Source organism: Nicotiana sylvestris, chromosome 4 (assembly GCF_000393655.2).
Source record: "Nicotiana sylvestris chromosome 4, ASM39365v2, whole genome shotgun sequence".
NCBI lineage: Eukaryota > Viridiplantae > Streptophyta > Magnoliopsida > Solanales > Solanaceae > Nicotiana > Nicotiana sylvestris.
This window is the reverse complement of record NC_091060.1, coordinates 130,306,080-130,378,168: the sequence shown is the minus strand read 5'-3', so window position 1 is coordinate 130,378,168 and position 72,089 is coordinate 130,306,080. Positions and strand designations below refer to the sequence as shown.

At 38.3% G+C, this 72,089-nt stretch overlaps 3 protein-coding genes across 4 annotated transcripts; 2 read left to right on the top strand and 1 right to left on the bottom strand.

Moving 5' to 3' along the window:
- Window positions 1–17,883: 17,883 nt before the first annotated feature.
- Window positions 17,884–22,164, top strand: LOC104233953 (14-3-3 protein 7). Its single transcript, XM_009787422.2, has 7 exons — window positions 17,884–18,139; window positions 19,531–19,837; window positions 20,087–20,174; window positions 20,330–20,439; window positions 20,872–21,017; window positions 21,381–21,415; window positions 21,970–22,164. The coding sequence occupies exons 1-7, from the start codon at window positions 18,073–18,075 to the stop codon at window positions 21,973–21,975; spliced, it is 759 nt and encodes a 252-aa protein (XP_009785724.1). The 5' UTR covers window positions 17,884–18,072; the 3' UTR covers window positions 21,976–22,164.
- A 7,836-nt stretch (window positions 22,165–30,000) lies between these two features.
- Window positions 30,001–33,241, bottom strand: LOC104233952 (uncharacterized). Of its 2 annotated transcripts, none has more exons than XM_009787420.2 (4): window positions 32,429–33,241; window positions 30,519–30,611; window positions 30,344–30,411; window positions 30,001–30,237 (listed from the first exon to the last, which is right to left on the bottom strand). In XM_009787420.2, exons 1-4 carry the CDS (start codon window positions 33,053–33,055, stop codon window positions 30,096–30,098), a joined length of 930 nt encoding a protein of 309 aa, XP_009785722.1. In that variant the 5' UTR covers window positions 33,056–33,241; the 3' UTR covers window positions 30,001–30,095. The 2 variants fall into 2 exon arrangements, with proteins under 2 accessions (XP_009785722.1, XP_009785723.1); XM_009787421.2 differs by having other exon boundaries at window positions 30,321–30,411; window positions 32,429–33,154.
- Window positions 33,242–46,041: 12,800 nt separating this feature from the next.
- LOC138890173 (uncharacterized) lies at window positions 46,042–47,523 on the top strand. The gene is made up of 2 exons (XM_070173536.1): window positions 46,042–46,308; window positions 46,417–47,523. Exons 1-2 carry the CDS (start codon window positions 46,042–46,044, stop codon window positions 47,521–47,523), a joined length of 1,374 nt encoding a protein of 457 aa, XP_070029637.1.
- Window positions 47,524–72,089: the final 24,566 nt, after the last annotated feature.

Genomic DNA, 72,089 nt, shown 5'->3' with positions numbered 1-72,089 from the left:
GATTTTACCTATCGAGATCCAGTCGACACGAAGTAACTTCCTTGTAATGAAATTGACATCCGAAGCTGACATTCGAGGGTGATGCCCCCCAATATTCGAGGTTGATTGTGAAGAAGCCTCGGATAATGTTGAATATTTCCTAGGTAGCACAAATAATTATTGCCTTGTTAAAAACCTCACCGAAAAAACCCATTCGGGATAAATATCGATTTAAGGAAAAAAGAGTGCAACACGTGCTTTAAAACCAAAGGTCTTTGCATTGAATAATTCCTCGATGTCTTCAATCAAAAACCTGCAATAGGTTAGTATAAAATACAGATGAAAAGAGGAGAAGGTCATACCTTAGCAATAATATCGTTTGAGGAGTGATATGTTCCAATTATTTGGCAATTGTTCGCCGTTCATCGTGCCAAGTTTGTAAGATCCTTTTCCGACGATGTTGAGGACCTGATATGGTCCTTTCCAGTTCGTACCAAGATTTCCCTCGTTTGGGTCTCGTGTGTTGATGGTGACCTTTCTCAGAACTAATTCCCCAATTTTGAAGTGTCAAAGATTGGCTTTCGATTGTAGTACCTTTCGATGCGCTGATTTTGTGCGGCCAATCGGACGAGGGCGGCTTCCTGTTTTTCATCTAGAAATTTGAGGCTTGTATTCATTGCCTCGTAATTTGACTCTTCTGTTGTGTATCGAAACCTGAGGCTAGGCTCCCCTACTTCGACTGGGATCAGAGCTTCGGTGCCATATACTAAGGAGAACGGTGTTTCCCTCGTACTGGATTTTGATGTTGTTCGATACACCCAAAGGACCTCAGGCAAAATTTCTCTCTATTTTCCTTTTGCGTCGTTTAATCTTTTCTTTGGATTCTGAATGATGGTCTTGTTTGTTGATTCGGCCTGTCCGTTCCCACTAGGATGATACAACGTCGACAAGATCCTTTTTATTTTGTGATCTTCGAGGAACTTTGTTACTTTGCTGCTGATAAATTGTTTTCCATTGTCGCATGCTATCTCGGCGGGTATCCCGAATCGGCATATGATGTGATCCCAGATGAAGTCTATGACTTCTTTTCCCTGACTTTCTCGAAAGCCTGTGCTTTAACCCATTTAGAGAAGTAGTCAATCATCAATAAAATGAATTTAGCTTTACTTGGGGCCGATGGCAGAGGGCCGATGATATCCATCCCCCATTTCATGAATGACCATGGGGATAGGACTGAGTGAAGTTGTTCCCCAGGCTGGTGGATCATGGATGCATACCTTTGACATTTGTCACATTTTCGAACAAATTCTTTAGTATCTTTCGCCATATCAGTCTAATAGTATCCTGCTCTGATGACTTTTTAGACCAACGACTCGGCATCAGAATGGTTTCCGCAAGTGACCACCTGGATTTCTCGTAGAATGTAATCGGTGTCTCCTGGTCCCAAACATTTTGCTAGCGGCCCATTGAATGTTCTCATATATAGTGTTCCATCCTCGGCCAAAGTGAATCGTACAACTTTAGTGCATAGACTCCTTGATTCTTTAGGATCCGATGGAAGCTTCCCCTTCTTTAAGTATTTGATGTACTTATTCCTCCAATCCCAGGTTAAATTTGTTGAGTTTATCTCGGCGTGCCCTTCTTCGATCACTGACCTTGAAAGTTGTACGACAGTCCCCGAGCTAAGTTCATCATCTTCGATCGATGACCCCAAATTTTCAAGGGCATCGGTCTCGCTATTTTCTTCCCGAGGCACGTACTGTAGCGTCCATTCTCCAAATCGTTGTAGAGACACGTGTAATTTGTCTAAGTACCTCTGTATCCGATCTTCCCAAACCTCAAAAGTTCTGTTGACCTAATTTACCATAAGTTGGGAGTCACACTTGGCCTCGATGACCTCTGCTCCCAAGCTCTTAGCTAGCTCGAGACCTGAAATCATGGCCTCATACTCGGCCTCATTGTTAGTCAATTTTGAAGTCTTAATAGACTGTCTAATTGTGTTTCTTGTGGGCGACTTCAAAATGATGCCCAGCCCAGACCCCTTCACATTTGAAGCACCATCCGTAAAGAGGGTCCACACCCCCGAAGATGTACCCGATTTCAATAATAGTTCCTTTTCGACCTCGGGTATGAGGGCTGGCGTGAAGTTAGCCATGAAGTCTGCCAAGATTTGAGACTTGATGGCCATTCGGGGTTGATACACGATGTCGTACCCACTAATCTCGATGGTCCATTTGGCCAATCAGCCCGAGAGTTCGGGCTTGTGCAAAATATTGCGAAGGGGGTAGGTGGTTACAACAAATTGAGTGACATTGAAAATATGGTTTTAATTTCCTAGAGGCGCTTATCAGTGCAAGCGCTAATTTTTCTAAGTGTAGGTGCTGGGTCTCGGCTTCACCCAAAGTTTGGCTAACATAGTAAATAGAAAATTGCGTACCTTGCTCCTCTCGAACTAGGATAACACTTACCGCAACTTTCGAGACTGCTAAATATAAGTAGAGTTGCTCGTCGGCTTTTGGAGTATGAAGCAATGGGGGGCTCGAAAGATACCGCTTTAACTCTTCCAACACCTATTGGCATTCCGGGGTCCAAGCGAATTTGTTCTTCTTTTTGAGCAGTGAGAAGAACATGTGACTTCGATCCGAAGATCTCGAGATGAACCGGCCTAAGACGGGTATCCGCCCTATTAATCTGTGTACAACCTTAAAGTTATCCACGACTGTGATGTCTTCGATTGCCTTGATTTGATTGGGGTTGATCTCGATTCCCTGATTTGAGACTATAAAGCCGAGGAACTTGCCTGAACCGACCCTGAATGCACTTCATGTTGTATTTTTTCAATATGTTGAAGGTTTCCTACAAATGTGTCAAATGGTCCTCTGCGCGCAGGGACTTAACTAACATGTCATCAATATAAACCTCCATTGATTTACCTATTTGTTCCTTGAACATTCGGCTTACTAGGCATTGATAAGTAGCACCAACATTTTTTAGCCCAAACGACATTACATTATAGCAATAAGTGTCGTACTTAGTAATGAACAAAGTCTTTTCCTGATCCTCCAAGTTCATTTGTATTTGATTGTATCCGGAGTAGGCATCGAGAAAGCTGAGGATTTCGTGGCCGGCCGTGGTATCGATCATGTGATCGATATTCGGCAAAGGAAAGAAATCTTTAGGGCAAGCTTTGTTTAAGTCTTTATAGTCTATGCACATTCTGAGTTTATTCCCCTTTTTAGGGACTACGACTACGTTTGCTAGCCATTCGGGATACTTTACTTCCCGAATGGACCCTATTTTGAGAAGTTTGGTTACCTCATCCTTGATGAATGCATGCTTAATCTCGGATTGTGGCCTTTTATTTTGATTTACCGGTTTGAACTTTGGGTCCAAGCTCAATCGATTAATGGTAATCTCCGGTGGGATCCACGTCATGTCAAGGTGGGACCAAGCAAAACAATCCATATTTTTAATAAGGAATTTAATGAGTCTTTCCCTGAACTCGGGAGTTAACCCCGTGTCCAGGTATACCTTTCGATCGGGCAGATGCTCGATCAATACGACTTGTTCCAGTTCTTCAACCATTGACTTCATGACATCAGAATCATCAGGGATTATAAAGGTTTGAGGTATCATATAATCGTCATCCTCAAAAGTTTCCTACTGCTCCGATCTGGTCGAGGCCGGTGATAGTGGTTGCTATTTGACTTCCTACGCCCTTCGATTCCGGTCCCTTTGTTGATGATAGCGCTGATACCAATATTACCTCATAAATTGCAAACATCTCTATGGCTACGGGTTGTTCTCCGTACACCATTTTGATTCCTTCCAGTGTTGGGAATTTCAAGACTTGATGAAGTGTTGAAGGCACTGCCCTCATATCATGAATCCAAGGTCTTCCGAGCAACGCATTGTATCTCATATCAACATCGATTACATGAAACTTCATTTCTTGGATAGTTCCGGCCACATTTACTAGCAAAATGATTTCCCTCTTTGTGGTTTCACTCGCCATGTTGAAACCATTAAGTACTCGAGCCGCAAGCACGACTTGACCCTAGAGGCCGAGTTGCTCTATGACCTTTGATCGAATAATATTTGCCGAGCTACCTGGATCAACTAACACACGTTTAACTTAAATTTTATTCATAAGAATAGATATTACTAGTGCGTCGTTGTGAGACTGTTCAATCCCCTCTGTATCCTCATCGTTGAAAGATAAGGTATCTTCTGGAAAGTAGTCCCGGGTACCCTTCTCCCTTGTGATTGTAACATTGGTGCATTTGAATGTCGGGCCTTGAGGAATATCGACCCAACCAACGATCATATGAATCACGTGCTACTGTTCCTCCTGTTCATTTTTCCTGTTTGCATGCTCTGAAGTGATTTTTAGCTCGGTTACTCAAGAACTCTCAAAGATGACCTTCGTTGAATAAACAAGCTACCTCCTCCCTTAGTTGTCTGCAGTCTTCGGTTTTGTGACCATGGGTTCCATGGTATTTGCACATTTGATTTGGGTTCCTTTGAGCAAGATCGGTCTGTAAGGGTCTGGGCCATCTAGTGTCCTTAATTCGATCGATGACGAATATAATGCCTGATGCATCGATGCTGAAGTTGTATTCTAACAGTCGAGGGGCTTCCCTGGATCCGGCATTCCTATCGAAACCGCTCTTGCTCATAAGTCCTCAGGAACTCTGTGTAACGACCCGACTGGTCGTTTTGAGCAATTATGCCCCGTTCGGCAGTTTGAGGTCTCGATTAGCTTCATAATATGTGTATTAACTTGTGTGCATGGTTGAATTCAGTTAACGGATGATTCAGAGCCAAATTGGAAGAAGGAAACTAGCTTTGGAAGCTTAAACAGTGAAAACTTGACCGGAGTTGGACTTTTGCGTAAACGATCCCGGAATGGGTCGTGGGTGATCTCAACAGCTTCGTATGGTGATTTTGGATTTAGGCGCGCGTCCGGATTCGGATTTGGAGGTCCGTAGGGTAATTTGAAGTGTTTTCGGCGAAAGTTGGAAAACTTGATGTTTGGAAAATGGAGAAGTTTGACCCATAGTTGACTTTTGTGATATCAGGTCAGAATACGACTCCGAGAGCTGGAACAGCTTCGTTATGTCATTTTTGACTTGTCTGCAAAATTTGGTGTCATACCGGGTTGAATTGATAGGTTTTGGCACGAGTTTTGGAAGTTAGAAGGTTTGAAAGTTCCTAAGTTCGATTCTTGGTGTGATTCGATGTTTCGGCGTTGTTTGATGTGATTTGAGACCTCGAGTGAGTCTGTGTTAGGTTATATAACTTGTTTATGTGTTTGGACGGGGTCCCGGGGGCCTCGGGTGTGTTCCGGGTGGGCTACGGGTCATTTTCCCTTGTTTTTTAACTGTTGTTTTCTGCTTCTGGTATTCTTTTTAGCGATCGTGAACAGCCTTTCGCGTTCGCGAAGCTTTGTTGCTGACCACCTGGAAATTCTTCTTTGTGTTCTCGTAACACTCCTCGCATTCGCGAAGCTCTGCTTTATCCCTCATCGCGTACGCGTCCCCCATCACACGTTCGTGTAGCTATGCAATTCCACTCTTCGCGTTCGCGTACTAATTCACGCGTTCGCGAAGAGAAATCACTGGGCCATAATATTTTCCTTTTTCGCGTTCGCGTGCGTGCTGTCACACTCGCGAAGCATATCTGGGTAGCCTTCATTTTTCTTCCTCGGGAACGCGATACTTCCTTCGCGTTCGCGATGCTTTAATATCTGGGCAGAATATAAGTTTCCCAAATCGAGGGTTAGGCCATTTTTAACATTTTTTGGAGTTCTAGAGCTCGGTTTTGGGCGATTCTTTGTGGGTTTTTCAAGCAAAACGATTGGGTAAGTGTTTTTCACCTAGAATTGATTATATTCCATGAATTTGTCTTTATTTTTATCATTTAATTGGTGATTTGGGTTGAGTAAAATATTGGTTTTTGAAGAAAATTCCTAAAATGAAAAATCATGATTTGAGGGACCAAATGGTATCGGAATTGGATAAATTTTGTATGGTTGAACTCATTTTGGAATGGGTGATCGGATTTTGTAAAATTTATCAGGTTTCGAGGTGCGGGACCGGGGGTCAACTTTTGGACCAATTTTTGGATTTTGTTAAAGATTGAGACTTTATGATCCGGAATAGTTTCTTATGTGTGTTATTTGTGCTTTGAAGTTAATTTGGTTAGATTTGAGCCGTCTGGAGGTCTTTTCACCCGAGAAGTGCATTTTAGAGTATCGGTTTGTCTTCTTTGAGGTAAGTATCTTGCCTAATCTTGTGTGGGAGACTTCCCCTTAGGATTGAGTCTTCTTTGCTAATTGTAGCCCGTGCATGCAAGGTGACGAGTGTGTGCTCAGACTTATTTGTGGGAAATATGCTCTAGGGTTCTTAGGTCCTTATGTTCAATATGTGGAGAGTATTCCGTTATGATTGGGTTTAATAATTGCTTAAATTATCTCTATATGCTCCATATGATGTTGCTAGCCTTCCTCGAATTCCTACATGTTGCATTGACCCTTAATTGCCTTAATTGAAGTGATTTGTCTTCCTTATTGTTTTGATACATCTTGATTTTGAGTTCCTCTATGACTGCGTGCAAATAGGTTACATGTCCAATTATTGCGGTTACCGGTGTAGTTATCACGTGCTTATTATGTCTTGTTGTTTAATTGAGGTTTCATTGTGAAGTTAATTATCGGTACAAATTTGGTTATAGTTGATTCCTTGCCGGGACATATTTAATCCTTACTGTTGACTCCCTTTCCGGGTTATGGTTGTTTCCTTATTATTCCCTTGCCGTGATATTGTTGTTTCCTTATTATTCCCTTGCCGTGATATTGTTGTTTCCTTATTATTCCCTTGCCGAGATTCTTTCGTGATTGGTGTTGAATTGTATATTGGGATCGGGTTGCACACCGCAATAATATTATATGGATCGGGTTGCACGCCGCAACAATATTATGTGGATCGGGTTGAACGCTGCAATAATATTAAATGGATCGGGTTGCACGCCGCAATAATATTAAATGGATCGGGTTGCACGCCGCAACAGTATTAAATGGATCGGGTTGCACGCCGCAAAAATATTAAATGGATCGGGTTGCACGCCGCAATATCATTATATGATTTGGATTAGGTTGCACGCCGCAACAATATTATATGGATCGGGTTGCACGCCGAACCAATATCATATGATTTGGATCGGGTTGCACGTTGCAATAGTACTATATGATTGGGGTCGGGTTGCACGCCGCAACAAGAAAGAATAAAAGTGAATATTGACTCTTATGGTGAGAACGGGAGTAAAAGCACGAAGGGTGGTGCTGTGCACTTTCTGCTGTTGTGTTTATTGGTTGTTATCAATTCAAATGTTTAAACTGTTTAATTCCTTTATTGTTGTGATCCTTTGTGTTAGAACCCACAATGTTTTCAATACCTCACCGTATTTATATATATTTATTTATACGTTCCAATACTGCAAACTTCAATAATTGTTACATCCTTAATTCAATTAGTTTCTCAATTACATTCCCTTAAACCGTCTGAGGTTGTAGTTTTCTTAAAAAGAAATTTCTACTAAGTTTTAAGTTATCAACTCCCCTGTTAAAGGTAATAATTCTTCCAATGTTGTATTTTAAATTGAAAAGGGTACTTCCTTACTCGAATGATTTCTAAAAACATAACTTCATCTTTTCTCGCCAATTTTCCAAACTTATTTAGAAATTGAAACTTAATTTATATTATGTATATAAGAATTCTTGAACATCTTAAGCGCATCTGTAAGGACATTTTATATTGTATATCATGTGGATTTTGTTGTTAAGAGTGAAATGGAAAATATGTGGGCACGAGGTGCCACATGTGCTGAAAGTTCGAAAGTTGAGATTATGATATGAGAAATCGAGGATTGAAATGGTCGGGATGGTGTATTAAACATGATGTGATTGATTGAGTTGACATTGTTTTTCTTAAATTGGATAAATTCTTACTTTTCTCCGTCTCTGTTACGTTAGTGTTGAATTGTTTGGGTTATCTGATTTACTGGGTTTCTGTTTGTTACTATCCGTGTTCTCCCTTTATTGATTATACTGTTTGTACTTGGATTTTCTCTCTGCGGTTGATATTACTTCGTTATCTTTATCTTGATGTTTTATTATCATATCCTGTTCATTTCATTTGACCAGTAGGTGTCCTGACTGTTCCTCGTTACTACCCCACCGAGGTTAGTCTTGATACTTACTAAGCATCGCCGTGGTGTGCTCATACTACACTTCTGTACATCTTTGTGTACAGATCCAAGTATTGATCGATAGTAGATGTGCAGGTAGTCGCGGTGGAGACTCACGGTAACCTGTTGCTGCGTTCGTAGGCCTTAGAGTCACCTTCGTTTGTATTTACGTTCCATTGATTCCTTCTCGTTCTGGAACAGTATTGTATTTATTCTGCATAATTACTCTTAGAAAGGCTTATGACTTGTACCACCGGTTTTGGGAATTGTGATTTATTGAAAGTTATTTAATTTAAAGTTATAAATATTAATGTTATTTCTGTAAATATTAGGCTTACCTAGTTTAGAGACTACGTGCCATCACGACTCCTTCGGAGGGATTTTGGGTCGTGACAAGTTGGTATCAGAGCTCTAGGTTCATGGGTGCTACGAGTCATAAATAGGTTTAGTAGAGTCATGCAGATTGGTACAGAGACGTCTGTACTTATCTTCGAGAGACTACAGAACTGTTAGGAAATTCCACTTCTTTCATTCCCTATCGTGCGATATTAATTCAGCTCGAAGTACCTGACTTATGTCCCTCTACATCCACTCGTGTATAATATTACACTCTCAGCGTTCGCTATGCGCTAGTGGTTCGTGATGCTACAGAGAGGCTACAAAGGAGTCAGGGATGCTCAGGCATTGCCTCGACGTGTTGTCCAGACTGAAGATACAGAGGCATTGAGAGACTATTCTGTTGTTCGTATGGAGGCGCAACGGTTTCCGGCACTTGCTTGACGATTGCGGGCTGGGAAGGTTTAATTGGTCGACTAGTCATCGTGATTGTGGCAAGGCCACAAAGTGGGTGTTGATTGGGAATAGTTGGTGGTATTGGAGTACCTTGTGATTTGTGTTGTACGAGCTTTGAAGGTTAGTTTTGCGGATCGTCAAACTTTGTTTTCTATGATTTTGCGCCAAGTGGAGGAGTCCAATAGCGGCATTCAGATTGCGGAGTCAGATTTGTATCAATCTTAGCCTGAGGTATGCGTATATATGGTATTGGTAGATTCCCGGATTTGGGGTATGACCAGGGTCTGAGATCTCGCACGGGATGATGTTGGGGCTTACAATATTGCTACGTCAATAATGGATATGCATATAAGCATCAAGGGGAGTTGGAGGAACAACTTCAGATTCACAAGAGGTCTATTCAGCGTGGGCATCGTGGTTGCAGCAGAACGGGGTGCTTCAGAGGTAATGTAGTGGTCTATGAGTTTCTTGCTACGTAGTTCATGCTAGAGTCATCTGTATGTGGGGCTTTGATGGGAGTTATTGTATATCAACTATTTGAAGGAATGAGTCAGTTTAGCAGTGTTGGGTCGACATAGCCATGGAAGTAAATGATCCTTTTGAATGGGAATTCACTACTAGCAATTGTGGCAGCATTCTTGGATTGGGCGGTTTGTGTGACTCGGTTGAGTTGATGCAGTCCTGATGGTTTGGTTGTGTGCGTGCGGACCTCAGAGGGTTCTCGATGGTTTGATTACGGCTTGAGTTGGATATCTACTATGGGCATAAGGAATATGTGGTACATTGCGATTTCTCCCGAATCGGTATCTGAAATTAATAGAGCGTTGGCATTGTTGGCTATCATATGTGAAGAGTGTGCATTTTTGGAAAGGACCCTGAGTTTTGGTTTGCAGTGCGTGGCTGGTGGCAGGGTGATTGCTGGGTTTTGAGGCTTTCGAGGTTCATATTTTGTTACGCAATTAGAAACTCTATATGAGTGCTTCAGCAGAATGATAGGGTGTAAGTGATATATCAACCATTTGATTGCGTAGTGGAGTTAGAGTATGGAAATTTTAGTATTCCTGAGGTTTTGGGGCTAGATGCCCTCATATGTGAATTATTTCTTGTTTGCGGATTGTGGAGAAACGTTGAGGATGAGATAGTTAATAGCATGCATGATTGATAGGTTGCTGTGGATTTTTGGAAAGGATATTTACCTATTTGGAGGTAATCGGGATTTGGTTGTGGGCTATTTGGGGGATCAGCGAGAATATGTATGTCGTGTCAGAGCAAATTCGTGTGCCTCTATGAGAATGTCATTTTGGTTATGTGATCAGGTAGGAGGGATATTATATGTGCCCCTAGACTATGATATGTGCTACTCTTGTATGCTGTGTTAGGCAGTGAGGTTGTATGATTATTTCCCCCGCAGGTAGTAATTCTGTTCAGGCCTTATGGCGATGCAGGCAAGATAGCCCTCGTGATGTTGATTTACTTATTGCACCTTTGCTTCTTTCATGTTTTAACACTTTCATTTATTTTCCCACAGTTTTATTTGTGCACTTTGTTGTACTTGATATCAGTATTCATATGTTCAGTGAACTTGAGCATTTTGGCTTGATGAGTATTTGGGAGCGGGCTGCACGCCGCAGCGGATGTTATGTTGGATGCCCTTTCCTTATGTTCATTTGGTGTTGTGTTTTCACTCTGTGGGACGATTTGATGAAGAACTACACTTTTATTGTTACACATGTTGTGCTCATTAGATAATTCTTATACTTTTCTTTTCTTTTCTTGTGCTACATAATTGAGTTATTATTGGTTTGGTGTACGAATTGTGTAATGTGAGAATCTGTGTGGTTCCGTGATGAGTTGTCAGTTATGTTGCTTGTATTGGCTGAGATGAGGTTCTTAGACCTGAGGTTAGTACTATGGTATCGGGGATGAGGAGTGTTTGGAAATATGAGGGTGCTTCTGCTAAGATTTGGGTGATGTCCCTTGGCGGGCGAGGGAGCTTCCTGACTTGTTGTTTTCATGGGCGGATATGAGTTCCTGCATGTTTCTTTATCATGAGCAGTGATGTGGAGGTCCAGAATAAGGTTATATTCAATGTGAGGTGTGTTGCCGGCATCAGGGGTGTTATTTGAACAACTATGGTGGTCGGAGGTTATTGCTTCGGGCATTGAGTTGTGTGGAGCATCATGTGATTGTATTCGGGATTGGAATTTTTTGCTCGATTCAGCTTGTTTGGGTGTGTTCAGTGTGATGATGTAGAATTCGGGTCCTATGATGAATTTCAGATGTTGAGGTTTGGGTTCTTTTCCAAGGTTATGGACTAAGTAGGAGATGAGACCTTCAGTTAAGTGGTGTTGTCATTTCTTTATAGGTTGGATGATGGGGAAACACCCCCATGTGTATGGATAGTGAGCTCATGCAGTGGTTCAATGGTTTGGAACGACTCTAGGCACGTTCGAGGACGAACGTATGTTTAAGTGGAGGAGGATGTAACGACCCAACTGGTCGTTTTGAGAAATTGTGCCTGATTCGGTAGTTTGAGGTCTCGAGCAGCTTCATAATATGTGTATTGACTTGCGTGCATGATTGAATTCAGTTAACAGATGATTCAGAGTCAAATTGGAAGAAGGAAACTAGCTTTGGAAGCTTAAACAGTGAAAACTTGATCGGAGTTGGACTTTTGAGTAAACGGTCCCGGAATGGGTCGTGGGTGATCTCAATAGCTTTGTATGGTGATTTTGGACTTAGGAACGCGTCCGGATTCGGATTTGGAGGTCCGTAGGGTAATTTGAGGTGTTTCGGCGAAAGTTGGAAAAGTTGAAGTTTGGAAAATGGAGAAATTTGACCCATAGTTGACTTTTGTGATATCGGGGTCGGAATGCGACTTCGTGCATTAGAATAGATCCATTATGTCATTTTGGACTTGTCTGCAAAATTTGGCGTCATTCCGGGTTGAATTGATATGTTTTAGCACGAGTTTTGGAAGTTAGAAGGTTTGAAAGATCCTAAGTTCGATTCTTGGTGTGATTCGATGTTTCGGCGTTGTTGATGTGATTTGAGACCTCGATCAAGTCCGTGTTAGTTTATGTGACTTATTTGTGCGTTTGGACGGGGTTCCGGGGGTCTCGGGGGTCTCAGGTGTGTTCCGGATGGGCTACGGGTCATTTTCCCTTGTTTTTGAACTGCTGTTTTCTGCTTCTAGTATCCTCTTTCGCGATCGTGAACAGCCTTTCGCGTTCTCAAAGCTTTGTTGCTGACCACCTGGAAATTCTTCTTCACGTTTGCGCAACACTCCTTGCGTTCGCGAAGCTCTGCTTTATCCCTCATCGCGTCCGCGTCCCCCATCACGCGTTCGCGTAGCTATGCAATTCCACTCTTCGCGTTCGCGTACTAATTCACGTGTTCGCGAAGAGCAATCTCTGGGCCATAATATTTTCCTTCTTCGCGTTCGCGTGCGTGTTGTCTCGTTCGCGAAGCACATCTGGGTAGCCTTCATTTTTCTTCCTCGCGAACGCGATACTTCCTCTGCGTTCGCGATGCTTTAATATCTGGGCAGAATATAAGTTTTTCAAATCGAGGGTTAGGCCATTTTTAACATTTTTTAGAGTTCTAGAGCTCGATTTTGGGCGATTCTTTGTGGGTTTTTCAAGCAAAACGATTGGGTAAATGTTCTTCACCTAGAATTAATTATATTCCATGAATTTGTCTTTATTTTTATCATTTAATTGGTGATTTGGGTTGAGTAAAATGTTGGTTTTTGAAGAAAATTCCTAAAATGAAAAATCATGATTTAAGGGACCAAATGGTATCGAAATTGGATAAATTTTGTATGGTTGAACTCATTTTGGAATGGGTGATCGGATTTTGTAAAATTTGTCGGGTTTCAAGGTGCGGGCCCGGGGGTCAACTTTTGGACCAATTTTTGGATTTTGTTAAAGATTGAGATTTTATGATCCGGAATAGTTTCTTATGTGTTTTATTTGTGCTTTGAAGTTAATTTAGTTAGTTTGAGCCGTCCGGAGGTCTTTTACCCGAGAAGTGCATTTTAGAGTATCGGTTTGTCAACTTTGAGGTAAGTATCTTGGCTAACCTTGTGTGGGGGGCTTCCTCTTAGGATTGAGTCTTCTTTGCTAATTGTAGCCCGTGCATGCGAGGTGACGAGTGTGTGCTCGGACTTATTTGTGGAAAGCATGCTCTAGGGTTCTTAGATCCTTATGTTCAATATGTGGAGAGTATTCCGTTATGATTGGGTTTAATAATTGCTTAAATTGTCTCTATATGCTCCATATGATGTTGTTAGCCTTCTTCGAATTCCTACGTGTTGCATTGACCCTTAATTGCCTTAATTGAAGTGATTTGCCTTCCTTATTGTTTTGATACTTCTTGATTTTGAGTTCTTCTATGACTTCATGCAAATAGGTTACATGTCCAATTGTTGTGGTTACCGGTGTAGTCATCACGTGCTTATTATATCTTGTTGTTTAGTTGAGGTTTTATTGTGAAGTTAATTATCGGTACAAATTTGGTTATAGCTGATTCCCTTGCCGGGACATATTTAATCCTTACTGTTGACTCCCTTTCCGGGATATGGTTGTTTCCTTATTATTCCCTTGCCGGGATATTGTTGTTTTCTTATTATTCCCTTGTCGGGATTCTTTCGTGATTGGTGTTGATTTGTATATTGGGATCGGGTTGCGCGCCGCAACAATATTATATGGATCGGGTTGCACGCCGCAACAATATTATGTGGAACGGGTTGCACGCCACAATAATATTATGTGGATCGAGTTGCATGCCGCAATAATATTAAATGGATCGGGTTGCACGCAACAACAATATTAAATGGATCGAGTTGCACGCCGCAATATCATTATATGATTTGGATCGGGTTGCACGCCGTAACAATATTATATGGATTGGGTTGCACGCCGCAACAATATCATATGATTTGGATCGGGTTGCACGACGCAATAGTACTATATGATTGGGGTCGGGTTGCACGCCGCAACAAGAAAGAATAAAAGTGAATATTGACTCTTATGGTGAGAACGAGAGTAAAAGCACGAAGGGTGGTGCTGTGCACTTTCTGCTGTTGTGTTTATTGGTTGTTATCAATTCAAATGTTTAAACTGTTTAATTCCTTTATTGTTGTGATCCTTTGTGTTAGAACCCACAATGTTTTCAATACCTCACCGTATTTATATATATTTATTTATACGTTCCAATACTGCAAACTTCAATAATTGTTACATCCTTAATTCAATTAGTTTCTCAATTACATTCCCTTAAACCGTCTGAGGTTGTATTTTTCTTAAAAAGAAATTTCTACTAAGTTTTAAGTTATCAACTCCCCTGTTAAAGGTAATAATTCTTCCAATGTTGTATTTTAAATTGAAAAGGGTACCTCCTTACTCGAATGATTTCTAAAAACATAACTTCATCTTTTCTCGCCAATTTTCCAAACTTATTTAGAAATTGAAACTTAATTTATATTATGTATATAGGAATTCTTGAACATCTTAAGCACATTTTGTAAGGACATTTTATATTGTATATCATGTAGATTTTGTTGTTAAGAGTGAAATGGAAAATATGTGGGCACGAGGTGCCACATGTGCTGAAAGTTCGAAAGTTTAGATTATGATATGAGAAATCGTGGATTGAAATGGCCGGGATGGTGTATTAAACATGATGTGATTGATTGTGTTGACATTTTTTTTCTTAAATTGGATACATTCTTACTTTTCTCCGTCTCTGTTATGTTAATATTGAATTGCTTGGGTTATCTGATTTACTGGGTTTCCGTTTGTTACTATTCGTGTTCTCCCTTTATTGATTATACTGTTTGTACTTGAATTTTTTCTCCGCGGTTGATATTACTTCGTTATCTTTATCTTGATGTTTTATTATCATATCCTGTTCATTTCATTTGACCAGTAGGTGTCCTGACTGTTCCTCGTCACTACCCCACCAAGGTTAGTCTTGATACTTACTGGGCACTGCCGTGGTGTGCTCATACTACACTTCTGTACATTTTTATGTATAGATCCAGGTAGTGATCGATAGTAGCTATGCGGGTCATCGCGGTGGAGACTCACGGTAACTTGTTGCTGCGTTCGCAGGCCTCGAAATCACATTTGTTTGTATTTACGTTCCATTGATTCCTTCTCGTTCTGGAACAGTGTTGTATTTATTCTGCATAATTACTATTAGAAAGGCTTATGACTTGTACCATCGGTTTTGGGAATTGTGATTTATTGAAAGTTATTTAATTTAAAGTTAGTAAATATTAATGTTATTTCTGTAAATGTTAGGCTTACCTAGTTTAGAGACTAGGTGCCATCATGACTGATTCGGAAGGATTTTGGGTCGTGACACTCTGTCCCTGATCATTTCTTCTATCATTCTGTACGGGGGTTGCATACGGGCCCGTTATTTCTCCGATCTCCACTGTATGGCTGGTACTTATATCTATTTGACCGTGGTTCCCGATCGACATCCCTTTTAACTCTGTCCACGGACCTGTTGGGATTAATCGAACCAACTGGAGTTCCCAATTGATCATCTTCGATCCTAATCTTTGACTGATACCAATTGTGTACATCGACCCAAGTGATAGTTGGATATTCGATTAAATTTTTCTTTAACTGTTGTGAAGCTATGGAGCTCCGAGTGTTGAGACCTTGTGTAAAAGCTTGAACAACCCAGTCGTCGATGACTGGAGGCAAATCCATTCGTTCCGTTTGGTACCGAGATACGAATTCCCTGAGCATCTCGTTATCCTTTTGTCTTACTTTGAAGAGGTCCGATTTCCTTGTTGCAACTTTAATGGCTCCGGCATGGGCTTTTACAAAAGAATCTGCGAGTATAGCAAACAAATCAATAGAGTTGGGTGGTAAGTTATGATACCATATCATGACACCTTTCGATAAAGTTTTTCCAAATTTCTTCAATAGAACGGATTCAATCTCGTCATCTTTTAAGTCATTTCCCTTTATTCCGCATGTGTACGAAGTGATGTGCTCATTAGGATCGGTGGTCCCATTGTATTTGGGGATGTCTAGCATACGAAATTTCTTAGGAATGGGTTTCAGAGCCGCACTTTGAGGGAGAGGATTCTGCACGAACTTCTTCGAATCCAAACCCTTTAGGATCGGAGGTGCCCCCGATATTTGGTCAAACCGTGAGTTGTATGTTTCCACCTTTTTTGTCATTAGCCTCGATTTTCTTTTCACCTGATTCTATTCGTTTAATGAGATCTTCAAGCATCTTCATAATGGCGGGGTCAATCCCCGATTCATTAGTATTCAATTTCTTCGGTACATGCTCAACTCTATGAACAACCTCTTGTGATGTTTCGAGCTCAATTCTGGTTGATGCTCGATTCTGATTTTGGAGTTGTGCTATCGTAGCTTGTTGAGTCTACAACATTTCGAATATTACTCGAAGACTAATTCCGCCTTCTTCACCGCTCTGTGCGTTCTGATCGGTCGCTCGGGCATTTCTACGGACACTATTTCCAGGGTCGACGCCCAGATTTGCATTTAGGGTGACATGCGAGCTGACATCAAGGGGGTCTGCGATAGGTACTCCCTCATGGTCAACTAGAGGCACTTCGACCCTGAGGCGTCTACATTGTCGTTTTCTCCATGGAAACCGAGGCCGTCAACGGCGTGAGTGGGTACTGCTTGCGAGTTGGACATATGACCCTGAAATAAAAAATACTCACAAGAACAAGCGTAAAGTAGTGTGTGTTACGGAAATTAATACCAGGCAATCACTATTATCCTTAGCCCCACGGTGAGCGCCAAACTGTTTACCCTAAAAACTGGATAACAATTAAACTTATAATGTGGTTTTAAGGATACATGATTTTTACCTTATACCAATTGATAAATATAAAGATTAGTAATTGAAATTGACAATAAAATAAGGCAAACCAGTGTCACAACGTAATTAAGCTCTCGAGCTCGGATACCCTCGAACTGGTTAATACAAGAAGAGTAAAAAATATGATAAGCTGATGAGCAAGAGAATGTAAATTAAAGAGAGAATATTATATTGCTTTGATCTGCGTGACTGTGAGGTGTTTACAAATGATGGGGATTCCTCTTTTTATAGTAGTAGAATCCTAATTATGGTATAACTCTAATAACAGAAATAAATCCCATGATTAGTCTAAACAACCGCCCTTGATTTGATCTGTTCCGGGATTTCCGCCGTGACTTCAGCCGGTTACGGATATCTCGCCTTTCCGTTATTACGCTTCGTTCGAAGTTTGTTATATATGGTCTCGACCGTTGTTGACCTCGATCTTGACGAGCACCCCGATTCTCGACCTCGATACCTTATCTTCGTGTTCTAACCTAATCCATTACGAGACTGACCCTCGACGTGATTCCCTGGTCTCAATTAAATGGCACAATCGGGCAAGCCATATTTTAACCGTATACAACAGAATTTTCAAGTGCATTGATAGATAATTCTTAATAAAAAGTAGTAGTAAGTAAGTCATTATAACAAGTTAAATTGTATAAACAATATAAAATTTTATTTATTAATTTACAAGTATAACATAATTTGTTTTTTTATGGAGTAAGTTCTTAAAATAAATTGCCTTAAAATATTATAATGTCCGACAATGTTGAAAGCAGTTACAGTAAAATCTTAGTCACTCCGACACCCATGTGACCGACAGCTTCCTGTTAAGCGTCATCTTCTGCAGACTCCATCCAACGGCTGACATTTCCTCTAACCTCGTAATCGACGGTCTAGATTCACCGCCGGCGATAGGCGGAAAGGCAGATTTAACCGCCCACTGTTCCCACTATAACCAGTATAAGCACATCCCCTTGAAAGCAGTTACCAAATGCCGCACATATTAAAAAAAAATAAAAAATAGGCAGCTTTAGTTTAATCATTTTCTTGCTAAACAAATACTATATAGTATATACTAAAAAGAAAAAGAAAAACGAGTATAAGAAATGTAAAAGTCTTCATATATACTAGAATCATATAATTCAAAGGAAATACCGAGAGAGAGAGAGAGAGAGCAGAGAAATGGAGAAGGAAAGAGAGAAACAGGTTTACTTGGCTAGGCTGGCTGAGCAAGCTGAGAGATATGATGGTATTCATTTTAAATTGTTTGATTTTTTTTATGCTGATGAAGTTGTGTGTTTGTTTGTGTATGTGAGTAGATGTTTAGTGTCAGTTCTCTGCTTTTGATTTGATGTTTAAGGAGGGTGAAAATTGAAATCTTTTTGGTTGCAAAATCTTGAGTGAAATACTGGGTATTCTCTGTTTTTCTTCTTTTGAGTTTTCTTAAAGTTGTCAATATTTTTGTTCATTTGCTTCACTTCTCTCCTTTTTTTGCGTTTGAGGAGGGTTTCATTAATCTTTATTTGCAAAATCTTGAGAGAAATACTGGGTGTTCTTTTGTTTTTGTCTCTGGATTTTGTGCTTTTGAGTTTTCCTAAAGTTGTGCACCTTTTTTTTGGTTCAATTTGCTTTGTTCTCACTCTTTACACGCTTTTAACACGAGGTTGTTGATTGTGGTGCTGATTTCTGCCCTTTAGTTTGTAATGTATAATCCAGTATCTTTTCTCTTTAATTCCTATTATTTTCTTTTAATTTCACATTTTTTTAACAAATTAGACTGGAAATGGCCTTGAATAGTTCTTGACGTTCTATTATAGATGGGGTTTTATACTTCATGAAGACTGAATTAAGAAGGTTTAAATTTCTACCAGAATTGTTGTCTCTAAGAGTACTGGTTACTTCTTATGTTCAATTAAGAGAGCTTTTACCTAGGTGTGGCGAACATGAAAACTAGTGGTCAAAGATTTGGCTTTTATTTGAGAATGAATCTGGATAAGAAGTTTGTCTATTTAATTTGTTTTCTAGTTTTTTTTTTGTTTTTATTTTTTTTTATTTTTTTTATTTTTTACATAGTAAGGCATGTTTTGTGTGTAGCTATAGGTGGAATATACCATCAAAGCTTTTTGAATCCATATTTCGACCCAAGAAAAAAAAGCTAAGTTCTTGCATTACACTTTCACCACATCTTGTGATGGATATAAGGCAACGTAACAGAAATCAAAGTTTTAAGGTACATGATGTCAATGTTGAAATGTGAAAGCCTTTCTGATTATGGTCTAGGATAAGGTAAAGTGCAGAGGCCAGAGGAATGTAGAGTCATTTGAGCATAGAAGGTAGAGTTTTGGCTTGATCATGCTGGTCTAAGTCTATCTTACAGAATCTTTCTTAATAGAGGAGAAAGAGGTGGGAGATAGAGCTATTACGTTTAGAGGCCAAGAGTGCGAATGATAGAAGATTAGAAAGTTTGAAGTTTTCCAATTCATCATAAAAAAGCTACTGAGCTTACAGGCAAAGAATGCAAATGAGAGAAGACTTGTAGCTTTCCAATTCATGCTAATCTCATGCCATCTTTCATTTACTTTTTGATTTCTTCAAAGTTCTGATATTTATGCTTCTGTGCACTCTCTGCTTTTTGTCCAGAAATGGTAGAAGCAATGAAGACGGTTGCTAAGATGGATGTTGAACTGACTGTTGAGGAGAGGAATTTGGTGTCAGTTGGGTATAAGAATGTTATTGGAGCAAGAAGGGCTTCATGGCGGATATTGTCTTCAATCGAACAAAAGGAGGAGAGTAAGGGTCATGACCAGAATGTTAAGAGAATAAAGACTTACCAACAGAGGGTTGAAGATGAGCTTACAAAAATATGCATTGACATTTTGTCGGTGATTGATGAGCACCTTGTTCCTTCTTCCACTACCGGAGAATCTACTGTCTTCTACTATAAGATGTGAGTTGCTGATTTTTTCACTTGCTTTCTTTTCTTAAGTTGCCTCTAAACCCCCCCCCCCCTCCCCCCCATTTTTTCTTTTCTTTTGTCTGTGCGTCGCTCATTGATGTTTGTGATGGAGTTGAAAAGATATTTGCTTTCCATGTGATCGCTTATAAACTTATTTAACTTTTTTGTCTTTCTTTTGCTTTTGTCCCCAAAAATTGATTGCTGAAATTACAAGTTTACATCCTTTTACTTCATCTCCAGGAAGGGAGATTACTATCGCTATTTAGCAGAGTTCAAATCAGGGGATGATCGTAAAGAGGCAGCTGATCAGTCACTTAAAGCTTATGAGGTTTCTTTTGTTCCACGCTATCTTATTTGGCTCAATATTCTTCTATGTCTAGCTGCAGCATTTGTTTCCTTGTTGTTTATGATTACAAATTATTTTTTTATTTTATTTAGTTGTTTGTCTTCTTCTTAATTAAGCTTATTGCTCTATTTTTGTAGGCTGCTACTGCCACAGCTAGCGCAGATCTTGCTCCTACTCACCCAATTAGACTTGGACTTGCATTGAACTTCTCAGTCTTCTACTATGAGATTCTGAATTCACCCGAGAGGTTAGACAACCTTCTGAACAGAAAATCTATAAATGTTATGAATAGAGAGAAGCTGTTAACTTACTGTTGGTGTTCATTTATATCCCCTTGTTCCTCATTCCGTCTCATAATGAAGCTAGCTTTTGAAAAGGGTTTTCTCATTAAATTTTGACATTGTGAATCAGTAACCTTTTGAGGATATTGAGCTGCAGCACTTTCAAATAAAAGTATAGATAGAGTTTAAGAGCGAGGAAGAGGTAGTCTAGTGTAAAGAGTGTCAACCGATATTACTGGTAATCTACGAGTATTTTGACCTTTCTTCTTTATATTTGCACATGCGATCATGCCTTGGCAAGGTGATTTAACTTGTAATCTGCTTTTATTGTGATACTTCTCATAACTTATTTCATTTCCCTCTTTTATCTTCTTATAAAAAAATCCACCTCATACCAGGGCATGCCACTTGGCCAAGCAAGCATTTGATGAAGCTATTGCGGAACTTGATAGCCTTAGTGAAGAATCCTACAAGGACAGCACCCTTATCATGCAGCTCCTAAGGGATAATCTCACTTTGTGGACCTCAGACCTTGAAGAGGGAGGTATGTCTAATGGAATGCTTCAATCTTTTCTAAGTTAATTCCCTTCATTATGATTCGATGATGATTATGCACTAGATTTAAATGCCTGTTGCATTTGGAAAATAGGGGAGAACCTGTTGCTTTGGCAATTAATATTAGCTTCTCTTATGCTACCTGGATCCATGAGTTATGTTCTAGAATTCAATATATTGATTCGACTTAAAGGGATATATGATGATGGAATAAACAAAATGAGTGCTCCTTTTGAATCTTCATCAACAAATACGATTTATTGACTCATCCTTTTCCAGAACAAATTAAACATAAAGATGTAAAAGATTTACCTGATATGAAAACGATGTTGACCTGTGATTATTTTTACAGGTGAACATTCTAAGGGTGATGAGCGTCAAGGGGAGGTATGATTTCTAACAGTTAACTTAATATCTCTCTTATATCTGGTTTTCGAAGCTTTTCCATGTGGAGATGTTTACTACTTGTGTAGTAACTATTTGGTCATGGGAGTAACTCTAATTAGTAGTAGAATTCTCAGCCCAGTGAGGTTCCAAGGTCAAAATGCGGAATCGTGACTTCTTAGTTGTGATATGTACAATTGTGTATTTTTTGGCTGTAATTTTGCATAGGCTTTCAGGCATAAAGCATAACACAGAACCAACTGAGTACTGGAAATATGTAGGATTCTTTAAAATGTCTTTAACAATGTGATCTTCATGAAAGTATTTTACATTTTTTTGGGCTAAAATACTCCAGTTACCATTAGGTCTTTGTTACTCGGACTCTCCAAAAATGTCTACGGGTGCGTGTCGGATCCTCCATAAGTAATGCATTTTTGGAGGATCAGACACGGGTGCGACAACTTTTTGGAGAGTCCGCGTAGCATAGCATTAGATAGTGGGGACAGTTGAAGCCTGCCATGTCACATTAATCACCCCTTGTTTCTGTCTATTTGCAGAACTAGCTGAAGTATAATAGGAGACAAATCTTTGTGATGCTGGCTGGTCGGAGACATGTCAAGCTTGTGGAAAATCTTGGTTTTCATATAATGTTCAGAGATTCATGCCTATTGGCTTGTATTTCATCCTGCATACACAAACATTCCCAGAGTACTTTTCATTTTCAGTTAAAAATTGATTCTCCTTTTGCATGATGTGCAGTCCTATTAGGAATACAACCTACATTTAGAGGTGTCAAATGGGGGCAGGTTGGATCTAATGAACAAATGGGTTATGACCCGATCAGTCGAACATTGGCTCCAGTCAAAATAAGTTGGGTCAAGATGGGTCAATAACCAGTTATGACTAAACTCACCTAACATGAATCAATTTCTTCTCATTTTCTTATTTCTGCTTCTTTCTTGAAAAATAATCGAGTACTAAAATATTTTCTTAAATTGTTAGTTTAAGTTCGTAGAAATTTACATAAATTTCTATATTGAATTGTTGGATAATATTGACCCAATATATTGAATTTACATAATCGAATTTTTTACATGTGAACTTCCAGCATGTTGTTAGAAGTTCATATATAGGTGCTCCAATCTCCAATATATAACTTTTTGTGTTGCAGCAAAATAGTGGCTATTTTTTAATTACCACTTCGAAAACTGGTTAACCCATACTAGTTTAACAATTTAAACTTGGGCAGGCTGGACGGGTTAATAAAACCGGTTGATTTTGCCCCTTCTAGCTACATTTATTGTTAGATCCCGGAAAACTTCACTATGTAATTTAAGGTTTTGTGGTGTCAAGGCAGGTTAATACATTGTATTTTCGGAGTTTTGGGTTGAACAATGCGTTGGAGAGTTGAAATTTTTCGTCACGGCTATATCAGACTTTAGCCAGGCTGGCCCAGGCTTTAGGCTGGCGAGGCTAGGCTAAAGCCAGGCTGGACCAAGCTTTAGGCCGGCGACACCAAGCCTGTAGCCCGGTCCGAAAATTTTGGACTATCCATTTTTTTTTTATCTTAATAACCCGATCCAACTTCGTTAAATACGCGCAATGGGTCATTTTTGAGCAAAAATTTGATGCTTTAGAGTGAGAGAGGGAGCCCTAGAGTGAGGGTGATCTTCATTAAAGCATTCTTCAATTCTTACACAAATCTTTGAAGATTAAGAAAGAAAAACACACTAGATCTTCATTCTTGAGGTAAGATTCTACACCCTAACCCTTAATTTCGAATTTTAGCTAAAGATGGGTAACTATCAAGAAAGTTTATGGGTATTGGAATTGTTATCTTGCTTGCATGTGTTATCAACGGGTGTAGGAACATTGTTGAGCTAAAAATGTTTAAGGATGGGTTGAAGGTTGATGAAATCCTCTATAAAAGGACCTTAAAGACTTAATGCACACCTAGTGTTTGATGGAACGCTCAAACGAGCTAAGATTATGAATATCTTCCTAATTTGTGTTCAATTTTGTTAGATCTCGAAATAGATTGGGATTGCTAGGATTTTCGAAACGTTGTAGTAACTTAAGGAAAGCTCAACCAGGTATGTTGGCTTAACTCCCTCTCTCGGAATTGAATTCCATAATGTTTCCCTAAGTTTACGTATGATCGGCCCAAACCCCCTAATTTCTATGTTCCAGGTTATCCCCTATAAACTCATAAAACTTAATTATTCCGAACGAGCCTTGTATTGAACGATAGATGTTTAGTTGCTTATTAAAATGCTATGGCTTTGAGTTTTACCTTAACTGAAAACTGGTATACCAATTAGGTGAGGAAAACTCGATATGCTTAATACTTCTAATTGCTCGCATGTGTACTAAATGTCATGATTGAGTGTGTCTAGTTGCTGATAAACTATAAAGATGTTTGAAAACGAATTAAATGAACTGAGGAAATAGAGTGTAGATAATGTCTATAATTGTGCCTAGTGAGGCCTATGAAATAAGAAAATATATGAAACATGTTACGAAATGAGCCTAGACTCAACTGTTTTAAGATGACTCCAAAAAGTAGAATTCGCCTAAAAACTCTATTGAGGTATGTGTGGCTAAAACCCCCTCTTCTTAGAAATTGAACCCCCATGGTGTTGTAACGACCCGACTTATCATTTTAAGAATTAGCACCCCGTTCAGCGGCTTAAGACCTCAAGAAGCTTCATAGTGTGTATTATGACTTGTGTGTGTGGTCGAGTTTGGTTTTCGTAAGATTCAGAGTTAAATTTAAAGAAAAACAAAATCTTATTTTTGAAGCTCAAATGGAAAGAGTTGACCGGAGAGTTGGCTTTTGAGAAAACGGCCCCAAAATGGAATTTTAATGATGTCAATAGCTTCGTATGGTGATTTCGGACTTAGACGTGTGTCCGAATTTGGATTCGGAAGTCCATAAGATAATTCGGCGCATTTTGGCGAAGTGAGAAAGTTGGCGTGTTCTAATTATATTATTTTATATGTGGAAGAGGTCTATTACCATGATGGATACCAATTGTATATGATAGCAAGTGTACGATGCGTACTATAATATATATGGGATCTAAGGAAAGTCCTAAGTCTAAGCCAAGTTGGAAAATTTCATAATAGACTAAAGTTGCAAATGAGTACGCACAAGACCTAACTTTAGAATATATATATATATATATATATATATATATATATATATATATATATATATATATATATATATATATATATATATATATATATATATATATATATATATATATATATATATATATATATATATATATATATATATATATATATATATATATATATATATATATATATATATATATATATATATATATATATATATATATATATATATATATAAGTTATGGCCAAATTACCAAACACTGGCAGAAGTTGTTCTACCGCGCCGCCCCACGCGGCGCCCGGCGCGCCGCGTCTGTAGAAAATTCCAGAATGTTTCGAAATGTCATTTCTAAACACTTTTTACACAACCGCCCCGCACCCCGCGGCGCTTGGCTGTACAAATACTCAGTTTTACGACCCGGACCCATTTCATTTAACTCGTTTAGGGCTCATATTTTGGGTATTTTCTGGTGTTCTAGAGAGAGGGGAGAGCGATTCTAGAGAGAGGAAAGGAAGGGCTAAGGATTTGCACCCCTCTACCTTGAATCAAACCTTGAAATCGCATCAAAGGGGTTGCTAGGACTTCGAGAGGTAAGAATTTCTTTCCCCAGTTCTTCAATTTCAAAATCTAACTAGAAATGAGTAATTAGTAAGATGATTCTTGGATGTGAGAATATTAGTTATTCATGCTTGTAACAATAAGGTTGTGGGGAGATTGTTGAGTTCAAATAGGTAAAGATTGGGTTGAAAATGGTAGAAATCTTCAAAATTTTAATTGAAGATTTGAAAGACAATCCGATGTCGGAATTCGATAATTTTTGTATAGTTGAACTCGTATCGGAACGGATGTTCGGATTTTGTGAGTTTTTCTTGGATTTGGAACATGGGTCCCGTTGTTGAATTTTAAAATAAATTTTGAATTTTAATTCGGAATATTAGTAATTTCATATGGAATTAATTCGTACGATTTATATTGAGTATATTAAATTATTATGAATAGATTTGAAGCTTCAGACGAATTCGCGAGGCAAAGGCTTGTTGGAATTTTGAATTGGTTGCAAAACGAGGTAAGTGTTTGGTATAACCTTAGCTTGCGGGATTAAGAGTTGTGTCCTATTTGTTATGTGTTATTTGTTGAGTACGACGTATAGGCATGATGACGAGTATCTATACGTTGGTGTCAAGCATGCCCGTGAGTCTTATACTTTGATTAATGTGACTCCGTTTCGTATTGTATATGCTATATATGATACTTTCTATTGAGGAATATGATTTGTGGAAGTATTATTGTTAATTGAACATGGTAGAACGTTGACTCAAGTTGAGAATTTAATTTTTGAACATGGTAGAGCGTTGGCTCAAGTTGAGAATTGAATTGTTGAACATTGTAGAGCATTGGCTCAAGTTGTGAATTGAGTTGTAAAGTAAACGTGAAAGAAGAAAGGAGAGAGAGAATCATGATCTTGTCTCCTTTGCCGGGATGTTATTGTTTTGTTGTTGTTTCCCTTGCCAGAATTTGATTGTTGTACTATTGTTCCCTTGCCGGAATTTTATTGTGATTTCATTTATTTCTTTGCCCTTATTTCTTGTGATTGCTGTTTGGGTGAGGAAGAATGTTAAATTATGAAGGGTGATGTCGTGTATAATTTTGTGAGGAAGAGTGTAAAGCACAGAGGGTGATGTCGTGCCGCACAATGTACAATTCCGTGCCGATTACATTGATTTTACGGTGAGGATGAGAGTAAAAGAACGAAGAGTGATGCCGTGCAGTTTATATTGATTCTTATGGTGAGGACGAGAGTAAAAGCACGAAGGGTGATGCCGTGCACTTGTCCTTGATTTTTCCTGATTCTAATTGAGTTATGTTGTCCTTTACGTTTATTTACTGATTTTCTATTGTTACTTGATTTTATTTCGATGTTATAGATTCCCTTACCCTATTTGCCTTGTGTTTGTTGCTTGGGAGAGGAAGAGCATAAAGCACGAAGGGTGATGCCGTGTATTGTTTTGGTGAGAGAGTGTTAAAGCACGAAGGGTGATGCCGTGCACCTTCTGTTTGCTGTGTTTACTTGTTATTAACAATTCAAGTGTGTTAACTGTTTAGATCCCTTTACTGTTGGGATCCTTTGTGTTGGAATCCATAGTGTTTACAATACTTCGCTTTATCTTTTTTATATGTTCAATACTTCAAATTTCAGCAATTGTTACAATTTTAACTCAATTGATTTCTCAACTAAATTTTTCTTAAACTGTTTGAGGTTGTACTTTACTTAAAAAGGAATTCTACTATGTTTTGAATTATTGATTTCTCGTATTAAAGGTAATGCTTCATTCGATATTGTACTTTAATTGAAAATGGTATTTTCTTTATTCAATGATTTCTAAAAATAACTTAATCTTTTCTTGTTGGTTTCCTAATTGCGCTGGAAGCTGTACTCTACTTTATGTTAAGTGAATGAGGCTCCTTGAACATTCTTAATTGTATTGGGTTATGGAACCTATGAACTGAGTAACATGAGGATATTGTTGTGCAATGTGAGACAGAAATATGTGGGCACAAGGTGCCGGGGAAAATATTATGATTTTATTTAATAGCACGTGAGTTGTCCGTGCGGTTGTGATATAAATATGGGCACGAGGTGCCGTGAAAATATGAAAGTGGGCTGAGACCTATATTATTTATGATTATAAAATGAAGCGTCACAAGGTGACCTTTACTCGAAAGAATTATATTCGAAAGATGCTTATTTGAAAGATATTTATTTGAAGGAAATATATTCGAAATATATTTATTGAAAAGCATATTATCTTCGAGATTATTACTTGAAGGATTTATAGGCGAAAGATTTATATTTGAAGGACTTGATTAATTGATTGCACTTGTATGTATTATTTGTTGAGAAACATTTATGGTATTCTTGTTGCCTACTTTTTATATCACCGGTGGATCATTGTTGCCATCATTGTTATTTGCTTCCTATTATTTTTGTACGCTATATTGCACATGTTTATTTGGTAGTCTGGTCCTAGCCTCGTCACTACTTCGCCGAGGTTAGGCTAGGCACTTACCAGCACATGGGGTCGATTGTGCTGATACTACACTCTGCACTCTTTGTGCAGATCCCAGGCTGTAGACTTCGGACCGCAGTGAGATTACTGTTTCTTGTTCATCAGGCGACCCGAGGTAGTCCTGCAGGCGTCCGCAGGCCTTGGCGTCTCCTTCTATCTACTATTCCTATTTCTTTCATGTATTTCCAGAGACAGTGTTCTATTTATTCTTTCAAACCTTTATTTGTAGTACTCCTAGGCAGTCTGTGAAGTTGTGATACCAGTCTTGGATATATTTGTTATTGATTGGTATTAACAGTATTATTAAAACTTTACAATGCAGCCTTCTGCTTATTCCATTCTGTTGTTATGTAATTGTTGGCTCTTAACTATTATCAGATTAAAAATGGAAGCAAGGTAGATAGTTCAGTTGGTTGGCTTGCCTAGCTTTCACTAGTATGTGCCATCACGACTCCCGAGGCCGGAAAATCCGGGTCGTGACAGGTATCCATGCAAATGTTGTAAGTTCCGAAAATTGATCGATGCAGTGTTTCCTATTTCAAATGAATTTGTGTTGCAAGAATATATGTGCAAGGTGTGTCTCAGTGCTTTCATTATGCTATTTTGTCAATTGAGAATGTGTGAAGAATGTGGAACATGTGCTAAAATGCCTAGACTTCGAGTCGAATTTGAATTGAGATTGTTATGTCGAAATATGTGAAATCCTCTTTATGCTTACAACTTATAATTGCTCTTCTATGTGCCTATTATCTTGAAATGAAAGGTTTAATATTGAAAGTGACAATGATGTGAAATGTGGGGGAAATGAGCTTGGGTTATGAAATGTGACCTAGTGCCAAGTATGATGTAATAATTGTGGCCCCAAATGCTAATGAATTGATATATGTGAATAAATGTGGAATGAGATGATTGATGGAAACATGGGAATGTCTTGAGTAAGACGGCCTAAACGATCGGGCCGTGATCGGACGCCATGCCGCACACATGGTGGTACTGTACTAATATTGAAACTGTAAAGTGATAATGAAATTGTGATTGAGGTACATGTCTCAAATGAGACAACCTAGCCGATCAAGTCGTGATCAGACTCCGCGCAAGAAAGCGGTGGTATTGTGGATGATGTTGAAACGAGAATTGAGATTATAAAGAATGTCTTCAGTGAGATGACCTAGCCGATCGGGTTGTGATCAGACTCCGTGCCAAGAGCACAGTGGCATTATAAATAGTGGCATTGTGAACAGTGGTATTGTGGATAATGGTATCGTGAACTGTGGTATTATCGGTACTAAAGATCTCCGAACTAAAAATATGTATTACTTTCGTATTTTGAAAATTGTTATGTTTCACTTGGGCATTTGTTTATTATTCATGGGGACTTGTTGTTTCTATGTCTTTCCTTTTCTTGTATGGTTATTCTATTTTGAAAGATGATTTTTAGCTTTACATACTAGTACTATTCGACAGTACTAACGTCCCTTTTGCCGGGGACGCTGCGTTTTTAATGAATGCAGGTGGTTCCACAGTAGGCGGCAGTGACCAGTGATAGCGGTACGCTCCTTTCAGCTAACTTGGTGATCCTCACTTCATTTCGAGGTCCTGTGTCATTTTGGTTATCGTATACTTTGTATTTTGAGGTATAGCCAGAGCCTTGTTGCCGGCATTTCCATATTACTCTTCAATTGTACTTAGAGGCTCCGTAGGCAGGTTGTGAGTGGTGTTTGATATTGGAAATTAAATTAGAAATATTTGTATTTGGCAAATATATTTTTCTTTATATCTATAAAAATTGTCATATTTTGGATATTATAGTTGAAACGACTAATGGAAACAAAATGGAAGTTGTTAATGAAATATTTACAAAGTATGATTAATGGAGTTCATCTCCTCTTTATTCATGAATTAGTTTGGGTAGAATGAAACCTTGCAGGTTTGCTCAGTCGGATTTACTCGGTTGAGCGCCGATCGTGCTCCTCGATTTTTGGGGCGTGACATTTATGTACTTGAAGCAAAATGTATTTGTGTTTCATGGCTTCCATACAACACTCGTCGTCAGTGCTACGAGATCAGGAAAGTAAAGTTATGCTTCAGGCTATGCGCTTGAAAACATTTTTTATACCACTAAATGATGTGGTGCAGTGGAAGTGACTGCTCCTCCTTTAACCAGAGGTCTCGGATTCGAGCCCTGGGTATGGAAAAATCCTTGGTAGGGAGCGCTTCCCCCCGAATGAGGCCCTACGCAGCGCGAATCAGGATATAGTCGGCTCCAATGCAGGTACCGAATACCGGGTGGGAAACCAAAAAAAGAAAACATTTTTTATTCTTATATTTTTAGCTATGAAGTCAACTTTTTTATGGGTTGTTTTTTAGACCGTGAATACCAGAAGTAAAAATCTTCATAGGATGGTGTCTCTCAATGAGAGCCACATAGTAAAAATTGAGATAATACATAGAAAAATTTCCCCAAAGTGAATCATGTTTGGTTCTGAGAAGGACTTTTTGTGGAACCCAAGAGAAAGGATTTCAAAGGCTTATGAAATTTTCTGGGTTTCTCATAAAGGAAAGCATGGCCTGTATTCTTGATCACCACAAGTTCAGCATTCTCACCTAAATGCCTGCCACCAATAATATTTACATGTTAGTCACAACCCCAAGAAAACATAGTAATAAACGATTATTTATGTAAATAAAATTACACCTAACCCAGTAGGGGAAATGAACCTTTTCAGTCTGTGACCTAGTTGTAAAGGAAATATTTTGTCTTGATCTCCCCACACTATTAACGTTGGCTGTAAAGAAAGCAACATTATACTAATTAGGAAAAACAATAGTAGCAATGTTAATTAGAGTATTGTAGACCGTTACGTTGTTGAAGACAAGGAAAAAGCCGTAAAACCTGAGTGATCTTAGGTAGATCGGAAAGCTTCCTGTCTTTCGCAATTGCAAGAAGCAACTCTTTCTTCTCCTTTACATAATCTGTAAACATTTCCTGCTCATGACACCAAATTAAAATTATCATTCACCAGAAGAAGAAACGAAGAAAAGTGCTTTCCAATATTTTGTGTTAGGGGAGTTAATTTTTGTTGTACTACTCCCTCGTCACAAATATTTGTCCTTTTTCCCAAATTGAATTTGTTTTGATATATTTAACGTTTTGAAAAAAATTAGAAGCATTTGTTACTCTTTCCAAGTTAACCCTTATTATTTCAGTTAGTGGAATGTTAATTAATCGCCAAGTATTTAATGGAGAGATAACATGTTATTTAGACAAATACTCTATGATAAGGCTATTAAATATCTTTGTAAGGACCTCACAAAATCTTAGTCTTAAAAGACAGATACAAGGATGTCAAAGTCTTGACTCTTGACCTCATTTGGTTTCTCTGTTCAATAAAATCAGATATTCCTTATGAGTTATGACAAAGATGATCATGTCCACTTATTATTATTTTATATATAAATTGATTCTAGCGTTGATCTAACCGAAATTGGTTTAGGTAAGCAACACATGAAACGTTCCATTGGCCAACCGAATCCGCCAAGGCCTGCAATATCATTTTTGCAATGGTACATCTTTTTATTTGATGTTGTACTAAGTCATATTAATATATCATGATCAAGTCATAAATTAAGATAAGAATATATTAATTAACTATAAGTTAGTAACAAAAGTGTATAAAATATGTCATGTATTTATTAAATTAATATAAACACATGCGCAAGTAATTAAGTTTCTACCATCGCATCTTGAGGGCAGCAAAAAATGGATTAAAGATACTAATTAAGTGGGGATTTGGCATTGATTCACTTCAATTTGCTCGATCCTTTTGGTAAATGCAAGAAGAATCAAGGTTTTTTCCTTTATCTACCACTAAGTTCAATCCAAACCAACCACTAAACCACATAATCCACCCAACTTACAGAGATTGTCTCGTTTGGAGCTTTATATTCATTTCTTCACGTTCAACTAATTAATTTTTAAATGGGGCCGGAGTAGTTTGTCATTTAATAATTGATATTTTGAGATTTTACAATTATTATAAGTGATTATGATCCTTATGCGGTTTATCTTAAGGAAAAGAAGTTTTTATTCTACTCTAGCATAACATGCTTTTTTTATTCATGTTGCAAATTCCGAACGTGGAACCACAAATGATTTTGTGACCTATTATAATTTTTTGTTTTGTTTTTTGTTTTGTTTTAGACAAGCAATATCTGAAAATAAAACACGTTCTTTATAGGTTTATTTTTTATTCAAATTGTAAAGAGTTATGTTAAATCATTTCCTTCTTTCTTATTCTAAGATGTCGTCTATTATAAATTTAAAACTCTGTTATTTTGAAAGATCAAAAAAATACCGAAACATTAAATTGGTAGATCTGCATCTTCAACTGCCCGTGAGAACGCATTCAATGTCTTTGCTTCAACTGTATATAGTTGAATTAAATAAAAATTATCTTCCTTTCTTTAATCTTTTGTGCTAGCATTGATTGGAGTACAAGAATTCTGTATGTCTTTCTGAAATAAAATTAATATTTTTTAAAAATTACAAAAAAATGACAAGTCACAAAATTAATAATTCAAAATATTTAAGTCACATATTAAATTAGAAAGCAAAGTTTCACAGAAAATCAAAGTTTCACAGAAAATCTCGTTACGCTTCTCATGGTAACAGTGCTACGTACATAAAGTAGTTATATCATATTGTCAATTTTATTTTTCAGATAATTAGTTAACTAATAATTGTAGTTAATTAAAAGGCAGACAAAGATGTAAGAAGAACTAATTGGAAAATGAGACACTTACATCAATGAAGTCAGTAAGCAAGCAAGAAGGCAAAACTTTCGCCGGAGCTTTAACGAACGTGTAACCCATCAACTCTCTCATTTGCTCCGCCGTCTGCGGCAGCAGAATGTTGGCCGCATCCTCCACACTGTTCACCGCAAACAACCCTTCTTGTAAATCCTTCTCCTCCAAACAAACTCCGGCACAGCAAATCACCACTTTCTCCACACAATTCTTAAACTGCGCCGCCATATTATACGCCACGAACCCACCGTAGCTCAGCCCAACAACGCTCATCTTCACCACCGAGTTTGCCTCCATCACGCGCTTCACGCACTCAGCCTGAAATGACTCGGACCGATCGGGTAGGGTCGTGTAGGAGTCTCCGAAGAATACTAAGTCGGGGACGTAGACGTTGAAGTGTCGTGAGAGGATTCGTACCGTTTCGCTCCATTGCCACATGGAGTTGGCGCCGAACCCGTGGATCAGGACCAAGTCGGGTCGGGTTGATTTTCTTGTTTTGGGTACCCAACAGTGCATGATGGTGCCATCTTTGAGGTCAGTGACAGTAGATCGGAGACCCCGACTGCTGAAACTGGATTTGAGGCATCTGTTCTTTGTAGCCGTTAAGCTAAAACACTTGGGCATCACTGATATAAGATTTCAGAACATGCACTATGTGTTTGTGTGTTTTATTGTGAAGAAAAGGTTAATTGTGGAAAATTCTACTTCGAAAGGGAGAAAGTGGAAAGTAAAAAAAGAATTCTCCATATTTATAGATTATTTGCAGACTGTAGAGGTCAAGGGTCAAAGGAAATATTTAAATAGTATAATGAAGTGTCCATTGCTCTTGGCTCCTATTTAAATAGTATAATGAAGTGTCCATTGCTCTTGGCTCCTCCCCACGTCTTAACCATGAATATTTTGGGGAAAACAAGAAGAAAAGCTTAGCTTTATACACTAATATATTTTCATTTTTACCAAACCTTATTTCTTTCATTTCTCCGTTTCTCGAACCCGTAACTTCTTGGTCATATAATATTAATAATGAGCACCTGGCTGCCCTTTACTTACTATGTAGTAGGAGAATTGAGAAGGGAAAGGAGCTAGGACAGTAAAAAGTGAATCCAGATAAACTATTCTTAAAACATTTTCACCCATATCATTAAACTATATCCTTTTGCAGTAATATTCTTTATTTCAGCTATAGATTCTTGAGATGAGGTTTTACCCCACGCTAGAAAATGGATTTGAATTGTGATTTCCATTTCAAGCGAGATCACCAGTTTTTCTCTTGAATTTAAAGTTGTGTACAGAAGTATATAAATTTTTACAACTTTATCTGCAATAGATATCTATTCATAACAAGTCTAAACTTATAACCTAAACAAACTAAAGAATAATAACCTGTTATAATCGACCAAATTAGACGGATAATTAAATTATTTTACATTATGTAACTTAAACAAAAATAAATAAATCCTTTTTCCTTAGCTAAAACTGTGGAGGCCGGAGTTTAGACAGCTTTTCGTAACGTTTATAAATAAGTGGTCTAGATATCTTTCCGGAGAAATAATTTGATACGCAGTTGTCATCTTAAGAATCTTGTTTTTTCCCCTCAAATTTCTTTTTTTGCTTTAAGTGTGTATTATTTTATTTTAAAAATCGAAAAGCTATTACTAGAGTATTTACTGTCTAAATAAGCACCATGCAAAGTGGTTTGAGTATATCATGTGACATATACTTAATATTAAAAAAGGGAAGGAATCTATATCCGAAAATGTTAATACTTCCTTGTTGGATATTCTTAAAACCATTAATCATTTGATAATCAATATCTTGGGAAAAATAGGATGAGCTTTTCAAAGATAAAAATAATTTTGACCAAAGCTATCCAGTTGACGTGAAATGATTATAAACCTGAGAAATGTAACCTCAGTCGGGCATAAATAAATTAAAATGTATTTTACATGTTTAAAATTTTGGGTTATTATATATTAAACATTGTTGAGCTAATTTTCCTTTCCAAAAGCATGAGAATAAAGGCGTTTAGCATCCGAAACTTCTTAACGACTGGACAAAAAGAAAGGAGGATGAATTAGAGCATCATATGCTCGACCTTTTACTTTTAATGTGGAAATTATAAGAAACAGTATTTTCGTATTTCAGTTTTCATTTTCACGAATATTAAAAAAAATTCTCGACTTTTTCAATTTTAGTCTAACATCTATCTAGAAAAGAAGATTCCTGAGTTTTGAATTCTTTTAGGAGACTTTTACTTCTTTCTTTTCCCAAATTTACTTGTCTTATCTAGAAACCTAAAATTAGAAAGTTCAATTTAAGGAGAGTATATGTAAGACAAATTTATCTGTCACGTGTGTGTGGATATCCTCAGCAGTGAATGTCACTTGATATTGTTATTCTCCTTTTAATATTCTTTTTTGGAAGAACGGATTGTTTATCTACACGTGGATGTAGGTTGGCTTACTAAATCACGTTAAATTGTATACTTCTATTTTATTTTATTGTTTCCTGTTTTATTGCCATTCATAAATCATAATTTGCTTTGTTAACTTCATAAACTATTTTAAATCCTAGATGTGAAAGAAACAAGGAGAAATTTCCAGCATTAGAGCCTTGACAGCCACATAATTTTCACCTTTGGTTGCTTGTGTGTATGATTCATTAGATTATTCAGCAGTCTTACCACATTCGACAGCTGCAAGCGCCAAGGTTGAATAAAGAATAGTTTAATATAGGGCGTGTTTGGTACGAAGGAAAATGTATATTTTCCTGGAAAATGAGTAGTTTTATCACTTATTTTCTCTTATTTGGTGGAGTAAAAAAAAAAATTTCGGAAAATATTTTTTAATGTGTGTTTAGAGAGTAGAAAATATCTTTCAGGAAAATAATTTTTTATGCTACTTCCCCATGTTTCCTATGCTCCACTCCCCCCGGTAAAAACTTACCCGCACCGAATGTTTACACCCAACATAGTTAAGTTAATCATAGGAAACAAATTAAGGTATATTATGAGTCTTATTTTTAATAAATATTTTTTTTTCAAAAAGATAATATTGTCAAACTCAGAGTAATTACTAACCTCAGAAACATTAGGATTGCCGTCACGTCCTTAGCATCTTTTAATTTGTTGGAGTCTTGTGTTTTTCGTTCTTTCATTTCTTCATTGCAAATCAAAAGGGTAATTTGGAAGACGTACTGATTGGGGAGTACAAACTAAAAGCAACGGATTGGAGTCTAAACTTTGTACTCTAATATGTACATGTGCATATGAGAGGACTAAAATTTCGATCCATAGAGGGTGGATGGAAGAAAAGAAAATTTTGTTTCTATAGTCAGATGAATAGAACCTAGTAGAGTGCCCTATAATTTGGTTGGTTAAGATTAAAATATCATAGTAATAATTATAGGAGAAGAAAATTATTTTTCGAAGTTCGTAATGGCCAATGGTGGCCTATGGGATAGGTTGACGGTACTGTTTAGAAGGTAACAAGGAATAGCTAGCATGATTATTAAGTATTCATATTATTAATTAAGATCATGTGCAAATTAACTAAGGTTAAATACTAATAATTGTAATTAAATAAAGTAATATGTGTCATTTGTTTATTGGCCGGATGTAAACACCTGGTGCGGGTAAGTTTTTAACCCCCCCTCCCCCCGCCCCCCGGCTCCCATACACACAAACCCAAAGTGACTATGTGCTGCTTTGCTTTTTCACACAAAAATAACGTTGAAATTTGTGCTACATAACTAAAAAGAAAATACTATTTTTTTTTGGTTGAAAAAGAAAGTAATCTTTCTACAACATGAAAAAGTACTCATTTTGTTAAAATGAGAGAAAATACTTTTTGTATGTCATGAAAAGAAAATACTTTTTACTACATTATTTTGTTGAAATGAAAGAAAATACCTTTTGTTACATAATAAAATAAAGTACTTTTGTTGTTGAAATGAAAGAAAATAGATTTTTACATCATGAAAAGAAAAATACTCATTTTGTTGAAATGAAAGAAAGTACTTTTTACTACATTATTTTGTTCAAATGAAAGAAAGTAAATTTTCTATATCATGAAAAGAAATTACTTATTTTGTTGAAATGAAAGAAGATACTTTTTATTACATATTTTTGTTGAAATGAAAGGAAATACTTTTCTACATCATGAAAAGAAAGTATTTTTTTTGTTGATATGAAAGAAAATGCTTTTTACTACATTTATTTTTGTTGAAATGAAAGAAAATACTTTTTCTACATCATGAAAAGAAAGTATTTTTTTTGTTGAAATGAAAGAAAATACTTTTTCTACTTCATGAAAAGAAAGTACTTTTTTTGTTGAAATGAATGAAAAATACTTTTTTACATTACGAAAAAAATAATACTCATTTTGCTGAAATTAAAAAGAAAGTACTCTATCTACAACATGAAAAGAGAGTACTCTTAATAATATTTCTATTTAGGGTGGGGTAGGGCAGGGTTGTGGAAGGGTGGGTGGATATGGTGGGGTAGGTGGGATAGGGGTGGGGGTGGGTTATGGGGTAGGATGGGTAGGGTGTGTGGGGGTTGGTGGGATGGAGAATAGGGCGGGGAAGGTTGAAGAAGAGTTTTGGAAAATGTTTTCTCTTCTTTTGATAGGGAAAACATTAATGAGTTCATGAGCAGGGGCGGCCCTTCCATAAAGCAAATAAAACAATCGCTTTAGGCCCCATATTTGTGGGAGCCCCATTTTTTGTCACACCTAATAAAATATTTATAAGTTTAAAAAAGAGTTTTGTAAAGTGAAATTTTTTTATTTCTTTCTAATAAATATAGAGAAGAAGGATTTGCAACTGCTATAATTTCTACCAAGAAAATTACACCTGAAATGGATATCGAACCCGAATTTTATAAGAAACGTGTGATATATAGGAAGTAACAATTTGATGCGAAGTTGATAATGAAAGTCCAAAATCTTTCGAAGAGTCCTTTAGAGTTGATTACTTTTATACATAATAGACAAGACTATTTTTTCACATCAAAATAAATTTGAACAATTCGAAGCATATGAAAATATTTTTGGTTTTCTATTTAGCAGTAAAAACTAAGATCACTAGATGTTAGAAATTTGAAAAAATATTGCTTAATCTTGAATGTTCCTTAAAGCATAATAATCAATTTGATATTGATGGTTTAGATTTATTTTCTGAATTAAAAATATTAAGGAAAATATTACAATTAGAAGATAATAGTTTAATTATACACTTAATCAAATAAAAAGAATTAATTCTTTTCCAAATACCTAAATTGCTTATGGAATAATGTTCATAACTCAAGTTACCATTGCTTCAGCGGAAAGAAGTTTTCAAACTTAAAATTGATAAAATCTTATTTAAGAATGACACTGTCACAAGAAAGGTTAGGTGGATGCCCTATATTGTCAATTGAGAAATACTAAGAAAATTAAATAATTATGTATCTAAATTAAGCTAAAAAAAAATAGACATCAAATCAATTTAAAAAAAATTAAAAAATTAAGGCCCCTCGCAAAGTTTGGCTTTAGGCCATAAAATTCATCAGGCCGCCTCTGTTCATGAGGAAAATGTTTTCCAAAATATTAAAGCTAACCAAACATGTGAAAATTAAAAAATATTTTCCGGCTTCATACCAAACACACCCTTAGTTCAAGTGAACATATTTATTCTCAGAATTTTCAATATTTTAACGCAAGAAAAACGAAAGAAAGGAAAGAGAAAAAAAACCAATTAAGGATTTAGATTGGAGTTGACGAGTGGTTGTCGTTAAAGGGCGGTGAAGGAGAAGGATAGGTTGTTGAACAAAACTAAGATCTACAATTTTCTACAACGTTTTATGACTTTTCTCATAATTTTCTTTTTCAAATTAAAGGAGCATGCTTAATATGTGAACTGTGTACTTGTCAAGCTCCATCCTTTCTCGTTTTGAAAATTTATGTTAGGTAATCAATTAATTATGTAGATCATAAAGTCATGCTTCACGAGCTAGTTTGACAGTAGTCATATAAATATCCAATAATTATCCTTCATATTATTTTTATGATTATTTAATCATCTAAATTTATCATTTATATCAACATAGTGTTTCAGTGCATTTTTTATAATTACCTTTGCATTTTTAAGGCTAAATTGCATATCTTTGCAATAATAGCCCATATTAATGTATATTACATTATTTATGCAGAAAATAATTTTTTATATATTTAAAATGTTAAGTAACTATTTTAAATTATTTTTAGTGCACAAATAATATTTATTTTTATTATTTTTATGAATTATTTATTTTTTAAAATTGGATATTTAAAAAACTAGCCTAAATTCCTACCCAAATTCGGACATAAAACTACCCAATACACCAACCTAATACCCTTGGCCCCAAACCCATTAGCCCAGTCCCATACCCATTTTTTATACCTGACCCAGGACCATTTAAATCAGGACCGTTGATCTCTAAGATCAACGGTCCACGTTACATCTGCCCCTTTAAACCTAACCAAACCCCTAACCCTAATCATTTTACCCCCTCCGCCCCAGAACACTCTCCTCTCTCATCTTTCAAGAACCCTAGCCCGCCGCCTCGCCAAAATTCTCTCATATCCCGTTTCTAATGGGATTTTCTTCCCATTCACTTACCATTTCGATATGTTTCCACTATTGGGTGATTATCTATGGTATTACCTAGTACTTGCCTAAACATGGCAAGTACTCTTACTCTGATTTTGTCCTATTTGACTTTCGTCTCTTGGATTTGGATGACTTTGAGTCCAAACGCGTTATTTTGTACCGATTCTCTTGTATCTTGATAATTCGTACTTAACCCTAAAGGTTAGGGTTTCAGATTCTCTATTCACTCTATTACCTGTGAATCTGCCTATTTTTGTCGATTTCTTTTACTTACTCAAATTATGGTTTTAGATCTTCTTCAATCGAACTAAATCTTGCTCAATTCTATGTTTCTTTATGAATAATCTCCTGTCTATGTCTATTTTTATGCTAATATGTGATTCTTGCATTTATTTTCTGCCGATTTTATGGTTTACCTAAATTTAGGGTTTTAGACCCTTTTACTTGAACTAAATCCGGTTCAATTCTGTGGTTTTTTGAATAATCCCATGTCCATGTTCATTATATGCATTATGTGATTCTTTGCCTTATTTTCTACTGATTTTGCATATCTTTACCTAAAATTTAGGGTTTCAATTTTACTGATTTAAGTACTTGCCTTTTGGTATTTAAAATAGCTATGCTTATGTTCTAATTTTGGCACTATTTAAACTCCTCCCCACTCTCCTTTATAAACCAGAGGTTCTGAGTTCAAAAATCTTTCACTACTATACAAAAGTTGTGTGCTTCTGCTCTCTTTTGAATAATTTTGCTCTGTGTTTTGATTCCTGGACGGCTGAAAGCCAAGGTCAGAAATCCCCAAGTTTTTGCTTCTGTCTGGTGATATCCACTGCATTGTTGGATTCCTTTATTCTCTGTTTCATCTCAACTGGTGAGTTAATAGACCTTCTGCCATTTCATTATGATTGTTCACTCAATGTGTTACTTCAACTTATCTATGTTAGCCTAATGTTATTACATTGTGGTTTGAAACATGCTTAAGTTTATGTTGGGTTTATTAATCAGATTTTGCTTAGAACTCTATGCTATTGATGACTATCTATTAAAGTCAAGTTTGTTATAAACATGTTTGTGCACCTTACTTGTTCCTATGAACTAGTTAGCCATGTATAAGTGCATTGACGGATTTATAAGTCTGTTTGTTGAACCTGCTATAACGTGACCTGTTTGATCTTGTTTTCACCCTATTTTGATACCTTTAATAACTGTCTTAACTATCTTTTAACATGTCCTAATCTATCGCTTATCAATGTGATCCTTTCTATGACACCAATGTTTGCACTTAATCTAATCTGGATCTTCTGTTATCACTATGAATCTGCTTATGAACTTTCCTTGTTATCATGTGATTAATTCCTAAAACTTGACCAAGTTTGCCTAAGTTCAAGCATGTCTACTACTTGTTTGTGTATATGTGTTCTGTACCTTCAGTGAAACTCTTTGACTATCTCATATTCTTGTACTATCTGGCCTTTCTGAATCCTCATTCTTAGTTGGCTGAAAGCCAAGGCTGTTTAGGTTCTGTCCTTGACCTCCCTAGTGTGAGCACTGCTCGGGGTCTATGTGAGACCTTTGTGAACTCTGACACACTAGGATTTGGTCCCTAGTCTCCCCCTAAACTGTTTCTGATCAATTTCTCTAGTGTGAGATGTGATGACCTTTAGGTCAAGGTCATCACTTGTGTGCAAGTGAATTCAGTGTTTTGAGGCCTAAAAACCTCCTTTTACCCCACCTTGATTTACGTGCATGGTCCGAACCTATATCCGGAAAGCCTTCTATGTGAAAATATGAGAGATAGAAATTCTAGAGTTAAAATTTAATTATGGTTGACTTTGGTCAATATTTTGAGCAAACGGACCGTGATCCATATTTTGACGATCCCGGGAGGTCCGCAGTAAAATATTGGACTTGGGCGTATGCCCGGAAATGAATTCCGAGGTCCCAAGCCTTAGAAATTAATTTTTGAAAGAAATCGTTTTACTGAATTATCTAAGAAATAAAGAAAAAAATCAATGTTTAAAACCACTGTTATCGGGCCCGTATTTTGGTTCCGGAGCTTGGTACAAACTTGTTATAATATTTGAAAGATAACTGTGAAATTTGGTAAAAATGGAGTTTATTTGACGTGAGTTGGACTTCCGGTTTAAGAGTTATGAACTTTGAGAATTCTTGATGAAAATGTTGAGTTTTGAGGTTTAATTCATGATTTTACATGTTATTTTGATGATGTGATCACACGAGTAGGTCCATATGATGTCTTTGAGTTAGTATGCACACTTGGTTTGGAGTTCCGAGGGCTCGGGTGAGTTTCGGGTAGGTTCCGAGATGTCTTAGGCCTAAAACATAGTTGTTGCAGGTTCAGAGAAGTGGAAGGACACTGAACAAACTAGTGCGGTCCGCACAAAATGGAGTGCTGCCGCGGAGGGGCCTGTGCGGCCGCACTAGATTTTGTGCGGACGCGGTGAAGAAAAATTTCACTGGTCCGACTTCGAAAGCCTATATCTTTTGATCTACAAGGAATATTAAGATGATTCAAAAACGAAAGTTGTAGCTCTTCTTGTCTAGTTTCCAGAAAAGTAAGAAAATCACAATTTGGATATCTATAGAGAAAGTTATAGCCAAAATACTAAAGTATGTTACTGCGGTCCACATGGGAGCTGTGCGGTCCGCACAAAGGGTCTGGGAGGGGTATATTAAGACGGTATTTTCAGTTATTTTTCATTTTTCAAAACCCAAAAAATATAAGAGGCAATTTGTCAAACAACCTTTCTTCTCCAACACACTGGTAAGTGATTTCTAACCCGTTTTCTTCAATCATTAAAATCTTTTCACATGATTACAACTCAAAATTAATAATTTTCATGGGAGAAATTGGGTGTTTGGGGTAGAACTTAGGTTTTTCAAAAAATGGGGATTTGGACCTCGATTTGAAGTCCAATTTCAAAACAAATTATATATTTGGGTTCGTGGGGGAATGGGTAATCGTGTTTTGGTTTGAACCTCGGGTTTTGACCATGTGGGCCCGGAGGCGACTTTTGACTTTTGGGTAAAACTTTGGAAAACTCATTTTCATGCATTGGAGTTGATTCATTTAGCATTTATTGATGTAATTAAGTAAATTGTGGTTAGATACTAGTGGGTTGGAAGTGGAACCAAGTGGTAAAGCAGTAGTTGAAGCTTGATTGTGCTCGTGGCTTTGAGGTAAATGTTTGGTCTAACCTTATCTTGAGGGATTAGGAGTTATGTCTTATTTGTTACATGTTAATTGTAGAGTACGACATATAAGCATGGTGACGAGTATCTATACGTTGGTGTCAAGCATGCCCGTGAGTCTTGTATTATAATTGTTATGACTCCACTGTGGTTTATTGCGCTTCAGATGTTATTATCACCATTGTTCCCTTGCCGGGGTGTTTGTTTGATATTAATGATCCCTTGTCGGGAGGTTTGTTTTGATAGTATTGTTCCCTTGCCGGGATGTTGTTGAAATATCATTGTTCCCTTGCCGGAAAGTTGTTATATTGCTCTTGTTCCCTTGCTGGGATTTCTTGTGACTATTGTTGGCTTGTAAATGGGAGCGGGTGGTATGTCTGCCACAAGATATAATAAAATGGGAGCGGGTGGTACACCTACCACAAGATATAATGAAATGGGAGCGGGTGGTACACCTACCACGAGATAAATAAAATGGGAGCGGGTGGCACGCCTGCCACGAGATACATGAAATGGGAGCGGGTGACATGCCTGCCACGAGATACAGGAAATGGGATCGGGTTGCACGCTTGCAACAAGACGTGAAGAGAAAGTGAAATCTGCCTTTGTTTTCCTTATTCTTGTTAGTGGTTGGATTTTGATTCCTTTGTAATTCTCTTGATATTATGTTTTTACCTGTTATTCCCCCGAAGCATGTTTCCCCCGAAGCATGTTTCCCCCTCCCATCTTTACTTGTTTATTCCTGCTTTACTTTCTGCTGTATATTATATAACTGCACAGGTTTATTTGGTTGTCTGATCCTAGCCTCGTCACTACTTCGCCGAGGTTAGGCTAGGCACTTACCAACACATGGGGTCGGTTGTGCTGATACTACACTCTACACTATGTGCAGATCCCGGAGTATCTCTTGGACCGTAGTTTGGAGGCTACCTTCAACCCACGCAGAGATCCAAGGTAGACCTGCAGGCGTCCACAAGACCCTAGCGTCTCCTCTATCTTTTATTTCATATTTCATCTTTTTGCTTCCAAAACAGTGTGTCTTTTATTCTCGGACCTTGTATTTAGCAGTCTTAGACCATCTGTGACATTGTGACACCAGGTTTTGGGTGATTATGGCTTAAGTAGTTGTAATAGCTACAAAATCAGATATTTTATTGTTTTTCTTCCGCTTAAATAAATATTCTGCTATTTATACATTATCACTTTATATCTGTTAAAAAAAATTAATTGGATAATGGAGTAATTAATTTAAAGGATTGGCTTGCCTAGCTCACATTAGTAGGCGTCATCACGACTCCCGAGGGTGGAAAATTCGGGTCGTGACATGAGCACTGCCCTGGGTTCTTGAAGCCCTTGGGAACTCTAACACGGTAGGGATTTGGGTTATGTATGCTTAGCCTTGATATATGGGTGAATCACTCAACAACTGGTTATGTTGTGAACACGAGTTTTGGAGCTGTTGTGGGTTGAAGGCCTGGCCTGTCCAGGTGTATTTGTGCATATTGTAGGCTCCCTATAGTTATACTTATTCTTTAATTTACTACATTCAATTCTGGGTCTGTAATAACTATTGTAATAACATTTTAGGGTGTTAGTGAAATTAGGAAATGGATTTTGTATACTTGCAACAAATTGGGTAAAAATCCTGCCTATAGGTTCAACAATGTGCTATTGCATGTTCAGTTATCGTGTGTTAGAAATCAAGCCTATAGGTATCCTATTATATTCAGCCATTATATGTTAGCAATCTTGCCTATAGGTTCAATACTTGGTTTAATCGTTTTAGAAACCATGCCTATAGGGAATTGTATATTCAATGTGTGTGCAAAACCTCATTCACATGTTGTTTTATTTACAAATTATAGAAATCATGTCTATAGGATCTAAAATTGGAATAAATTGTAGAAAGCATGCCTATAGCTTTGAATAAGTTTAATTATCATTTTTGCCCGTTCGTTCATGAGTTTCCAAACACTATGCTATTACTCTCACAAGAAAACCTACCTATAGGGTCAAATACGTGATTTTGAATATGTTTCTGAGATTGCCAATATTTATTATCGCGTAAAACACCTAGATGATAATAGGCTAGATCTAGGCAATTTGGCGATAGTTTATGCTTCCACTTGATTATATTCCAATATCATAATATGGTTAATTGATGAAAAATAGGCTCTAATTGTGAATTGTATACATTTTAGGTTGAGGAGCCTATGAGATGCCTTAAAGGTGTGATAGGAACCATTTTGGAGCAAGAAAGACTCCTCGGAACTGAGTACGCTTGAAGACGAGGAACAGAAACGATGAAACAGAAAACTGGACATGCGCGCCTAGGTGCGCGCCCGTGCTACTTTTAGCGCATCCAAGACAGAATTCTCAGCCAACTAGCGCGGCCAGATGCGCGGTCGCGCTAGTCCAAATTTCGGGAAGAATTATTTAGGGGCAAAATTGGAAATCTGGAGGAAAACCCACTTAACCTATATAAAGTCAAGCTCGCCCAAGGAAGTTTTTTAGAGTCTAGTGCAAGAAATAGAGAGGCAAGAGGCAAGGAGGAGATTTGACCATCAAGTTCTTCTTTTCTTCTCTTGGTTTTTGCTATTTGGGATGAAATTGAACCTATTTGTGATGAACACTAGTATGAGTAGCTAAAACCCATTGTTCTAGGGTCATGGGTGAAACATGAATGTTGTTGTTTGAAGTTTAATTTGACAAAGTTGGTTTATCATCTTGGGTTGCTTATTTAATTCTGCTTTTAATTATTTTGCTGAGTAGCTAACAGTGAAATACTATTCACAAATCTTTAGTTGAACTCGAAAGTGAGAACTTTAGATTGCATATAGAATTAAATAGAGCAAGTTCTTGAACCCGAGCCTCGGGGAACGAATTAGCAATTGGGATAGACATATACCCAATTGCCTTGCTTGGTTGAAGTACAGGAATTGTAAATGCATCCTTGTTAATCTTAATTCCATAGACATATAGGCATTGAGTTAACTTGAATAGGCAAGTAAGGACTCGACAGATTCTTATGAGTAACATTAACCCTGTTAATCAACAATCCAGGTAAATCGATTAGTCATTTTAAGCTAAGAACATCACACGATTGTTAATTAGCATGTGACCCTGGAATATCCTCTCTTACTGTTTGTTACTCGAAATTGTTATTTGTTTGGTTAATTGCTCTAGTTAGATTATTGCTTGGTAATTAGGTAGTAAAACAATTACATCTCTATTTTGTGGAAAAAAACCTCTTGAATAGACAAATTCATTGAGTTTGAATTAGTCAACAGTTAATCATAAGTCTTCGTGGGAACGATACTCTACTCACTACTCTATTACTTGACGATTACGTGCACTTGCGTGAGTGTTTTTGGTCGCAACAAGTTTTTGGCGCCGTTGCCGGGGACTTAAAAATTAGCTACTTGACTGAATTGAGCCTTTATTATTTATTTATTCGAGTTTTAACTTTCAGTTCACTTTGTTTGTGCTAATACATGATTTTCTATTGAATGCGAAGAAGTAGAAGCGCAAACAATCTCCTTCCTCTCGATCCCGAAATTGAACTAACACTTCAAAGATTGAGGAGGGAGGTGGATGCTAGAACCAGAATTGAAAGAGAGTTGGACATCGTAGTTCAACCACAACCAATTGGGATGGCAGGTAATGAGGAACGCGCGGTGATCGAAGCCGCAAGGCCCAGTCTGGCTAATATGACTTAGGCTATTGTGAAGCCTGATATCACTAGGCACTTTGAGCTAAAACAATACATGGTGCAACTGATCCAGTCCACAGGGCTATTTGTGGGCTTACCTCATGAAGACCTGCAGAGGCACATTCAGAATTTCTTGGAAATTACGGATACTTACAATTATCTGAACGTTTCCAAGGACTATGTCAGGCTGACACTTTTCCCCTTTTCACTGATTGGGGAAGCTAAGGAGTGGTTGAATAAGGAGCCAGCTAATTCAATCCGCACCTGGGCTGATCTGGCAAGGAAATTCTTAATCAAGTTTTTCCCCACTAAGAAAACAAAGGTATTGAGGAGTCAAATTCTGGGGTTCGAACAACGAGCTGGCGAGACACTTCGTCAAGCATGAGAAAGGTACAAGAAGATGCTCAGATACTGTCCTCATCATTGCCAGACAGACGAGGTATTGGGTCACACTTTTGTAGATGGGTTAGATGATGCTTCAAAGATGAATCTTGATTCAGCTTGTGGGGGTAGTTGCATGGCCAGACCGTACAGTAAAATCCAAATCTTGCTGAATAACTTCACTGCTAATGATAATAACTGGCAAGGTGAGGGTGATTCACGAAAGGCAGTTAAGAAAAAATTAGTTGGGTTACTTGAGCTCGACGGAGTGTCAGCCATGAGAGCCGATATTGCAAAACTGGCCAATCAGATGACTAGGATGACAATGCAGCAGCCACAGAGAATGCAACATGTACAACAAATGACTATTTGCTGCGAACTCTGTGGCGACAGTCATATGAGTGATGTGTGCCCCACGAATCCAGAATCCATCTATTATGTGGGGCAACAGAACAGAGGTCCACCGAATCAGCATGCACAATACAGGAATTCTTACAATCCAAATTGGAGGTATCATCCCAACTTCTCATGGGGTGGAAATCAGCAGAATCAGAATAGACCCCAAGGGAGTTTCAATCAACCTCAGAGACCACCCCAACAAATGGAAGAAAGTACCAATGATTTGCTAAAGAAGTTGTTGATTGACAATCAGCAACTCAGGACCGACTTCAGAAATCTTGAAAGGCAAATGGGGAAGTTAGCAACAAATCAAAACACTAGACCTGCAGGCGCTCTCCCTAGTGATACAGAAAAGAGCCCTCAAGTGAATGCAGTTACACTTAGAAACGGGAGGGAGCTAGAGGAAGTGCCAAAGAAAAAGAGAGACAAGCCCATACCTGAGGGAGAGTTAATCCCTAAAGTGACTCACGAGCCAAAGAATGATGCTGAAATTCTAGAGCCAGTATACGCCCCAAGGCCACCACCACCTTTCCCCCAGAGATTGCAGAAAAAGAATGATGATCGCATGTTCACAAAATTTCTCTTTATGTTGAGCCAGGTTCAACTGAATATCCCACTTGTTGATGTACTTCGTGAAATTCCAAAGTATGTGAAGTACATAAAAGATATAGTGGCTCACAAGAGAAGATTAACTGAATTTGAGACAGTAGCACTTACTGAGGAGTGCACTTCAAGGGTCCAAAATAAGCTCCCTTAAAAGCTTAAGGATCCTGGCAGCTTCACGATTCCTGTGCGCATAATATTGATGTGGGTCGTGCTCTTTACGATTTGGGGGTGAGCATAAATCTGATGCCCCTGTCTTTGTTCAAGCAATTGGGCCTGGGAGCTCCAAGGCCCACTACTGTGATGTTGCAGCTAGCTGATAGATCGATAGCACACCCTGAAGGGGTGATTGAAGATGTGTTGCTGCAGATTGGGAAGTTCATATTCCCTACTGATTTCATTATCCTCGATTATGAGGCTGATGAACTAGTTCCAATCATATTGGGGCAAACTCTCTTAGCTACTGGTGATGCAATTATCAAAGTGAGAGAGGGAAAGATGATTTTGAGGGTAGATGGCGAGGAAGCAGTTTTTAATGTCTACAAAGCAATCCAACTTCCCCGCCACTATGAGAAACTCTCAATGATATCTGTTGTTGAGGCTGATGAGCAAATTCAATCTCCGAGTGTATATCTAGACGATTCTCTGGAGAAAGCACTTATGTTGTTTGATAGCTTGGGGGCTGATGAGGAGGTTGAGGAGATGATGCACATCCTTGATACATCTTGTGTGTACATGCAAGGGATACACCCCTTTGAGCCTTTGAATAGGCCAAAGGGACCTCCTCCAAAGCCGTCAATTGAGGAAGCCCCAAAATTGGAGCTTAAGCCTCTCCCACCTCACCTGCAATATGCTTATTTGGGTGACTCTGACACTTTACCCGTTATTGTTTCTTCTGACTTGTCTAAATTGCAGGAAGAAAAGCTGTTGAGAGTGCTACGTGAGCACAAACGAGCACTTGGGTGGACGATGTCTGACATTAAGGGCATTAACCCAGCCTTTCGTATGCACAAAATCCTCATGGAGGACGGACACAAGCCCAGTGTATAGCAACAACGCCGACTCAATCCAATCATGAAAGAGGTGGTAAGAAAAGAAATGATTAAGTGGCTTGATGCAGGTATTGTATTTCCTATCTCAGACAGCAAATGGGTAAGCCTCGTCCAATGTGTACCCAAGAAAGGGGGGATGACTGTAGTAGTTAATGAGAATAATGATTTAATCCCTACAAGAACTATCACCGGGTGGAGAATTTGCATTGACTATAGAAAATTGAATAATGCCACCCGGAAGGACCACTTTCCCCTCCCCTTTATTGACCAAATGCTTGATAGATTAGCTGTCCAGGAGTACTACTGCTTCTTAGATGGTTACTCGGGGTATAATTAGATTGCTATAGCCCCAGAGGACCAAGAGAAGACCACCTTTACGTGTCCTTATGGCACGTATGCGTTCAAGAGAATGCCCTTTAGTCTTTGTAATGCACCTGCGACCTTTCAAAGGTGTATGATAGCCATTTTTACTGACAAGGTTGAGAGGTTTGTGGAAGTGTTCATGGGCAATTTTCTGTGTTTGGATGTTCTTTTGATAACTGCTTGATGAACCTTGATAAAGTACTTGCTAGGTGTGAAGAAACTAACTTGGTGCTAAACTGGAAAAAGTGCCATTTCATGGTACGTGAAGGTATAGTTTTGGGGCACAAGGTGTCCAAAGATGGTTTGTAGGTGGACAAGGCAAAGGTCGAAGCAATTGAAAAATTGCCTCCACCGATATCTGTCAAAGACATTCGCAGTTTCTTGGGCCATGCAGGTTTTTATCGTCGTTTCATTAAAGATTTCTCGAAAATTTCCTCTCCATTGTGCAGGTTGCTTGAGAAAGATGTCGCCTTCCAATTTGATGATGCCTGTCTGAAGGCATTCGAGGAGCTGAAGGGAAGGTTGGTGACTGCACCAATCATAATTGCTCCGGATTGGGAGCAGCCATTTGAGTTGATGTGCGATGCGAGCGACTTGGCTGTTGGTGCTGTCTTGGGGCAAAGGAGAAATAAAATCTTCCACTCAATATTCTATGCGAGCAAAACTCTAAATCCAGCTCAGATGAACTACACAGTCACTGAAAAAGAGTTTCTTGCAGTGGTGTGGGCATTTGACAAGTTCAGGTCATATCTTGTGGGGACCAAAGTCATCGTCTACACAGATCATTCAGCTATCAGATACATGTTTTAGAAGAAGGACGCCAAGCCAAGACTGATTCGGTGGGTCCTACTCTTATAGGAGTTTGATTTAGAGATACGAGGTCGCAAAGGAACAGAGAATCAAGTGGCTGATCACTTGTCCAGATTAGAAAATCGGAATCATGTAGCTGAAGGGGGTGCAATTAAAGAAACATTCCCTGATGAGTAGTTATTAGCAATCACCTCAAGCACAACCCTATGGTACGCAGATTATGTGAACTTTATTGCAAGTAGGGTGACACCACCAGAATTGACACCTAATAATAGAAGAAGATTCCTGCATGATGTGAGGCTTTACATGTGGTATGAGCCATTCTTATACAGGCTCTGTGCAGATCAGTTGGTGAAGAGATGTGTTCTTGAGGAGGAGATGAATGCCATACTTCATAGCTGTCACGCTTCGCCATATAGAGGTCATCATGGTGGAGACAGGACCGCCCAGAAAGTGCTACAATCAGGTTTCTATTGGCCAAAATTGTTTAGGGATGCACACGCCTTTGTTAAAATGTGTGACAGGTGCCAAAGAACCGGAACGATCACAAGGAAGCACGATATGCCACTACAAAACATTCTGGTAGTGGAGCTTTTTGATGTGTGGGGGAATTGACTTCATGGGACCATTTTCGTACTCCAATGGTCATAGGTACATCTTGGTGGCAGTCGATTATGTGTCTAAGTGGGTGAAGTCCATTGCTCTTCCCACTAATGATGCAAAGGTGGTGGTAAGCTTTGTTAAGAAGCACATCTTCATACGCTTTGGAACTCCCAGAGTGTTGATCAGAGATGGAGGAATGCATTTCTGCAACAAACTGCTGAATAATGTTCTTGCAAAGTACGGAGTCAAGCACAACGTTTCCACTGCCTATCACCCCCAGACGAGTGGTCAAGTGGAAGTATCAAACAGAGAGGTGAAGCGGATTCTTGAGAAAACAGTGAGTGCAAATAGAAAAGACTGGGCAGGGAAGTTAGATGATGCATTGTGGGCATATCGAATTGCATACAAAACTCCCATAGGTGCTTCTTTGTATAAGTTAGTTTATGGGAAGGCATGTCACTTGCCCGTCGAACTTGAACACAAGGCCTATTGGGCAATTAAAAAGCTGAATATGGATGGGGACTTGGATGGCGAGAAGTGGTTGCTGCAACTCAACGAGCTTGATGAGTTTTGTTTGCACGCATATGAGAATGCCAAATTGTATAAAGAGAAGACTAAGAGGTGGCATGACAAGCACATTCAACATCGAGAGTTCAGGCCAGGGCAAGAAGTTCTTTTGTTCAATTCGAGGTTGAAGTTTTTTCCTGGAAAGCCTAAATCTCGTTGGTCATGCCCTTTTGTTGTGGTAAGTGTGAAGCCTCATGGAGCTGTGGAATTGCACGATATGAGTTCAACTAGTACTTTCTTGGTGAATGGTCAAAGGATAAAACATTACTGGGGTGGTGACTTTGTACGTCACAAGACCTCGGTGGACTTGACAGATGCTTGAGAACGTGTTGAGTCATGCCGCGACGTTAAATTAGGCGCTAGATGGGAGGCAACCCATTGAATTGTTGTAACCGTTATGCCACGACGTTAAATAAGACGCTGGTTGGGAGGCAACCCAACGATAGTAGTAGTGTTAATTTTGTATTTTAGGACGAGCTAACCAATGCAGGTGACAAAGGGTAGGTGCTAAGGCAAATGAACGAGGTAAGAACAGGTGAAAAGTTGAAGAAAAAAATCGCCCAGATGCGCGCCCGTGCTACTGGACGCGCTACTGGGCACGCTACATTGCAAAGTTTCTGCCTTGGCCATGCTAAAATGAGCGCGCTCGTGCACTTGGACGCGCTACTAGAGTGACCGCGCTACTGAACGTGCACCTGGGTGCGCTAGTTGCTCAACGTTTCTGTGTTGGCCGCACTAAAATGAGCGCGCTCGCGCACCTGGGCGCGCTAGTTCCGTCAAAAGTCCGGCGTTTTTGTGTAAATTTTTTAGTTTTTTATATTTTTTATTTGTTTAATCTGTAGACTAAATTACCCCCCTCTACTAACCCCCTCCCCGTCTCTTCTTCCCCTTCAAACAAAAAACCCCAGTCAAACACACACAAAATCAAAATCCTCTTCCCCCATTCTTCAAATCGAACCCCACCAACAAAAAAAATCCCTGCCCCAAATCCCTTCCCCATCTCATGACTCCTTCCCCCCCGAGTTCACTAGCATCTTCCCCATTCTCCTTCACCACAGGTATGAGCCCTAGTTTTTTTTCTTCTCTTTTTCTCTCTTTATTTTTCAGATTTGTTTGTTGTATTCTTATGCTTATGTTGTAGTAGTTATACCTAGATTTTGTGTAGAAATTGGTGCAATGTGTTTTGGTGTTGGTGGAGGATCAGTGTGGGGTGGAATCCCACTTGATTTGTGTTGTTGGTGAATGTATGTGGGTGGTTCTTGTTCTAAAAAGCTTAAAAGGTGTTGTGAATGCCTAATGCCCACAAGGTGGTTGTGGAAAGGTCCCAATGAGCATGATTATGTAATTGTGACCACTTATGCGTGTGAAGTCTGAGTAACCGCATTAAGTCACAATATTTTTGTTGGGCTGGGCTAATGTGTTCCCGTTTTGTAGGCATCATGACTCCATCTAGGAAACGACGTACCACAGGAGCCTCATCGAGCAGCCAGGCTGGTTCATCTAGGTCACGAGGGGCTGCACCCACACACTGCTTTGATAGTTCCAAATTTGTTTCGGCCAATGGTCAGGCCCGCTTTACGGAAAAGGCTCGTAAAAAGCCAATTCCGGAGAGAGGTATTAACGTCAGACAGCTCCAGAGACATTGTCCTCACATGTACGAGGAGTTGGTGAGGCAAGGGTTGCACACATTCATCAATGAGCCCGGTGAGGGCAATGCAACGGTTGTGCGGGTATTTTATGCGAATGTGCCGGAGCATGATAATGGATAGTCACGGTGCGCCGAAGGGCAGTGAATGCTTCTGTTGAGGCGATACGGACGACCTACCAGTTGCCTCCACCTCCAGTTGTTTATGATGACTTCTATGAATACGGCCGCAACCCAACGAACGAAAAATGAGCGCGATTCTTTGAGACTATTTGTGCACCCGAGAAAGAAGTGGTTTGGATGGACTATGGGGAGAAGTTTCACTCCTCAGCACTCACCTTTGAAGGGAAGTGCTGGTTGTACCTCATAAACAAACGCTTGATTCCATCTGACAATACTACAGAGGTCCCCGCGCTGCGTTGATTTGGTGCTTTGTAAATGGTCACGACTTCGATGTGGCCAAAGTGATGCATGACGAGATATTCGTCCGCAGCCAAGTCAAAAGGTATGGGTTCTTTTTCCCTTCTGTAGTTACTCAACTATGCAGGGATGCTCAGGTGCCTGAAAATCTAGCTGTGGATGGGTTGGTGAAAAGGGAAGGCCAATTCCACGTTGATAAGGTGACCACGGGCAAGGAGCCGGAAGTCGTTGAGGAGGGGGCGAGAGGTGGCCGGTTGGCTAGTTGTGATTCTGATGACAAGGAGGATGCTGAGGAGAATGTGGGCGACGCACCACAAGCTCAGGAGCAAAATGTGGCAGCAGCAGGACCATCTGGGACTGCAACATCTTCGGGAGCTGCTCGGGTGTTCCGTTTCATTGCTATGGAGGCAGAGATGGCTGGTTTGTGAACCTCCATGAATGATTTGGGCACCCGCGTGGATGTGTTAGTTGACCGACAAGCTAAGTTGAAAACGAAATTCATGGGTTGGCTGCGAGCTCTAGGGCGTGCGTGCAACGTAAACCCAGAAACCATCTCCGACCAGGAGTGAACCCTCAGGGAAGTTCCTTTACCTCACTGCTCTTTCAAATTTTAAGCCATGGGGACATATCTTCATTTTTAAGTGTGGGGTGGGGATTTCTTCAGTGTATATGGTATGTAGTTGTATCGATTGACTGTTTGTTTTGTTTGGTTTCATTTTGACTTGATAGTTTTGATGATGATTGAGTAGGAGTCGTTTGTTTAATTTAGATAAATGGCTCGTCCCGACGATGGATCCCTTTCGGCGGGGTTCTTGAGGGACTGAGTCGAAACAAACAAAAATTTGGAAAATATGTAGACTCTTCCTGATGACGGATCTTTTAGACGATTTTCTTGAGGGAAGTTAGTCTAGAGAAAACACCAAAAAGATTTTTTTATTTTTTCTTAGGTAGTGTAGCAACTCCCCCTTGGTTTTTCTTTAGGCCACGGTTCTTTTCCAAGGGTTTAGCTTGAACCAGGTATATGTAGTTTTTTATTTTGTTTTCTTTTTTGATTTGTAGATTAGGTTAATGGGCTACGAGCTAGAGAATCAAAAGAGAACCCATAGCGTTGACACACCTGAACACAATAGACCCTAGAGTGTAACGCTTAGTCTTATTTGTTGAATCTCACTAAAAGTGCCTTAATCTGCATGTTTGTTACTGAATTGAATGCTCGTAACGGAGCGTGTTAATGAGCTGATCTGAATGAGTCATATGCCATGTGTGGTGAGTTTTTGTGTAGTCCATGTATTGTACTTGTGTCTAGAACTTGCCCGGTATGTGAGTTGAAGCGAAATTTTAGTTGATGCTCGGTTTGAAAAATAATTTTAGGCTTTCTTTGACCTTTTTGAGCTTAATTGCTTATCAAAAATAACATTTATCCCTAGTTAACCCTTTTGAGCCTATAGACTTTTGTTTGGCACCCGCATTACAAGCCTATACCCTTTGTTCTTAATTGACATTGTTTTGATCCTTTTACCTCTTAAAGCACTTTAATTGTGAGATGAGTTCTAAAAGAAGTAAGAAGAAAATAAGTGTAGGGTGGCTTTTGAGTGGAACCAATAAAAGGAAGAAAGGTGCACCTGTTTTGTAGAATAATACACCACTAGCAGAAAGTGAAAAGAAAAAGAAGAATAAAAAAAGAGAGAGATGAATACATTGTGTCTTGTTCCAGCTAGTGGGTATGAATTAATATATTGCTTAAAGAAGAAGGGAGTATTTGTAGGGTGATATTGTTTGTGAAAGTGAAGTGGGTTGAGGAATTTGCACGAAAATTGCTCTTGTGATGTGTTAAAGTGCTTGAGGGTTAGTCACTATTCCTGAATATATCCTACCCATCCCTTAGCCCACATTACAACCATGAAAAAGTCTTAATTGATTTTGGGTCGAGCAAGCCTATATTAGTAGAGATTTACATTAAGGGCAAGCTTATGGTACCAATTGCATGCATGTGACTTCTTTTGTGAGGGTGAGTGATTTCTTTGATATATGTGAGTATATGACTCAAATGTGTGGATTGATTTCAATTTGCATTGATGTGATTGTGAGGGCATATGATTCGTGACGGAAAAGTAAGTCTTGACTTCTGTGTAGAGTATGTTGAGGAAGTATGAATATTGCATGGCACTTGAGAGTCGACCTTTGAGGCTAGGATTGTTCACTGCTAGGCGTAATGTATGTAAATTGTTCTGGGTGTAAAGCGTTAGGGGAGATGGTTGAGTGGAGAAACCTTTAGAATGCATAGTTTGATTGCTCGAGGACTAGCAATGAATTAAGTGTGGGGTGTTGATAATAGGCTAAATCTAGGCAATTTGGCGATTGTTTATACTTCCACTTGATTATATTCCAATATCATAATATGGTTAATTGATGAAAAATAGGCTCTAATTGTGAATTGTAACATTTCAGGTTGAGGAGCCTATGAGATGCCTTAAAAGTGTGATTGGAACCATTTTGGAGCAAGAAATACTCCTCGGAGCTGAGTACGCTTGAAGACGAGGAACAAAAATGATGAAACAGAAAACTGGACATGCATGCCCAGGTGCGCGCCTGCGCTACTTTTAGCGCGTCCAAGATAGAATCCTCAGCCAACTAGCGCGTCCAGGTACGTGGTCGCGCTAGTCCAAATTTCGGGAAGAATTATTTAGGGGCAAAATTGGAAATCTGGAGGAAAACCCACTTAACCTATATAAAGTCAAGCTTGCCCAAGGAAGTTTTTTAGAGTCCAGTGCAAGAAATAGAGAGTCAAGAGGCAAGGAGGAGATTTGACCATCAAGTTCTTCTTTTCTTCTCTTAGTTTTTGCTATTTGGGATGAAATTGAACCTATTTGTGATGAACACTAGTATGAGTAGCTAAAACCCATTGTTCTAGGGTCATGGGTGAAACATGAATGTTGTTGTTTGAAGTTTAATTTGACAAAGTTGGTTTATCATCTTGGGTTGTTTATTTAATTCTGCTTTTAATTATTTTCTTGAGTAGCTAACAATGAAATACTATTCACGAATCTTTAGTTGAACTCGAAAGTGGGAACTGTAGATTGCATATAGAATTAAATAGAGCAAGTTCTTGAACCCGAGCCTCGGGGAACGGATTAGCAATTGGGATAGACATATACCAATTGCCTTGCTTGGTTGAAATACAGGAATTGTAAATGCATTCTTGTTAATCTTAATTCCATAGACATATAGGCATTGAGTTAACTTGAATAGGCGAGTAAGGACTCGACAGATTCTTATGAGTAACATTAACCCTGTCAATCAACAATCCAGGTAAATCGATTAATCATTTTAAGCTAAGAACATCACACGATTGTTAATTAGCCTGTGACCCTGGAATATCCTCTCCTACTGTTTGTTACTCGGAATTGTTATTTGTTTGGTTAATTGCTCTAGTTAGATTATTGCTTGGTAATTAGGTAGTAAAACAATTACATCTCTATTTTGTGGAAAAAACCTCTTGAATAGACAAATTCATTGAGTTTGAATTAGTCAACAGTTAATCATAAGTCTTCGAGGGAACGATACTCTACTCACTACTCTATTACTTGACGATCACGTGTACTTGCGTGAGTATTTTTGGTCGCAACACTAGACATCATGCCTATAAGTTTAATCTCCTTATGTTTAATATCAGTAGGCAAATCATACATGTTTTGGAAAGTATAATGGCTTTTGCGTATAACTGTCTGCCGATATAAATCCAGATTCATATAGAGATCCAGCCTGTAGGTTTCTATAATCTTAACTATTTAAAATCAGCAAGTGTCTTTGTTAATCCGACTTGCATGCATTTGTTGTCTAATTGCGGAGGTCAACTTGAGCCCTTACTTGCTTATAAGTGAAAGTCCAATGTGTTTTGTATGTCGTCTAGCTTTTGACATTTTTGAGCAGCCTAAGTTAAAGTCTAGAACCACCGTGAAATAGAGGTCCAAATGCCTCCCGGATCATAGGCATGAGCGGGTAGTGCACGCATAAGATACGACGTAGAATTGACTAGTGCGCTTCAGGTAAACAACTTAAAGATAGTAATTGGGTAGTAGGAGATGATAGTCTGTGCCGGCTGAATAATATGAGTAACACCCCATCTCGAGGGAGTTACGAAGTATTATTTATGTTACATGGGGTGATCCTTTAGGCTAAAAAACTTAGGATCCCTCCTTCCTTGTCTTTCAATCAATTATTCATGTTTAGTAATTCCTTGTTTCTTAGCTTTGATCACATAGACTAATTCATATAATTGAGTTCGGCCGAGACCCACAATTGTGGACCTCGAAGAGTGCCTAACACCTTCTCTTCGAGGTAATTTCGAGCCCTTACCCGATCTTTGGTGATGTAAACTGGTCAAATAAAGTTATTTGCAAATAGGTGCCTTAATGCACCTTAATCCGTTAGGTGACGACTCTCTCTTTTAAAACCCTTCCTTAAAAGAGTTGTCACGTGTGGAAACCCGATTTTGCGAGAAAAAAGGGGCACGATAATTAATATGGTAAAATAAGGGTTAATTATGATTGATATTGATATATGGTGGGATCATAGTCCCCATCCTTTTTTAGCTGTTCAAATTCATTCAGATAACTTTGTACTTATTTCAAACCTTTATGTGTATTACTCTAGAGGCTCATGCACTTGTGACATCAGGTTTAGGGAATTGTAATAGACGTTAGTAATTTAGCTTCGGTATTTATACTTAGAACATATATGTTATTTCAGTTCGTTATTAATGTTATCGTTTAAGCTGCTGAAGAAAGTAAATTGTTCTAACGTTGACTTGCCTAGTAAGTGAAATATTAGGCGCCATCACGATCCCGACAGTGGGAATTTCGGGTCGTGACTATTTCAATTATTCTGTCATTATTATAGACTGTGTACAGGTTTTAGCGTAGGTGACTCGCCTTAGCCTCGTTACTACTTCGTCGAGGTAAGGATCGACACTTACCAGTACATGGGGTCGATTGTACTGATACTGCACTCTGCACACTGTGCAGATTTTGGAGACCGTCCCAGCGGTCGTTGTGAGCACCTAATTTTTGCCCCACATGAAAATAACTCCTAAAAATAGGCCAAAAATAATTTTAATGGATTTTAGAAACTTTTCTTCATTTAATTGCATTTAATGCATTTTTAATATTTTTAAAATCATAGAAAAATCCTAAAAAATTATTACATTTTAATTTCATACCATCTTAGGTTCAATTTGTATTTAGGAATTAATTACATTTAGCAAAAATCAAAAAAATGGCAATTTCTACATATTTAGATTTTAGTATTTAAAATTAGCATTTTTCTTTAGTTTTAAGTCAATTAGTTGTTTTAATGTTAGTAATAGATAAAGAATTTTAATTTTTACAAAAATAGATTAATTTAGAACTTAATTAATTTAATTTAGGATTTCAATTAATTAAAGAAAAGAAAAAGAAAAAACAAAGAAAAGGAAAATAGGAAAAATATATTTTGGTCTTATTTCTATTAAAATTGGGCCAATTCCTAAAATGACCCAAATTAATTTTAAATCCCGACCCAATTCCCATGACCCAATTCCCTTCGGCCCAATTTTCATTACCCAAATCCCCTCATTAAAACCCCCCATATTCCTTTAACCCTAAGATAGACATCAGAAGACAAAAAATAACAATCAGATATACCCAAAAAAAGGGGAAAGAAAAGTTGTGTTCCTTCCTTACATAGTAAGAATGAACTCTCTCCCCATTTGAGAAAATCCCAGTTGCCATGGTTACCATCTCCACTCCCTCACTTCTCTTATGAACACACACGAAAAACACACAAACACGAGATAGAAAGAGAAAAGATATCTGAAGCTGATATTTCACTGTTTGTTTACATTGATGTTTAGTATCTGAGCTCCAACATTACATTTGCTTTTCAGCCTTTGTTTTGAATTTCAAGTTTCTTTGTGTTTCAGATATGAGTATCAGTCCAAAAGTACTGTAATTTTTGTCTAAATGTTATATGGCAATGAAACTCGCATTAATTGTTCCTTATATACTGAAAGGTTTGTGTTACATAAAGTAGTCTTCTTTTGCTCTTCTAAATCTTAAATGTTGGAAGTTAGTCCTTAATTGAATGAATTGTGTGTCTTTTTTAAAAAAGATAAATAAAGATCTACAGTAAGCTATCTCAGTAACATAAAGAACTTTTGTCTTTGAATTTGGATGCTTGGCATGTTTCTATGGTAGAAAAAAATGGGTTTCACAATTGCATTTGTATACTTCAGTGTAGTATCTATAAGGATGTGAATTTGAGATTTTTTAAGTGGTATTCGAATGTAATTCTGGAGATATAGCATAGGGATATGAAATCAGATGACAATTCATATCGGACATTAAATTACGAAATTATTTGCTTGCAAGATGTATTTGCGATATAACGAACAAAAGATGAACATTAATCGATGAGAGCATTGAGATTAGATTGTAACGAACAATTTATTTTTATAAATACACAAGTAAATTCATCCGCTCTTCGCGTGGTAACAGAAGAACTAATTATCTTTTACTAACAAACTGATTAAAAAATTAGTTTTTAAAGTCAAATATGAAGTTTAGTTTCAAGTTTTAGTGTTTTCTATTATTACTATTATCATTTATTTTTCAAACGTGATGACCCGATAGGTCATCTTATGATTTAAAACTAAACTCTGTGGTCCGAAGCCTTAAAAATCTCATTTTCCTCCTCGATTTGCGTGCAAAGTCGAGCGTGTTTTCCGAAAGATTTTGTGTTGAAAGTTGATAAAAATAATGATTTTTGATTAAAAACTTCATTTGGGTTGACTTCGGTCAACATATTTGGTAAACGGACCCGAATTTGTGTTTGATAGTCTCAGTGGGTTCGTATCGAAATATGGGACCCGGTTGTATGCCCGAAATCGGATTCGGAGGTCCCTAGCCCGAGTTATGAATTTTTGTTAAAAATTGAAATCTGAAAATTATTGGTTTTTAAGAAAAGTATTGATGTTTGATCTTGTTGGTATCAGATTCGTATTTTGGTTTTCCCGAGTTATGAATTTTTGTTAAAAATTGAAATATGAAAATTATTGGTTTTTAAGAAAAGTATTGATGTTTGATCTTGTTGGTATCGGGTTCGTATTTTGGTTTCAGAGCCCGGTACAAGTTCAATATAATATTTAAGATATGTCTGTGAAATTTGGTGAGAAACGGAGTTGGTTTGATGTGATTAGGACGCCCGGGTGTGAAAATAGGATTTTCAAAGTGCTCTTGAGATTTTCATTTGATTTGGTACTAAACTTGTGGGTTTAAATGTTACTTTGGTGATTTGATCGCACGAGCAAGTTAGTACGATGTTTTTAGACTTGTGTGAATGTTTGGTTTGGAGCCTCGAGGGCTCGGGTGAGTTTCAGATAGGCTATAGAGTGATATTTGACTTAAGCATTAATGATATCTGCAATTTCTTGGAATTGGCCTCTGATCTCGCAATTGCGAGATCAGAGTTCGCATTTGCGAGCATGACAACTTCACATTTGCGAGTTATTCATCACAAATGCAAAGAGTAGCTAGGCCAGGCAGTCCTCGCATTTGCGAGAAAATCTTCGCATATGCGAAGTTGGTCCGGTGAAGAGGTTCTTCACATTTGCGAAGAAAGGGGTCATAATTGCGAATCCCAGTTCCGCATTTGCGAACAATATGTTCACATTTGCGAAAGAAGCATAAATACGACATGTTCGCATTTGCGATACCTTCCTTACTGTAACGACCCAGCCGGTCGTTTCATGAGTTACCATACCGTTTCCCCCATTTCTACTTCTTTATGTGTTTTTCAGCTACATTTCATTGTATCGGGTTGGTTGGTTCAGGGTTGGAGTGGTTTTGGAGGGGTTTGAGACACTTAGTCTCGTTTGAGCAAGCCTAAGTTGGAAAAGTCAACCGAACATTGACTTATGTGAAAAAGCTCTCGGATGTGAATTCTGATGATTCGGATAGCTTTGTAAGGTGACTTGGGACTTAGGAGTGTGATCGAAATGTAATTTGGAGATCCGTAGTAGATTTAGGCTTGACTTGGCGAAATTGGAATTTTGACGCTTTTCGATTGGTAGTTGAAATTTTGATATCGGGGTCGGAATGGAATTCCGAAAGTTGGAATAGGTCCGTTGTATCATTTGTGACGTGTGTGCAAAATTTCAGGTCATTCGGAGGTGGTTTGATAGACTTTTTGATCGTTTGCGGAATTTGGAAGTTTTGGAATCCTTAGGCTTGAATCCGAGGGTGATTTGGTGTTTCGATGTTGTTTTGAGTGTTCCGAAGATTGGTATAAGTTTGAATAGTGGTATATGACTTGTTCGTACTTTCGGTTAAGGTCTCAGGGGCCTCGGGGTGATTTTGGATGGTTATCGGGAAGATTGGAGATTTGTTGGAGCAGCTTTAGCTGCTGATTTACTGTCAAAACCGCACCTGCGGATTAGGGACTACAGGTGCGATGACCGCAGAGGCGAGATAAAGCCGCAGACGTGGCCACATGTGAAGAAGGCAGAAGCCGCAGATGCGGAGAGTGGAGCGCACCTGCAAAGGCGCAGGTGCGGATATTTGAGCTCTTGTGCGGTATGAGAAATTTAATGAAAAATCGCTGAAGCGGTTGGTTATGCACAGAAGCGTCTAGCAGGTGCAGGAATTGGACTGCAGATGCGGTATCACTAGGCAGAACAATAAATAGATGCCTTCGTTGATTTTTGCTAAGTTTCACCATTTTTGAAAACGGGAAGAGAGCTAGGGCAGTGGTTTTTCAAGGGAATCGAAGGGTTTCAGTTGCGTAAGCTTCTTAAGCCTTATTATTTGTGTTTATGGCCATTTTTCCATTTGTTTAATCATGGTATTAGTAGAAAATTAAGGAGGAAAATTGGAAGATTAGGGCTTGGTATTGGAGACTTTGATTTAGGGATTTGAGGGATCGTTTGTGGTCGGATTTTGGTGTATTTGGTATGTATGAACTCATGAGAGTGTAAGGATTCTAGTGTTGTGAATTTTATCGGATTTCGAGACGTGGGCCTAGGGGTCGAGTTTGACCAATTTCGGGATTTGTGATGTAATTTGATTATTTTCGCATGGGCTTTGTTCCCTTAGAATATATTAATGTTATGGTTCTAATTTTGGTTAGATTCGGGGCATTTGGAGGCCGAATCGAGAGGAAAGGGCGTCGCTGGATAGTGTTTGGCTTGGCTTGAGGTAAGTAACGTTTTCAAACTTGGTTCTGAGAGTTCGAAACCCCAACTATGTGTTCTATGATTACTATTGAGGTGACGTAAATGCCAAGTGACGGGCGTGTGGGCGTGCACCGTGAGAAATGTGGCCTAGATCATTACGGAGCACCGCTTAGTGACTCTTTCTTGTTGATATCTATGTGATTAAGTTAATGACCAGCAAATCATGCTAATTATCATGCTAAGGCTTCAATTCAACACTGTTGAGACCCTTCAGGTCGTTTCTTGTTGTCATGCCATTATCTTCATTTATATTCTATACTCAGTCATGTTCATGCATATTATATCATGCCTCAGTCTCGATTCTTGCTATTTGACATATCATATCATTGTTCGGGCTAATATCATGATATATTGAGCCCGTGTGTGTGATACTGGAGAGTATTGATTGAGTAAGGCCGAGAGCCTGGTATTGATTGATAGTATAGGATCGGGCTGCATGCCGTAGCAATATATGGAGAATGCCTTCGCTGGTATTGATATAGTGCTTGGGCTAAAAGAAGCCCCTCCGGAGTCTTTACACCCCTAGTGAGCACAGTTGATGATTTTGATGGATGGATCTTTCCTGGACATGGATCTTGTCCGAAGTATTGGTATGGAGATAGATCTTCTCCATGAGGATTGGCCTGTTTTCCTCGATACTGGGTGACTTACAGTCAGTGATGTGTATATTCCGGGATGGATCTTTCCTGGGCCGAATGGGCCATATACAGTACCGAGTGGTTGAGCACTGTGAGTGGAAGTATTATACGTAACATTGATCATGCTATTTGTGCATTGGTACTTAGAGGTTACTAAGCTTTATACTTTGTATTGTTCATACTGTGTTTAATCACTGCTAAGAATTTACTTGAACTGTAAGCATGTCTACTTTTCTGTACAATTAAATGTTGCTACCTGTTGAGGTTTGGTTCGTCACTACCGTCAGTCCATAGTTTGGACTTGTTACTTACTGAGTTGGTGTACTCACGTTACCCCCTGCACCCCTGTGTGCAGATCCAAGTATCTTAAGGCACGATAGCGGTTGCTGATCTTACTAGTTGGAGACTTTTTTCTGGAGATTGCAAGGTAGCTGCCTGGCGACCGCGGTTCCGCCTTCTCCTTCCTTATCTTCATTGTAGTACTGTTATTGGATTTTTCCAGACTATGTGGTCTTGATTATTTTAAACTGTTGTAGTATTTTGCTCATGACTTAGTGACACCCGAGGTCCGGCTTGTATTTCTTTCCGCTAGATTTGATTTCTACTTTTATCTTATTGGATTTCTGTTAAAAATATAATTTTTTTCTTAAGTTTTAATTGAAAAACAGAGTAAATGGGTAATAGTTGGCTGGGCTAGTATCACGATAGGTGCCATTATGACCGGGTCAGTTTTTGGGTCGTGACACTTGCATTTGCGAGCTTTGCAATTGTCGCAAATGCGACATCTGCAGCTAATGAAAAGGGACTTAGACAAGATTTTTCATTCATTCTTCAAATTTTCAAAACCTAAAACACAAGAGGCGATTTTCCAAAGACTTTTTCTTCCCCAAATCATAGGTAAATAATTCTAAACTAGTTTCTTTCAATCTTTCACTTCATTTTATAAGATTTCAACCTATAATCTAAGCTTTTCATGGTGGAATTGAGGATTTTTGGGTAGAAACTAGGGATTTGATAAATTGAGGATTTAAACCTCAAATTAAGGTTAGATTCCAAAACCAATTACATATCCGGGCTCGGGGGTAAATGATTAATCGGGTTTTGGTCTGAATTTTGGGTTTGGACCAAGCAAACCCGAGTGTTGACTTTTTCAATAATGGCCTAAATTGAATTCTTATTGATCGTGGGTGTCTCCTAAGGCTTATTTTGAAACGCTTGGTTGGTAATTTGCTAGATATTGTTGGTTCAGAGGCATGTTTGAAAGGCAAAGCTGTGATTGTGCTTTGAGTGACCTTTGGAGCGAGGTAAGTGTTGTGTCTAACCTTGACTTGAGGGAATTAGGAACCTTCAGACTTTGTGTTATGTGAATTCCATGTGAGCGGCGTATATGCAAGGTGACGAGTGCTTATACGCCGCCAAATTATCTATTTTTCCTGATTTATCGCTTTTCCTTAATTGTTTTCCCTCCTATCTTAATTGTTATATGCTCTAAATGCGTTCCATGCTTAACTATTACGTGTTAATCAATATCTTCTTCTGTTAACCATGTTAGCTCTTTTTATAGTTTCCCTAATCCTAGTTATTTGCTTAGTTTGACTTGTTTGTACCTTCTAACTGTAAATTACTGGTTTAGTCTCGTTGTGTAGTATTATTTGTGTAGATTCTATATTGAATAAGGTTCCCTTTTCTTGGTTTAGTTTGGTATTTATTTATCGTAAAGGCCTTGTGATTTAGCCTGTTGATTTGACCGTGTACATTGATTGTTTGGCAATGATATGGTGGTATCGGATTGCACGCTGCAACAGATATATAAATGAGGATTGACATGGTGGAATAAGGGTGTATATGTATGTACGGTGGAATCGGGTTGCACACTACAATGGGTGGAATAAGGGTGGGTTGATGTTGATACCCAATTTTTTCCCTGATATTTAAAATAGTGCACATGCATAATCATTTGATTTACAAGCATGCACAAATATTTTTTTTTATAATTTTTAAAAGATTTAAATCAATTTATTTCTGCATTTTATTATATAAACATCCAATAATTATTCTTCATATTATTTTTATGATGATTTAATCATCTAAATTTATCATTTATATCAACATAGTGTTTCAGTGCATTTTTTATAATTACCTTTGCATTTTTAAGGCTAAATTGCATATCTTTGCAATAATAGCCCATATTAATGTATATTACATTATTTATGCAGAAAATAATTTTTTATATATTTAAAATGTTAAGTAACTATTTTATATTATTTTTAGTGCACAAATAATATTTTGTTATTTATTTATTAATTTTATAAATTAATTATTTGTTAAAATTGTATATTAAAAATATAGCCTAAATTCCTACCCAAATTCGGACCTAAAACTATCCAATACACCAGCCTAATACCCTTGGCCCCAAACCCATTAGCCCAGTCCCATACCCATTTTTTATACCCGACCCAGGACCATTTAAATCAGGACCATTGATCTCTAAGATCAACGGTCCACGTTACATCTGCCCCTTTAAACCTAACCAAACCCCTAACCCTAATCATTTTACACTCCCGCCGCCCCAGAACACTCTCGTCTCTCATCTTTTAAGAACCCTAGTCCTCCACCTCACCAAAATTCTCTCCTAATTCCGTTTCTAATGGGATTTTCTTCCCATTCACTTACCATTTCGATATGTTTCCACTATTGGGTGATAATCTACGGTATTACCTAGTACTTGCCTAAACATGGCAAGTACTCTTACTCTGATTTTGTCCTATTTAACTTTCGTCTCTTGGAGTTGGAGGACTTTGAGTTCAAACGCGTTATTTTGTACCGATTCTCTTGTATCTTGATAATTCGTACTTAACCCTAAAGGTTAGGGTTTCAGATTCTCTATTCACTCTATTACCTGTGAATCTGCCTATATTTGTCGATTTCTTTTCCTTACTCAAATTAGGGTTTCAGATCTTTTTCAATCGAACTAAATCTTGCTCAATTCTATGTTTCTTTTTGAATAATCTCCTGTCTATGTCTACTTTTATGCTAATATGTGATTCTTGCATTTATTTTCTGCCAATTTTATGGTTTACCTAAATTTATGGTTTCAAACCCTTTTACTTGAACTAAATCCAGTTCAATTCTGTGGTTTTTTGTATAATTCCGTGTCTATGTTCATTATATGCATTATGTGATTCTTTGCCTTATTTTCTACTAATTTTGCGTATCTTCACCTAAAATTTAGGGTTTTAATTTTACTGATTTAAGTACTTGCCTTTTGGTATTTAAATTAGCTATGCTTATGTTCTTATTTTGGCACTAGTTAAACTCCTCCCCACTCTCCTTTGAAAACCAGAGGTTCTGAGTTCGAAAATATTTCACTACTATACAAAAGTTGTGTGCTTCTGCTCTCTCTTGAATAATTTTGCTCTGTGTTTTGATTCCTGGACGGCTGAAAGCCAAGGTCAGAAATCCCCAAGTTTTTGCTTCTGTCTAGTGATATCCACTGCATTGTTGGATTCTTTTATTCTCTGTTTCATCTCAACTGGTGAGTTAATAGACCCTCTGCCATTTCATTATGATTGTTCACTCAATGTGTTACTTCAACTAATCTATGTTAGCCTAAGTTATTACATTGTGGTTTGAAACATGCTTAAGTTTATGTTGAGTTTATTAATCAGATTTTGCTTAGAACTATATGCTATTGATGACTATATATTAAAGTCAAGTTTGTTATAAACCTGTTTGTGCACCTGCTGTCATACTTGTTCATGTGAACTAGTTAACCATGTATAAGTGCATTGACGGATTTATAAGTCTGTTTGTTGAACCTGCTATAACGTGACCTGTTTGATCTTGTTTTCACCCTATTTTGATACCTTTAATAACTGTCTTAACTAGCTTTTAACATGTCCTAATCTATCGCTTATCAATGTGATCCTTTCTATGACACCAATGTTTGTACTTAATCTAATCTGGATATTCTGTTATCACTATGAATCTGCTTATGAACTTTCCTTGTTATCATGTGATTAATTCCTAAAACTTGACCAAGTTTGCCTAAGTTCAAGCATGTCTACTACTTGTTTGTGTATATGTGTTCTATACCTTCTGTGAAACTCTTTGACTATCTCATATTCTTTTACTATCTGGCCTTTCTGAATCCTCATTCTTAGCTGGCTGAAAGCCAAGGATGTTTAGGTTCTGTCCTTGACCTCCCTAGTGTGAGCACTGCCCGTGGTCCATGTGAGACCTTTGTGAACTCTGACACACTAGGATTTGGTCCCTAGTCTCCCCTAAACTGTTTCTGATCAATTTCTCTAGTGTGAGCTATGATGACCCAAAAGGTCATCACTTGTGTTGCAAGTGAATTCAGTGTTCCGAGGCCTAACAACCTCCTTTTCCTCACCTTGATTTACGTGCATAATCCGGACATATATCCGGAAAGCCTTCTATGTGAAAATATGAGAGATAGAAATTTTAGAGTTAAAATTTGATTATGGTTGACTTTGGTCAACATTTTGAGCAAACGGACCCTGATCCGTATTTTGACAATCCCGGGAGATCCGCAGTAAAATATGAGACTTGGGCGTATGCCCGGAAATGAATTCCGAGGTCCCAAGCCTTAGAAATCAATTTTAGAAAGAAATCGTTTTACTGAATTATCTAAGAAATAAAGAAAAGAATCAATGTTTAAAATCATTGTTATCGGGCCCGTATTTTGGTTCCAGAGCTCGGTACAAATTTGTTATCGTACTTTAAAGATAACTGTGAAATTTGGTGAAAAACGGAGTTTATTTGACGTGAGTTGGACTTCCGGTTGAAGAGTTATGCACTTTGAGAGTTCTTGATGAAAATTTTGAGTTTTGAGGTTTAATTCATGATTTTACATGATATTTTGATGATGCGATCGCACGAGTAGGTTCATATGATGTCTTTGAGTTAGTATGCACACTTGGTTTGGAGTTTCGAGGGCTTGGGTGAGTTTCGGGTAGGTTCCGGGATGTCTTAGGCCTAAAACATAGTTGTTGCAGGTTCAGAGAATGGAAGGCCACTGAACAAACCAGTGCGGTCCACACAAAATAGAGTGCTGCCGCGGAGAGGCCTGTGCGGCCGCACTGGATTTGAACCTCGATTTGAGGCCCGATTTCAAAACAAATTATATATTTGGGTTCGTGGGGGAATGGGTAATCAGATTTTGGTTCGAACTTCGGGTTTTGACCATGTGGGTCCGGGGCGATTTTTGACTTTTGGGTAAAACTTTGGAAAACTCATTTTCATGCATTGGAGTTGATTCATTTAGCGTTTATTGATGTAATTAAGTAAATTGTGGTTAGATTCTAGCGGGTTGGAAGTGGAACCAAGGGGTAAAGCGGTAGTTGAAGCTTGATTGTGCTCGTGTCTATGAGGTAAATGTTTGGTCTAACCTTAGCTTGAAGGATTAAGAGCTGTGTCTTATTTGCTACATGTTAATTGTAGAGTATGACATATAGGCATGGTAATGAGTATCTATACGTTGGTGTCAAGCATGCCCGTGAGTCTTGTATTATAATTGTTTTGACTCCGTTGTGGTTTATTGTGCTTCATATGTTATTATCACCATTGTTCCCTTACCGGGATATTTGTTTGATATTAATGATCCCTTGTCGGGATGTTTGTTTTGATAGTATTGTTCCCTTGCTGGGATGTTGTTGAAATATCATTGTTCCCTTGCCGGGAAGTTGTTATATTGCTCTTGTTCCCTTGCCGCGATTCCTTGTGACTATTGTTGGCTTGTAAATGGGAGCGGGTGGTACACCTACCACAAGATATAATGAAATGGAAGCGGGTGGTATGCCTACCACAAGATATAATGAAATGGGAGCGGGTGGTACACCTACCACAAGATATAATGAAATGGGAGCGGGTGGTACTCCTACCATGAGATAAATAAAATGGGAGTGGGTGGCACGGCTGCCACGAGATATAGGTAATGGGAGCGGGTGGCACGCCTGCCACGAGATACAGGAAATGGGATCGGGTTGCACGCCTGCAACAAGACGTGAAGAGAAAGTGAAATTTGCCTTTCTTTTCCTTATTCTTATTAGTGGTTGGATTTTGATTCCTTTGTAATTCTCTTGATATTCTGTTTTTACTTGTTATTCCCCTGAAGCATGTTTCCCCTTCCCATCTTTACTTGTTTATTCCTGCATTACTTTCCGCTGTATATTATATAACTACACAGGTTTATTTGGTAGTCTGGTCCTAGCCTCGTCACTACTTCGCCGAGGGTAGGCTAGGCACTTACCAGCACATGGGGCCGGTTGTGCTGATACTATAGTCTATACTATGTGCAGATATCAGAGTAGCTCTTGGACCGTAGTTTGGAGGCTACCTTCAGCCCATGCGGAGATCCAAGGTAGACCTGCAGGCATCCGCAGGCCCTGACGTCTCCTCTATCTTTTATTTCCTATTTCATCTTTTTTGCTTCAGAAACAATGTGTCTTTTATTCTCGGACCTTGTATTTAGCAGTCTTAGAACGTCGGTGACATTGTGACACTAGGTTTTGGGTGATTATGGCTTAAGTAGTTGTAATAGCTACTGAATCAGATATTTTATTATTTTTCTTCCTCTTAAATAAATATTCTTCTATTTATACGTTATCGCTTTATATCTGTTTAAAAAAATTAATTGGATAATGGAGTAATTAGTTTAAAGGATTGGCTTGCCTAGCTCACATTAGTAGGCGCTATCACGACTCTCGAGGGTGGAAAATCCGGGTCGTGACATAAGCACTGCCCTGGGTTCTTGAAGCCCTTGGGAACTCTGACACAGTAGGGATTTGGGTTATGTATGCTTAGCCTTGATATATGGGTGAATCACTTAACAACTGGTTATGTTGTGAACATGAGTTTTGGAGCTGTTGTGGGTTGAAGGCCTGGCCTGTCCAGGTGTATTTGGGCATGTTGTAGGCTCCCTATAGTTACACTTATTCTTTTATTTACTATATTCAATTCTAGGACTGTAATAAAAATCCTACCTATAGGTTCAACAATGTGCTATTGCATGTTCAGTTATCGTGTGTTCTATCATGCCTATAGGTATCCTATTATATTCAGCCATTATATGTTAGCAATCCTGCCTATAGGTTCAATAGTTGGTTTAGTCGTTTTAGAAACCATGCCTATAGGGAATTGTATTTCAATATGTGTGCAAAACCTCATTCACATGCTGTTCTATTTACAAATTATAGAAATCATGTCTATAGGATCTAAAATTGGAATAAATTGTAGAAAGCATGCCTATAGTTTTGAATAAGTTTAATTATCATTTTTGCCCGTTCGTTCATGAGTTTCCAAACACTATGCTATTCCTCTTACAAGAAAACCTGCCTATAAGGTCAAATAAGTGATTTTGAATATGTTTCTGAGATTGCCAGTATTTATTATCGCGTAAAACACCTAGACATCATGCCTATAGGTTTAATCTCCTTATGTTTAATATCAGTAGGCAAATCATACATGTTTTGGAAAGTATAATGGCTTTTGCGTATAACTGTCCGCCCATATAAATCCAGATTCATATAGAGATCCAGCCTATAGGTTTCTATAATCTTAACTATTTAAAATCGGCAAGTGTCTTTGTTAATCTGACTTGCATGCATTTGTTGTCTAATTGTGGAGGTCAACTTAAGCCCTTGCTTGCTTATAAGTGAAAGTCCAATGTGTTTTGTATGTCGTCTAACTTTTGACATTTTTGAGCAGCCTAAGTTAAAGTCTAGAAACACCGTGAAATAGAGGTCCAAATGCCTCCCGGACCATAGGCATGAGACGGGTAGTGCACGCATAAGATACAACGTAGAATTGACTAGTGCGCTTCAGGTAAATAACTTAAAGATAGTAATTGGGTAGCAGAAGCTGATAGTCTGTGCCCGCTGAATAATATGAGTAACACTCTATCTTGAGGGAGTTACGAAGTATTATTTATGTTGCATGGGGTGATCCTTTAGGTTAAAAAACTTAGGATCCCTCCTTCCTTGTCTTTCAATCCATTATTCACGTTTAGTAATTCCTTGTTTCTTAGCTTTGATCACATAGACTAATTCATATAATTGAGTTCGGCCGGGACCCACAATTGTGGACCTCGAAGAGTGCCTAACACCTTCTCTTCGAGGTAATTTTGAGCCCTTACCCGATCTTTGGTGATGTAAACTGGTCAAATAAAGTTATTTGTAAATAGGTGCCCTAATGCACCTTAATACGTTAGGTGACGACTCTCTCTTTTAAAACCCTTCCTTAAAAGAGTTGTCACATGTGGAAGCCCGATTTTGCGAGAAAAAGGGGCGCAACAATTGATATGGTAAAATAAGGGTTAATTATGATATTGATATTAATATATGGTGGGATCAGGTTGCATACCGTAACAAGTATATATATTATTTACTGTTATTGATATTGTTATGGTGGAATAAGAGAGGATTATCTGTTGTCTGGTGGGATGGGGTTGCGCGCCACAATAACCCATATGTTCTATTTTCTTAAGCTGCGTTGTTTTCCGGTATTTTTATTTGAGCTGGTAGAGATTGATAATTTTGGACGATACTGGTTTATTTTCGAGGCTGTGGTTATCATTTCATGTTGGTTGTTTAATTCCGTACTGTATTTCAATTATTCTATCATTATTATAGGCTGCGTACAGGTTTTAGCATAGGTGACCTGCCTTAGCCTCGTCACTATTTTGTCGAGGTTAGACTCAACATTTACAAGTACATGGGGTCGGTTGTACTGATACTACACTCTGCACACTGTGTAGATTTTGGAGACGATCCCTGCGGTAGTTACTAGCAATCTCGGATTGGACATTTGTGGAGACTTAAGGTACGACTGTTTAGCGCCCGCAACTCCTATAGTCCCCATCCTTTTATTAGCTGTACAAATTCATTCAGATAGCTTTGTACTTATTTCAAACCTTTATGTATATTACTCTAGAAGCTCGTGCACTTGTGACATCAGGTTTAAGGAATTGTAATAGACGTTAGTTGTTTAGCTTCCATATTTATACTTAGAACATATCTGTTATTTCAGTTCGTTATTAATGTTATCGTTTAAGCTGCTGAAGAAAGTAAATTGTTCTAACGTTGGCTTGCCTAGCAAGTGAAATATTAAGCGCCATCACAATCCCGACGGTCGGAATTTCGGGTCGTGGCTATTTCAATTATTCTTTCATTATTATAGACTATGTACAGGTTTTAGCGTAGGTGACCCGCCTTAGCCTCGTTACTGCTTCGTCGAGGTTAGGCTCGGCACTTACCAGTACATGGGGTCGATTGTACTGATACTACACTCTGCACACTGTGCAGATTTTGGAGACAGTCCCAGCGGTCGTTG

Bases quoted from the DNA above. Each gene is read 5' to 3' on its own strand.
- LOC104233953 (XM_009787422.2), top strand. From the start codon at position 18,073: ATGGAGAAGGAAAGAGAGAAACAGGTTTACTTGGCTAGGCTGGCTGAG. The intron at 19,838-20,086 runs GTGAGTTGCTGA...CTTCATCTCCAG, and splicing joins ACTGTCTTCTACTATAAGAT to GAAGGGAGATTACTATCGCT. The intron at 20,440-20,871 runs GTTAGACAACCT...ACCTCATACCAG, and splicing joins ATTCTGAATTCACCCGAGAG to GGCATGCCACTTGGCCAAGC.
- LOC104233952 (XM_009787420.2), bottom strand. From the start codon at position 33,055: ATGCCCAAGTGTTTTAGCTTAACGGCTACAAAGAACAGATGCCTCAAA. The intron at 30,612-32,428 runs GTAAGTGTCTCA...TGTCATGAGCAG, and splicing joins TGCTTACTGACTTCATTGAT to GAAATGTTTACAGATTATGT. The intron at 30,238-30,343 runs GTTCATTTCCCC...TATTGGTGGCAG, and splicing joins CTAGGTCACAGACTGAAAAG to GCATTTAGGTGAGAATGCTG.
- LOC138890173 (XM_070173536.1), top strand. From the start codon at position 46,042: ATGGTGCAACTGATCCAGTCCACAGGGCTATTTGTGGGCTTACCTCAT. The intron at 46,309-46,416 runs GTATTGAGGAGT...CATCATTGCCAG, and splicing joins TCCCCACTAAGAAAACAAAG to ACAGACGAGGTATTGGGTCA.